Source organism: Peromyscus californicus, unplaced genomic scaffold (assembly GCF_007827085.1).
Source record: "Peromyscus californicus insignis strain IS unplaced genomic scaffold, ASM782708v3 Scaffold_13__1_contigs__length_99412109, whole genome shotgun sequence".
Taxonomy (NCBI): Eukaryota; Metazoa; Chordata; class Mammalia; order Rodentia; family Cricetidae; genus Peromyscus; species Peromyscus californicus.
Window position 1 is genome coordinate 9,075,770 of NW_026294424.1, and position 65,055 is coordinate 9,140,824.

At 51.6% G+C, this 65,055-nt stretch overlaps 2 protein-coding genes across 3 annotated transcripts; both read right to left on the minus strand.

Moving 5' to 3' along the window:
• Positions 1–17,052: 17,052 nt before the first annotated feature.
• Myl7 (myosin light chain 7) lies at positions 17,053–18,964 on the minus strand. The gene is made up of 6 exons (XM_052735872.1): positions 18,857–18,964; positions 18,602–18,677; positions 18,279–18,383; positions 17,750–17,828; positions 17,533–17,581; positions 17,053–17,154 (listed from the first exon to the last, which is right to left on the minus strand). The coding sequence occupies exons 1-6, from the start codon at positions 18,890–18,892 to the stop codon at positions 17,053–17,055; spliced, it is 447 nt and encodes a 148-aa protein (XP_052591832.1). The 5' UTR covers positions 18,893–18,964.
• Positions 18,965–20,682: 1,718 nt separating this feature from the next.
• Positions 20,683–60,278, minus strand: Gck (glucokinase). 2 transcript variants are annotated; one of them, XM_052734435.1, is made up of 10 exons: positions 59,548–60,278; positions 30,021–30,183; positions 29,435–29,589; positions 28,268–28,387; positions 26,431–26,526; positions 26,227–26,326; positions 23,768–23,951; positions 22,484–22,639; positions 21,974–22,207; positions 20,683–21,745 (listed from the first exon to the last, which is right to left on the minus strand). In XM_052734435.1, the coding sequence occupies exons 1-10, from the start codon at positions 59,590–59,592 to the stop codon at positions 21,601–21,603; spliced, it is 1,398 nt and encodes a 465-aa protein (XP_052590395.1). In that variant the 5' UTR covers positions 59,593–60,278; the 3' UTR covers positions 20,683–21,600. The 2 variants fall into 2 exon arrangements, with proteins under 2 accessions (XP_052590395.1, XP_052590397.1); XM_052734437.1 differs by having other exon boundaries at positions 30,046–30,183; positions 59,548–60,277.
• Between the last annotated feature and the right edge of the window lie 4,777 nt (positions 60,279–65,055).

Sequence of the window (65,055 nt, forward strand, 5' to 3'; positions counted from 1 at the left end):
AGTCATCTCCCCAGCCCTAAAATAATAGCTTTAACATCTGGCTTCTGGTCAGGCATATAACGAGTTGGGAAGTGACCACTCCAGCTACACAATAAAGAAAACTGCTGTGCAAACCCCAAATTACCGGCTTTTGTTAGAGCCATCAGAGGATTGCGGTCTTAGGGTGAACCACTATCCTGAATACCCGGGACAGACAGGCAAACAGAGAGAACCACAGCTTACCCACGGCTAGAACTGGACTCAGGCTGGAGAGCTTAAACTGTAATCAGGACATTGCTAGACTCAACATGGACCGTCTTTCAGGTCTTGCTTTAAGACAGGGTCTCACTGCCTTGGAACCCACGACCCTCCTGCCCTGCCCTCTTAAGTGCTGGCAGTACAGGCAGACACCACTACACCTGCCACTAATGAGAATATTGAGAAAACACACAGTCAGGGAGCCAGGTGTGGTTGTGAATGCCCATAATCCCAGCAGAAGGATCGTGAGTTCAAGGCCAGTCTGGACTTCACATGGTGCTGTCTTCACGAAGCCTCTAGGGAAGCTGTTTCTCTTTTCTCAGTTGTTCACAATTTACACGTATATAATGTATTTTGATAATATCCTCACTATCCTCACCTCTCACACTGAAGGCAGCCTGGTCTACATAGTGAGTTGTGAGTTCCAGGACAGCCAGGCCTATGTAGAAAGGCCCCGTTCAAGAAACCAAATAATAGGAATAGTAATAATAAACAATAATAGTAAAATAAATAAAAATGAAGAAGGAGAAGAAATGACTCCTCCCCAGCGACCGCTAACGGCTCTTGTCCCCTCAGGGAGGGGTGGCCTGTGAGTCCCTTCCCCATCCGTGATGGAGTGTTGATGGGCCCAGTCTTGTTCAGGCGGAAGCTTGGTCTTAAGAAGACCCTACACTGTGCATGAGTCTTACCTTCAGAAGCCCTGGTAAAGATGTTACAATCGTCTGGCTGAGATCCTTTACCTAAACAGAAATAGTGGGTGGGCAAGGGCAAGCTTTGCCAGCGATGGTGTCTGCCAGCTTTCTCTCCTTCAGTGAATGGCCGCAGTGAGAAGGTAGGCGCTCTAACAGCGGCGCCCTCTAGTGGAGAGCTTGTGCAGGCCTGGGTAGAGGGACATGGGCCTTTGTAAGCATTTGAAGCTTTTCTGTTATTGTAAGCATTGAAGCTTTTCTGTTATTATTTTATGTGTATGGGTGTTCTGCCTGAGTAGGTCTGCATCATATATATGCCTGTTGCCCTCAGAGGCCAGAAAGAGTTGGCTCCCCTGGAGCTGGAGTTACAGATGGCTGTCAGCTGTCACGTGGGGGCTGGAATCGGACCCCAGTCCTCCGGAAGAGCAGCCCGCGCTCTTAACTGTTGAGCCATCTCTCCAGCCCCACATTGTAGCTCTTGTGTGGGCCCAGGAAATTGGGCTTTCCTGGCTGTTGCATAGAATTCCTGAGTCATTCATGGCAGCAGTGTCCCAGCTCCCGGGCCTGGAGGGTCTGGGCTCCTTTGCCCTCAGGCTTGGCAGTTCTCCAGAACTCTGCCAGTGACCAGAATCTGCAGTTTCTCTCCTCTGGCTCCTGCCAGCCTTTTTTTTTTTTTTTTATCGAGAAAGGGTTTCTCTGTGTAGTTTTGGTGCCTGTCCTGGATCTCGCTCTCTAGACCAGGCTGGCCTACAGAGATCTCATAGAGATCCTCCTGCCTCTGCCTACTGAGTGCTGGGATTAAAGGCACGTACCACTGCCCCCCACCACCACCTCCTGCCAGTCTTTTATCTTTCTTCGGCCTCAGCTCTCTGCCATCTCACCTCCCACTGATCCCCTTGTTCCTGCCCTGGCCCATGTCCTTGGGCTCTTCAGTAGCTGCTAAAGAGCAAAAAGATGCTCCGCCCCCTTGTGCACCCGCTGACCACTCCACTGCAGCGGCCACTCTGCCGGCTCTGTTGTGTCTTTCTTCTTTTGAAAATTATTTTATTTTCAATTGTGTGTGTCTGTATGTGCATGATGAGTACAGGTGTCTGCAGGGGCCAGAGGCATCAGATCCCCCTGGAGCTGGAGTTACAAGAGGTTTTGAGCTGCCTGATGTGGGTGCTGGGAATCAAAGCCAGGTCCTGTGCAAAAATAGTACACCCTCTTAACGCCTGCGCCGTCACTCCAGCCCACCTACTACTGCCCCCCGACCCCATGTCATTTTTCTTGATCCCAGCTCAGCCTGTACTGCTAAGGGTAGGAAAGAAAAGACTGCTCAGAGGTCTTTTGTTGAGCCTGATGTTGCAAAGCTCATCAGGAGAGTGTCTCTAAGCCACCTCACTGAATCTAAGCAGCCTGTGAGTATAGTCAGAGAAGGGGGAGCTTGGACCAATCACAGCACCTGTCATGTGCATGGGTGTTCTGCCTGTGTATATGTCTGTACACAATATTCATGCAGTCTTCTCAGAGGCCAGAAGAGGGTGCTGGATTCCCTAAGGCCAGAGTTATAGCTTGTTGTGAGCCACATTTAGATGCTGGGAATTGAACCTGGGTCCTATGGAAGAGCAGCCAGTGCTCCTCCTACCTGCTGAGTCATCTCTCTAGTCCGACAGTCTTCTGCTCAAGGCAGCCAGGGGCAGCAACAGATTCCAAACTGCCAACTAAGGAGTCACATGTCTGCCCTCCCCCATCTTTGCTTATTTACAGGAACATAAACACCAAGAGAGTCTTCAATAATGGCATCATTAATACAACCACATAGTGGCTTTAACAGATTTAAGAGTGCTTTAACACCTGCCCAGAGTGCCAGGGAAAGGAAGGTCTCCTTCCTCTGTCTCTATGGTTGCTACAGGGAAGCAAAAACTGAGGGGGAAAAAGTCCCTGAGTGTCCTTCAACAAGGGAGCCCTTTCAAAATAGCAGTTTTAAAATAGGCAAGAACCTTCTGTTCTCATGTGACTTTCATAAGGGAAACCATTTTTACCAAGGAGGATATATCAGACTCAAGCCACCTTCCTATCTCACCTTAGGGGTAAGGAGTAAAAGAAAGAGCCCAAGAAGTACTGGGAAGGTCACAGCTCGGGCATACTAACACCGAATCACAAAGCTCAGCTATACCTGCGTCAGCAGTGGCCTGGGAACATTGGGTCGTGCTCAGTGATGACGTTTGTGCCTGTGCTTTTATGTGTGGCTGGTTTTCCAGTTTCTGATTCTGTCTCTTCAGCTTCTTCCTAGGTAGCTGCAGCGTATACTCAGTCAGAAGAATGTCAGTAGCAGCAGGCAGGAGCATGGCTGTTTCTAATCAAAGAGCCCATTGGACCGTCAGGGTATTTCTCCAGGCTGTCTGGAAGTCACTCTAGGTTCTCCAGAACCTGGGAGGGGTGAGGATGTAGAGGAGGTCAGAAGTTCAGGGGGTCCTGGGGAGATCGGTGGTGGAGGTGCTGCTGATGGTGAGTGGCCAAGAGGGAGATAAGGTTCTATTTTGGAGCTGTGGGGCTTTGCACATCAGCGCCACGTTCCGAGAGATGAGCTTCAGTCAGGGGAGGCAGGGCTAAGGTCAGGAGACGGAGGACAGAAGTTGCTTTGGACCCTAGGATTGCAGAGACAATGTCCTGGAGAAAAGGGGGCCATATATGCAAAGGGGTGTGGAAGAGAGACCAGCAAGAGGGATCTCCCTATTGCACACACACACACACACACACACACACACACACACGCACGCACGCACGCACGCACGCACGCACACACACGCACACACGCACACACGCAGTGTAGATGCAGGCAGCAGAGAGACGCCCTTGTGCGAAGCAAAGCCTCCCCTGTGCACCACCTCCGCTTGCAGGGACAGGCCCTGTACCAACAGCCTTTGAGGGGAGACACCCTTTGCTACCCAGAGAGCAAACTCTGGCCGTAAACTGCTCCCAGTGGCAAACTCAGTGGACGCAGTCTCCAAAGGCTCTTCAGCCTCTGTGTCTACGTGGAGCTTATTTTCTGTCTTCTCAACTAAGGTGTTTGCAGAGCCTGATCTGTGTCAGGGTGGAGGGCTACCCTCACGTTGCTCTCCCGAAGTCATGGTGACCTGTGTCAGGGCGGAGGGCTACCCTCACGTTGCTCTCCCGAAGTCATGGTGACCTGTGTCAGGGTGGAGGGCTACCCTCACGTTGCTCTCCCGAAGTCATGGTGAGCCAGGCGAGCCCTGGGAAGAACATTGTCCAGACCTGAGGCAAGATGTGGCCTTCTGGAAACGGTCAGTGCTGGGCAGTGTCCTGAAGCCTATGGACACAGGCAGAGCAGGGCTTCTCCTGACAGAGTCTCTGCTTTCAGGTCCCTGAGCCTTCTCGGCCCTGGTGGTCACTTCCATGTGTCCGGTTTTGGCAAAGAACCTGCTGAGTCAGTTGGTCACACCCTCCTCTCCTCACACCTGACCAGCTTCCTCCCCTCCCCCTCTCTCCCTCTACCATGTGATGTCTGGCCACTCCTGCTTGCCTTCAACAAAAACTCTGGACAGTTAATTTGGCCAGAATTCCCAACTCTGGTTATATTCCATCCACCGATGCTGCCTTTGGCTCCTTGACCACACTGTATCGGGGGTCAAGGGCCCATCTTTGTCCCCACTACAAAATCTGTTGTTATGGTTCCTACACCTACTATGATGGCCCAGAATAAAGTCTGTCTCCCTGTGCTTTAACAGTTTATCAATGAAGAAGGTTTGTTTGTTTGTTTTTGTTTGTTTGCTTGAGACAGGATTTTGCTCTATAGCCCAGGCTGTTCTCAAACTAGTGGCAATCCTCCTGCCTTAGCTTCCCTGCTCAGCTTGACTACATTTTTATTTAAGAGAAGGGGAACTGGGAGGAGAAGGTCTGGAAGGTGTCTCTTGTCACGTGGCCATGGCAGCAGACACAGGGATTCACTGTGGATCACGGAAGCTCTTCCTATCTAGGTGTCCTGGCCAGAGCTGCTCCATTGTCTCAGGCAGGGCCTGAGCTCTCTGATCTTGGTGTTCCATGCCTTCCATTCAGGGCTGGCATCAGGTGACTGTTCAGAGAGGCCTGGGTTCCTGTGGAGTTAGTGACCACCAGCAATGGGGATGGGAAAGACGGTGCCATTCTGTTTCTTACAGCATATGGTCAAAATGAAGTGAAGTCTCAAGTTTGTATTGATCTTTCTTTCTTTCTTTTTTTCTTTTCCCAGAGCTGAGGACCGAACCCAGGGGCCTTGTGCTTGCTAGGCAAGCACTCTACCACTGAGCTAAATCCCCAACCCCGTGTTGATTTTTCTTAAACGTTGGTTAGTGCTACTGTTGGTCTCCACTGGGGTGTTGGGTAAGCTGATGGACCACTTATCTGCAGGACAGGCCTGGCCAGATTTTATTGGCTCCAAACAAGATGCTAGCTGGGGCGGGGTGGTGGCACACGTCTGTAATCCCAGCACTCGGGAGGAAGAGTCAGGTGGATCTCTGTGAGTTTGAGGCCAGCCTGGTCTACAGAGCTAGTCCAGGACAGGCTCCAAAGCTACAGGGAAACCCTGTCTCGAAAAACCAAAAACCAAAACAAAACAAAAAAAACCAAGGTGCTGTAGGATGACCATGCAGCTCCTGGACTCTGACTTCCTGAGCTTGTCCATGGCCATTTGACTGGAGGTAGGGGTCCATGGGAATCCTCTTCCCACATATACAGCCCCAGATGAACGGCTAAGGGCCAGGGCCCTGTCTGTGTATAACCTCTTACTCTGTTTCGTTTGACAGGGTCTCACTAGGTAGCCTTAGCTGACATGGAACTTACACTGTAGACTAAATGCCTCACTCAGCCTCCGGAAGTGGGCTGGGATTAAAGGTGTGCACCCCGATGCCCAGCCCTATCTTTTTTTTTTCTTAGCATAGTGCTCTTTGGATTCCCAAACAACTGGGGGCAGAGCTTCTAGCTTGGGGTCAGCATGCCGCAGGCTGTCTTACCTTCCAGCTTCGGAGCAGCAGCTTTGGCTCTTGGTAGGAGCAGCTCTCCACTAAACGGTGTTGTGCCAGCATGCCTGGGTCGATGCTCGGACAGGGCTATGGCTTCTAGGACTCCGTTACCTGGAGAGGAGATGGGGGCACTCACTCAGGCCCATGTCATCTGCTTGTCTGATGACTGTTGCATGGCGTCAGATGGTGGATGTGTTAGTTATCACCACAGCCGCAGTGGCAGCAGCCTGCCTGCCTCGACCACCAAGGCAGGACGCCATCACCTGCCGCCAGGTGCCTTTCCAGTGTCAGCTGTGCCACACGCCACACCCTTTAAAAGTACCAGTCTGTCGCGGTTTTCTTCTCTAGTTCCTCTTGCTTTCCTGTCCGTCCGTCTGTCTGCCTGCCTGTCTGTCTACCTCTCTCATGTCCCCACTCTTAGATGGCCTTTTACTCTTTCACTCTCCCCCTCCTCCCTCCCCCAATAAAGCTCTTGCACTAACCGCTGTGCGTGGTGGTCACTTAGTGGTATACCTTGGCAGGGCCCACCGAAAGGTACCCACTTCACCTTTTTAAAAATCATTACAGGACGTGTCCAGAAGTTCTGAACCAGAATCAGATTACTCCAGACAGATCACAGAAGAGGAAGATGCAGGGGTTGGATGGGTGCTGTCAGCAGGCTGTGAAGTTCTGATGTCTTCATTTGTAGCCCCTGAATATGTGAGAGTCACAGAAATTTCCAAGTGCGGGGAGTGGCTTCACCGTGGGATCTGTTCTGCTGGTTTATTTCTCAGAGTTGTACCCCCAGACCTGGAAGCTCTCCTCTCTGCTCTGGGATCCCTCTGCACAAATGTCAGTGCAGTGTGAACTGACATTCCCAGGGGAAAAAAGCCATACCTGGGTTACAGAGCCTACGACCCGATGGACTGATTTGAACTGCGATTGTGGAGAGCTGGAGCCGAATTATCTCGGGCTCTCTTTAGGGACTCGACAGCCGTTTGCTGTGCATCTCTGTGTGTGACCTGACGTCCTTGTGACTATTTAGGTCGATCCTTTGGGAATGTGTTAACACCAGCTCCCACCAACCAAAGGCCAAGAAAGTTGTCAGATATCTGAGGTGACAGGAGGGTCCTTTGTCTGTCTGCTAGGCAGGAACTACTCTCTGGTTGTATCTGTGGGTAAAATTGCTGAAAGTGGAGTCTTTACTGTGCAGCCAGGAGTCCAGCCTGTCTTAGTCACTGTGGAAGAAGAGAGGGATGTAGGCCCTGAGGAGTATCTGTAGAGAAGAGAGCACCGTAGCTCGCCATTGGGAGGTATTAGAGTGTGGGCCATCTCCTTGACACGAGGAGACAAAACCTCAGAGAGGGTGAGGTCATACATGTACACAGTACAGCGAGGCTGTGCCTGCTCCTTCACCCTGGCTGCAACCCCCTCTATATTGCCACACCTTCAGCTATCAGTCTAGAAGATTCCAGAAGTTTCACTGCATATGATGGTCTACTTCGTCTGTCTGCACAGCATCCCCAGATCCTCTGATCTCCTGTTGTAGTGAAATCAGTACGAGTTAGTGCCAAGCAGTGCCCAGCCTGTGGAGGTTGGTCTGGATTAGAGGGTATGTGCATGGCCTATGGGACAGCAGGCATCCATCAGGCCTTGACAGTGTGAGGCTCTGAGCGGCCCCCGCCTGCTGGGGAAGCATGTGGGGTCACATATTTCTCATACCAGGGCAGGAGTCTAAGAGTCTGGCTTTCGCTGAGTCAATGGTGTTAAGTCAGCTAAAGAAAGAATGTGTGGAGAGAGACTGGACAGGAGCAAGGCAGGAGCTGAGATCCAAGAGCTCAGGGGGTCTCGGCATAAGATCAAAGGACACACAAACATCAGAGTCCCAGCCTCCACTGACTGGGCCTTTAGTGGGGAGCAGCTTGTGCTGTGCACTCCAGTCAGCACTGTCCCCAGAGAGTCCCTCTGCCACCATGCCTTTCCCTGGCTTGTGAAGGCCCTGGAAGGGTGGATCACTGGGCCGTGTTGATAACTTGAAACAAAATCCCCTGTCAATCCAGAAAACCTTTCCACAAGAGTAGATAGAACAGCCGGGCGGTGCTGGTGCACGCCTTTAATCCCAGCACTCAGGAGGCAGAGGCAGGTGGATCTCTGTGAGTTCGAGGCCAGCCTGGGCTACAGAGCGAGATCCAGGACAGGCACAAAGCTACATAGAGAAACCCTGTCATGAAAAACAAAATCCAAAACAAACAAACAAAAGACAGAAGAGTCATGAAACACTTGGTAATACTTCTGACAGCACAGAAGAGATCAAAGACAGGCATCTCACCCCTGTGTGCAGCCAGGGATAACCTAGTCCAGCCACTTCATGGAGAGATACGGAACCGTATGCCACACCCAGTGAATCCTGAGTACCCCGCAGGCTTGGGCCATCTGGGTTTGCTAATTGCCTTTATCCAAAGGAAAAAAATGAACTCCTATCTTACAAGCCCAGCCAGGCGCCTGCTGAAGTTAGGCCTCTGCCTTCTTGGGGAAGCTGGCGAGATAAGGGTGCCGTCTCCCACGTGCTGACATGTCAAGTGGGCTCCCAGGTCACTAGGGAACAGCCCTGGGCTGTAACTTGGGAAAGAGGCTTGCTTAACTTTCAGACAGATTCATATAACTAGAGGCCAAGAAAGATCCGGGAGCTACTAGACTTCTAAGCAAATGCTCCAGCAGAAGACACGGGGAACTCCTACCCCTCCTTTATGCCCTGGGGGATTAACTTGTTCTTATTTTGTTTATTTTAAAAACTTTAATATGGCCGGGCGGTGGTGGCGCACGCCTTTAATCCCAGCACTTGGGAGGCAGAGGCAGGCGGATCTTTGTGAGTTCAAGGCCAGCCTGGTCTAGATGAGCGAGATCCAGGAAAGGCGCAAAGCTGCACAGAGAAACCCTGTCTCGAAAAACCTAAAAAAAAAAAAAAACCTTTAATATGTATTAGGGTTTTACTTGAATGTATGTCTGTGCACCACATGTGTGACTGGTGTCTGCAGAGGCCAGAAGAGGGTGTCAGATCTCCTGGACTTACAGGCGGGTGTGAGTCACCATGTGGGTGCTGGGAACAAACTGGGGTTCTCTGCAAGAGCAGCCAGTGCTCTTCATCACTGAGCCGTCTCGGAAGCCTCTACTTGTTGTCTGTTTATTTCTTGATGAGTTCTTTGTTTTTCTTTTTCTTTTCCTTGAGACAGGGTCTCACCCTGTAGCCCTGGCTGGCCTGGAACTTGCTCTATAGACCAGGCTGGCCCTGAACTCAGAGAGATCCAGTGCTGTGATGAAAGGCATGCACCACCACACCCGGCTGTTCGTTTATTTGTTTTGTTTTGGTGTGGTTTTTGGTTTCTACACAGGGTTTCTCTGTGTAGTCCTGGCTGTCCAGAAACTCACTCTATAAACCAGCCTGGCCTCGAACTCAGAGATCCACCTGCCTCTGCCTCTCAGCGCTGGGATCAAAGGTGTGCGCCACCACTGCCCAGCCTGTTCGTTTATTTTTAGCTGACACACAATAGTTGTTTGCATGTTTGGAGTGCCTTGTTATGTTTCTTTCTAGCTGCATATATATCCTAAAACTGAGCAAATACATCTGCCTCCTCAAACTTCCATCTCTTTTCTTTTGTAAGGCATCCAATGTCCATCCTTCCAGAAGGTCCATTATTATTATCTGTAGCCACCTTGCCCGGGCCATGACACATTTCTCCTGCTAAGTGAACATAACAACTGTTCGTCCTTCTACCCTCTCTCCACTGCTGTTTCATGCTCAGCTTTCATGAGATCAACACTTGACTTTGTCTTATTTTTAACAAGAATCATCTTCTAGATGTCTCTGCTTCAACCTCTCAGAAATGATATTAGGGCACTGCTACACAGCTGGGCCCTGCCCTGACGGCCCAGATGAGACCAACACCTGCCCTTAGGGAACCACATTGTAGGGCAAAGAGGCTCCCACAGGCCTTTGCATCCAGCGTCTGCTGGGATGTTGGGCACGGGTGGGGGATGGGTGGGGTCCTCTAAAAGGAGGAGATGACTGGAGTCCCTCCGAGGAGATGGGAAAACTCTGATGCTGTTGTAGCAATAAGGGCAGGAATCTTGGGGTGTCCTATGTGGGGCTCTGGGGTAAGATGGGTTGGGAAGTTCCGGAGGACCCAGAGCTCTGGAGCATCTGGAATGTTCACCTTGAGTTAGAATATGGTGTCTTCAGATCGAGGAGGCGTCTGTGGCTTCTAGAAGGCAGCAGGATCAGAAGAGGTTTTGTTTGTAGCCTTCTGATAAGGTCCCCCAAGGGAGCCTCAGGAAAAACTGGGGTGCAGGGTCGTAGGTGGTGGGAGTATATAGAGCCTATTCTCAAGCCACAGAACTGGGGTGCAGAATGTGGACTTCGAGGCCCTGCTATACTGCTTGGGTCTGCTTTCCAGTAGAGGCTGCTCCCTGGCCATGGTAGGTGGGACCCGGGTGTGTGTGTGTGTGTAAAATCTTGGGTGCCATTCCTCAGGAATGTCCACCTTGTTTTGTTTTTATTTGTTTGTTTTTTGGTTTTTCGAGATGGGGCTTCACTGTGTAGCCCTGGCTGTCCTGGAACTCACTCTGTAGACCAGGCTGGCCTCGAACTCACAGAGATCCGACTGCCTCTGCCTCGAGAGTGCTGGGATTAAAGGCATGTGCCACCATGACGGACTTGTTTTTGTTTTTTTGAGACAGTCTTTCACTTGGCCGGTTACTCACTGATTAGTCTAGCTTGGCTGGCCGGTAAGCTTTGGGAATCCACCTGCTTCTGACTGGGGTACAAGTATTCACCAGCACATTCAGCTTTTCCACCTAGGTTCTGGGGATTCTAAGGGCCTCATGCTCACACAGCAGCTGAGCTCTCTTTAGCCCATTAAAAGACACCCTCCCCCCCACCAGGTGCAAAGCAGGACCTTGACTCAAATACAAAACAAAATGAACATCTGGCAAAGATTTATTCGCTCATTTACGAGGGAACTAAGGAGATGTTACAACTACTTTGAAGGCAAACTCAAGGAGCACCACATGTGTGGACAATCAGGAAAGCTGAGCTGAATCTGCTCAACAGATGAAAGGTTGGCTTCTCTCACAGAGCGGAAGGGGAAATCACCTGCACTTCCTCGACCTTCATTTTCATATCCGCAGATGAAAGCCGTGACCTGGCTGCTAGTTCCCGTAACCTATAGAGTGTGAAATCCTCAAAGACAAAGAAAAGGGCAAAGACCCCATCCAATCTCTGGATCCTTTTTCTGGAAGAGGGTTCTGCCATGCAGCCCAGGCTGGCATTGACTCATGATCCTCCTGCCTTCTGGATGCGGGGATAAACAGTCTCACCACTGGTCACACCTCCCTCTCTACCTCCCCCTCTCCCCCCCTCCCTCTCTGCCTCCCCCTCGCCTCCTCCTCTCTCTCCCCCTTCCTCTCTACCTCCCCCTCTCCTCCCTCCCTCTCTGCCTCCCCCTCTCCTCCTCTCTCTCCCCCTTCCTCTCTACCTCCCCCTCTCCTCCCTCCCTCTCTGCCTCCCCCTCTCCTCCCCTCTCTCCTCCCTCCCTCTCTACCTCCCCCTCTCCTCCCTCTCCCCCCTCTCTGCCTCCCCCTCTCTCCTCCCCTCTCTCCTCCCTCCCTCTCTACCTCCCCCTCTCCTCCCTCTCCCCCCTCTGCCTCCCCCTCTCCTCCCCTCTCTCTGCTGCCTCCCCCTCTCCTCCTCCCCTCTCTCCCCCTCCCTCTCTGCCTCCCCCTCTCCTCCCCTCTCTCCCCCTCCCTCTCTGCCTCCCCCTCTCCTCCTCTCTCTCCCCCTCCCTCTCTGCCTCCCCCTCTCTCCCCTCTCTCCCCCCTCCCTCTCTGCCTCCCCCTCTCCTCCCTCTCCCCCCCCCTCTCTGCCTCCCCCTCTCCTCTCTCTCCCCTCCCTCTCTGCCTCCCCTCTCTCCTCCTCTCTCCCCTCCCTCTCTGCCTCCCCCTCTCTCCCCTCTCCCTCCTCTCTGCCTCCCCCTCTCCTCCCTCTCTCCTCCCTCCCTCTCTACCTCCCCCCCTCTCCTCCCTCTCCCCCCTCTGCCTCCCCCTCTCCTCCCCTCTCTCCTCCCTCCCTCTCTGCCTCCCCCTCTCCTCCCCTCTCTCCCTCTCTCCCTCTCCTCCCCTCTCTCCCCCTCCCTCTCTGCCTCCCCCTCTCCTCCTCTCTACCTCCCCCCTCCTCCTCTCTCCCTCTCTGCCTCCCCCTCTCCTCCCCTCTCTCCCCCTCCCTCTCTGCCTCCCCCTCTCCTCCTCTCTACCTCCCCCCTCCTCCTCTCTCCCTCTCTGCCTCCCCCTCTCCTCCCCTCTCTCCCCCTCCCTCTCTGCCTCCCCCTCTCCTCCTCTCTCTCCCCCTCCCTCTCTGCCTCCCCCTCTCCTCCCCTCTCTCCCCCTCCCTCTCTGCCTCCCCCACTCCTCCCCTCTCTCCCCCTCCCTCTCTGCCTCCCCCACTCCTCCCCTCTCTCCCCCTCCCTCTCTGCCTCCCCCTCTCCTCCTCTCTCTCCCCCTCCCTCTCTGCCTCCCCCTCTCCTCCCCTCTCTCCCCCTCCCTCTCTGCCTCCCCCTCTCCTCCTCTCTCTCCCCCTCCCTCTCTGCCTCCCCCACTCCTCCCCTCTCTCCCCCTCCCTCTCTGCCTCCCCCTCTCCTCCTCTCTACCTCCCCCCTCCTCCTCTCTCCCTCTCTGCCTCCCCCTCTCCTCCCCTCTCTCCCCCTCCCTCTCTGCCTCCCCCTCTCCTCCTCTCTCTCCCCCTCCCTCTCTGCCTCCCCCTCTCCTCCCCTCTCTCCCCCTCCCTCTCTGCCTCCCCCACTCCTCCCCTCTCTCCCCCTCCCTCTCTGCCTCCCCCTCTCCTCCTCTCTCTCCCCCTCCCTCTCTGCCTCCCCCACTCCTCCCCTCTCTCCCCCCTCCCTCTCTGCCTCCCCCTCTCCTCCTCTCTACCTCCCCCCTCCTCCTCTCTCCCTCTCTGCCTCCCCCTCTCCTCCCCTCTCTCCCCCTCCCTCTCTGCCTCCCCCTCTCCTCCCCTCTCTCCCCCTCCCTCTCTGCTTCCCCCTCTCCTCCCCTCTCTCCCCCTCCCTCTCTGCCTCCCCCTCTCCTCCCCTCTCTCCCCCTCCCTCTCTGCTTCCCCCTCTCCTCCTCTCTACCTCCCCCCCTCCTCCTCTCTCCCTCTCTGCCTCCCCCCTCCTCCTCTCTCCCTCTCTGCCTCCCCCTCTCCTCCCCTCTCTCCCCCTCCCTCTCTGCCTCCCCCTCTCCTCCCCTCTACCTCCCCCCTCCTCCTCTCTCCCCTCTCTGCCTCCCCCTCTCCTCCCCTCTCTCCCCCTCCCTCTCTGCCTCCCCCTCTCCTCCCCTCTCTCCCCCTCCCTCTCTGCTTCCCCCTCTCCTCCCCTCTCTCCCCCTCCCTCTCTGCTTCCCCCTCTCCTCCTCTCTCTCCCCCTCCCTCTCTGCCTCCCCCACTCCTCCCCTCTCTCCCCCTCCCTCTCTGCCTCCCCCTCTCCTCCTCTCTCTCCCCCTCCCTCTCTGCCTCCCCCTCTCCTCCCCTCTCTCCCCCCTCCCTCTCTGCCTCCCCCTCTCCTCCCCTCTCTCCCCCCTCCCTCTCTGCCTCCCCCACTCCTCCCCTCTCTCCCCCTCCCTCTCTGCCTCCCCCTCTCCTCCTCTCTACCTCCCCCCTCCTCCTCTCTCCCCTCTCTGCCTCCCCCTCTCCTCCCCTCTCTCCCCCTCCCTCTCTGCCTCCCCCTCTCCTCCTCTCTCTCCCCCCTCCCTCTCTGCCTCCCCCTCTCCTCCCCTCTCTCCCCCTCCCTCTCTGCCTCCCCCACTCCTCCCCTCTCTCCCCCTCCCTCTCTGCCTCCCCCTCTCCTCCTCTCTCTCCCCCTCCCTCTCTGCCTCCCCCACTCCTCCCCTCTCTCCCCCTCCCTCTCTGCCTCCCCCTCTCCTCCTCTCTACCTCCCCCCTCCTCCTCTCTCCCTCTCTGCCTCCCCCTCTCCTCCCCTCTCTCCCCCTCCCTCTCTGCCTCCCCCTCTCCTCCCCTCTCTCCCCCTCCCTCTCTACCTCCCCCTCTCCTCCCCTCTCTCCCCCTCCCTCTCTGCTTCCCCCTCTCCTCCCCTCTCTCCCCCTCCCTCTCTGCCTCCCCCTCTCCTCCCCTCTCTCCCCCTCCCTCTCTGCCTCCCCCACTCCTCCCCTCTCTCCCCCTCCCTCTCTGCCTCCCCCTCTCCTCCCCTCTCTCCCCCCTCCCTCTCTGCCTCCCCCTCTCCTCCTCTCTCTCCCCTCCCTCTCTGCCTCCCCCTCTCCTCCCCTCTCTCCCCCTCCCTCTCTGCCTCCCCCCTCCTCCTCTCTCCCCCTCCCTCTCTGCCTCCCCTCTCCTCCTCTCTCTCCCCCTCCCTCTCTGCCTCCCCCTCTCCTCCCCTCTCTCCCCCTCCCTCTCTGCCTCCCCCACTCCTCCCCTCTCTCCCCCCTCCCTCTCTGCCTCCCCCTCTCCTCCCCTCTCTCCCCCTCCCTCTCTGCCTCCCCCTCTCCTCCCCTCTCTCCCCCTCCCTCTCTGCCTCCCCCTCTCCTCCCCTCTCTCCCCCCTCCCTCTCTGCCTCCCCCCTCTCCTCCCCTCTCTCCCCCTCCCTCTCTGCCTCCCCCTCTCCTCCTCTCTACCTCCCCCTCTCCTCCCCTCTCTCCCCCCTCCCTCTCTGCCTCCCCCCCCTCCTCCCCTCTCTCCCCCCTCCCTCTCTGCCTCCCCCCCTCCTCCCCTCTCTCCCCCCTCCCTCTCTACCTCCCCCCTCTCCTCCTCTCTCCCCCTCCCTCTCTGCCTCCCCCTCTCCTCCCCTCTCTCCCCCTCCCTCTCTGCCTCCCCCTCTCCTCCCCTCTCTCCCCCTCCCTCTCTGCCTCCCCCCCTCCTCCTCTCTCCCCCTCCCTCTCTGCCTCCCCCCTCCTCCTCTCTCCCCCTCCCTCTCTGCCTCCCCCTCTCCTCCTCTCTCCCCCTCTCCTCCCCTCTCTCCCCCCCCTCCTCCCCTCTCCTCCCCCCTCCTCCTCTCTCCCCCTCCCTCTCTGCCTCCCCCTCTCCTCCCCTCTCTCCCCCCCTCCTCCCCTCTCCTCCCCCCTCCTCCTCTCTCCCCCTCCCTCTCTGCCTCCCCCTCTCCTCCCCTCTCCCCCCCCCTCCTCCCCTCTCCTCCCCCCTCCTCCTCTCTCCCCCCTCCCTCTCTGCCTCCCCCTCTCCTCCCCTCTCTCCCCCTCCCCCCTCTCCTCCCCTCTCTCCCCCTCCCTCTCTCTCCCCCTCTCCTCTCTCTTTCTTCTGCTCTTTTGCATCTCCTCCCAGCTCCGAGCTGAGAGCCCCTGCAGCAGGCTTGGAGGGAGGGTAGCCGGGAGCTGCTGCTCCGTTCTGGTTTGGCTGAGTCAAGTCACTAGCTTTCTGTCTCTCCCTTAGGTACTTGGGGGCAGGGCGGGGGGGGGGGTAGGGCGGGGGGCGGGGATCACCTGCTTCTGCACCCTGTGATTCCGACAGAGAAGGGAGAGATGGGGAACACTAACAGTTCTGTAGGGGCAGTCCTCTCCCGGTGCTCCAGTTGTTTGACCCAGTGACAAAACCCTTGATATGAGGGCCTCATGAGGCAGGAGGCCAGTTTCTAGAATCTGCCTGTGATCTAGCTCTGCCTCCAGTGTCCATGTCACAGTCTTCCTGTACTTCAGTATGATTGTGACCCACCCTCCCCTCCAGTGTCCATGTCACAGTCTTCCTGTACTTCAGTATGATTGTGACCCACCCTCCCCTCCAGTGTCCATGTCACAGTCTTCCTGTACTTCAGTATGATTGTGACCCACCCTCCCCTCCAGTGTCCATGTCACAGTCTTCCTGTACTTCAGTATGATTGTGACCCACCCTCCCCTCCAGTGTCCATGTCACAGTCTTCCTGTACTTCAGTATGATTGTGACCCACCCTCCCCTCCAGTGTCCATGTCACAGTCTTCCTGTACTTCAGTATGATTGTGACCCACCCTCCCCTCCAGTGTCCATGTCACAGTCTTCCTGTACTTCAGTATGATTGTGACCCACCCTCCCCCTCCAGTGTCCATGTCACAGTCTTCCTGTACTTCAGTATGATTGTGATCCACCCTCCCCTCCAGTGTCCATGTCACAGTCTTCCTGTACTTCAGTATGATTGTGATCCACCCTCCCCTCCAGTGTCCATGTCACAGTCTTCCTGTACTTCAGTATGATTGTGATCCGCCCTCCCCTCCAGTGTCCATGTCCCATCATGTCCCTGTCTTCCTGTACTTCAGTATGATTGTGATCCGCCCTCCCCTCCAGTGTCCGTGTCCCATCATGTCCCTGTCTTCCTGTACTCCAGTATGATTGTGATACCCCTCCCCCTTCTCTCCCCCACTTTTCCCTCCCTCTCTCTTCCTAGGGGAGGGGTGCTTACTGGGAACGGAATATAGGGCATGCAACATGCTAGGCAAGGCATCCAGCACCGAGCCATCCCTCTGGTTCTGACTGTGTTTTTAAATAGGTTCCTCTGTGCTTTTCCCACAGGGCCCACATAGTCAGCAAGCATATCAAGAGAGAATGGGCAATGGGCCTGTGTGTAGAGCAGGGAGGCTATGTGATTGAAGGTAGGTCCCTGGGGCTGCACCCGTTAGCTGAGCTGTTGGGCAGAAAGTCTGCTGAGTGTCCAACAAGAGATTTCTTCTTGACCCAGACCTCAAGAGCTGGGCTGCCCACTTGTGGCTCATTCCTGGGCCTCATGGAGGTTGTATGCATCCCATTTCCTCTCTTGGAGTTCAGCAGTGGGCAAAGCAATGGTTCATATTTCACTTGGTAGTGTGAACAAAGGTAGGACCTCATGGGATCCCCTGTCCCCTGCCTGGTCCATCCCCATCCTGTACGTCATAGTCAAGCCAACGCCTCTGTTCTAGTTCAGCCACAGAATTTATTGAGGTGACTCCAGCTTGCCTCTATTCCTCTTTTTTTTTTTTTTTTTGGATTTTTCGAGACAGGGTTTCTCTGTGTAGCTTTGCGCCTTTTCCTGGAACTCACTCTGTAGACCAGGCTGGCCTCGAACTCACAGAGATCTGCCTGCCTCTGCCTCCCGAGTGCTGGGATTAAAGGCGTGCGCCACCACCGCCCGGCTCTACTCCTCTTTCTCATCGCCATGGGTGATGATGTAGCAGAGGGACTTGTAGTCGATGTTGCCTGCCAGGTCCATGGGTGTCAGGGCAAACAGCTGCTCCACCTGCAGGAGGCACCCCACAGAGTGTGGCCTGTGATGCCACCCCTGTCCCAAGAGCTGTGCAGGAGGACTCAGCCTTCCAACCCCAAGTGCAGTCGGATGGTTTTGTCTGTTGGTGGACAGACTAGGAAGTGGGCCCGAATGGGGGCGGGGCCAAAGGCTCACCTGACCACAAAGACAACCCCACCCTCTTCTGAGTCTGCCTTCTCCCCTCTGGGTCTTAATAGAAATGGGAGCTCTTCTGGGAAGATCCTGTTACCCTTTCAGCTTGCACCGCCTAGGATCTGGGTTCTGAGCCCTGCGGGCGGCGGATCATGAGGCCTTCCCAGGGCTAGAGTGGCAATGCCAGGGACAGGTGTTGACAGGGCCAGCCGGTCTCACCTCAGCAGGAGAGAACTTGTCTGCCTGGGTCAGGAGAAGCTGCTTGAACCTGAGGAGAGAGAAGGCTTGAGCTGAGAGAAAGAATGGCGGGGGCCCAGGGAAGGACTGGTCACCTGCCAGAGTATAGTGAAGGCCGGAGACACCTGGAGGACCCACCTCGCCACCCTCTTGGTTCCCCTGTGGTGCCTGCCCCAGGGGATGGAAGAACCTCACTCACTCGTCCTTGTTCACCACCCCCTGGCCGCTGGGGTCAAACATTCGGAAAGCGCTCAGGATGGCTTCCTCAGGGTCCGTCCCTGGGGGCGGAGGCAGCCAGGTGAACTGTCACATTCCCGGCCTCTAGGCCCCACCCAGGGAGAACTTACAGGGAGCTGGGATCTTTCCTGGAGGACGTTGATGGAGGGGACAGTGAGCATGTGGGGCTGAAGGGCTAAGGCTGCATCAAATGATTTAAGATAAGGTAGGGTAGATGAGGGGGTACGGGAGAGGTGGGGGGGGCGGGGGTTGACCCCACAGAATGTTTCTCGAGGAATCAAAAGGGTTGGCTGGCCTGGCTGGGAAATTAGAATTGGGATTTGGAAGTGGATGTTTTTCTGAGTCCAAGTCAGCCCAGGATGCTCCACATCCTCTGGGTCGACCATGGCCAGGCAGGGTCCACATCTCAGTGAGTTCAGGTGAACCTTACATGGGGCCCAGGGGGTCAGGTTTGCTTAATGGCTAAGGAGGCTGACAGGATACAGACTCACCATTGAGTTTCTCCCCAAAGAGTGTGAGGAAGACCGTGAAGTTGATGGGGCCCTTCCCTTCCTGCAGCATGGCGTCCAGTTCCTCCTCTGGGACGCTTACCCGCCCTAGGAGGGTAGGACATGAGGTGACCCAGGCTGCCCTGCCTGCTTTCCTGGGCAGCTCCAGCTGTGGGGCTGCTGGGGGATGGGGATGTGTGACTGGACTGAGGGACATGTAAAGAGGCGATGTATGAGATAAAAGGCAGGGCACGGTCCTCTCTCTGAGCAGGCTGCTGAGGAGAATGAGATCAGCCCCTGGGAGGTGGGCCCGTGGATCCACTCACCGAGCTGGGAATAGGTCTCCTTCAGGTCTGACTTGCAGATGATGCCATCTCGATTCTGGTCAATGCAGCTGAAGGCCTGTGAGGAGAGCCTTCAGGTGGGAGCTACTACCCCCTCTCTTCCAGGGGAGGCAGGAGGTGAGGGAGAAGATTGGAGGGAGGACCCCTAACCCCCCCACACCCCGAGAAGAGAGGTGTGGAAGGGGTGTGGAGTGGATGCCCCTGGGTGAGAGGCTGCTGGAGATACGTGGTACTCACTTCCTTGAATTCCTGAATCTGGGCTTGTTCGAACATTGAGAAGACGTTGGAAGAGCCACGTTGAGCCTGCTTGGTGGCTGCAGCCTTGCCCCGGGTCCCAGCCTTCCTGCTGGCCTGTAATACTGATGGTGAGAGGGGTCCCCTCTCCAGTTCTCCAAAGTCCCCCCTCCCCAACTACTCACAGCCTCAGGGCACAACCAGGAGCGCCAGGGTGAGGGACTTTTCTCCACCCCTAGAGATCACTTCCCTGAGCCCAGCATGGGCACAGAAGTCCTTGGCTCTGCCCTTCTGCAGAGCAGAGACTGGCACCTGGGTGTGACTCGTCTCCTGTCCCCTGCCCAGCACTCACCATGATCTGTAGTGGTCTGGCTGTGTGATCTTGTCACAGGCTCTTTATGTCTCAGCCTTATCACACCCAGAGGCCCAAATAAGGAGAGGAATGGATGACGGGGCTAAACTTGGAAGCCCCCACTGGGAGAGGAAGACAAGGCCCCCCGAGCAGATCCCGTTTACACTCCTGGTGACCTCAAGCTCCCAAGTGTAACATCCTAGGATCCATCAGCTCTTGTGGCCAGGTTCCATGCCTTTCCTGGGCAGAGAGGATCAAAACTTTTACCGTTCCTGATCATGTTGTAGGGTCCCTGTGACCCCTCGTCTACCATCCCTCCTGCAAGTCCAGGCTGGACCTTGGCTAACGCCATCATCCTTACTCTTTGGACCTAGGAAGCAGTGCATGTTTCCGAGGATGGTCTCTGGCCTGAATCCTCTGGGGTTGGATGAAAAGCCTGAGCTCTGGCCGCTGCCCCGCTGATAACAGACAGACAGACAGACAGACAGACAGCAGTTCTGAGCAGGCTGTGAGCCCCACAGAACCAGGTGCTTGGTTTGGGGTAACTCGGGAGTGAGGTGGCAGGTCCTCGGCTGCTCTCCTCACATTCAGACCTGTGCTGCCGCACCTGCTCTGCTGACACACTAGGACCCACCCTGTTGGGAGCCTTGCTGTTCATAAGCTCCATTTCAACTCCATGCTCTAACCCCTCAGAAAACTCTCTCTGACATTCCCAACGGAGAGCTGCAGCCTACTCCTGAACACACATCTGGAATCCACAGGACCTGGCACATGGCGGGCCTGTGTGATGCTGTCTTGCAGGAAAGTTTTGGAGCACAGTGCCTCCTGGGGTTCCCATGAAAAGTGGCTCACAGGTCCCATCTAGTGGTTCTAAATTTGTTTGTTTTCTGAATGAAACAGAGAACAGTTGCCTTTGACCTGCTGGGTAGTTCCATTGAGAAAGAAATAAATGTGCATTAAAATCGCGCAAGTCTGTGTTTGCCTGCAGGTGTGCTTATGCTGCACAGAAAAGGCACTAAGCCCTGCAGCGATGTCACCTACCAGAGTTCTCCTCTGGAGGGACCTTAGAAACTGTGTGACACCACACAGCCCTGGCTCTTACTCACTGTTGCTTCCTCCATGGTTCTGAGGAGACAGAAGGCCGCTGAGACAAACCTACAGCTGAATCAGCGCCCGCCCCGCCCCCCCAACCCCGACCAGAGCAGCATCAGGCCTGGCCTTCCTGCTCTCTGTCTTCCACATGTTGCAGGGGCAACCAGGGGTCCGGGCCCAGCAGAGGGCTATTCAGTGCCTGGAGTGTCCCCATGTCACCTCATTCCCATTCCTACAGCCTACCTCTCACACTCCCCTGGGCATAGTGTCTGGAAGGTACAGCACATTCCGAGACACAACCAAGTTTAGGGACTACCTGTGTATGTATACCAGTGACGTTTCTTTGTATGACCTTATGCACAGAGGTCAAAGAACAATGACAGGCCATGTTTAAGTATTTTAAAATATTTAATTAAAAACTCCCCCACAGTCCCAGGTTGGTATGGAGAGGGTGGCATGGTATTTGGGGAGGGTGAGGGGGAGAGGGGCCTGCCTGGGTGGTCTCTTGGAGGGATACTGAGGGTGGCTTGCTTTTCCTCCCGGGTCAGGGATTCGAGAGTTGAAGACGCCATCCTGCTCGAAGGAGGAGGATCCTGATAGTGCAGAGTGAGGCTTCCCCTTGCTGGTCCCCTTAGGACAGGAACTCCGGAGCTCTATCCTCTGGCATCTCCTGGGAGGGTTCATCCCAGAACCATAAGTCACTCAGGGGTAGAGGTATATGTAGGAAGCAGTCTCTTTGGGGTGTTTGTGGCCTGCAAAGTCCCCTCCATGCAGCTGGACAGTCAGTTTCCCATAGCTCCCCAGCCTCTTGGGTCACAGGCAAGAAAACAGCCAGGCTTGGGTGAGCAGCAGCCCTTGCTCTCCGGGGAGCCCAGGTCTGGTCTGACCAAGCTGCTGGAGCTACCTCCCCACGCAGGGTATGTTCTCAGGGAAGCCAGACCATTGCAAGGTCCACAGGCACTCCCCTTGGGAGATCAGGGAGGCCACGCCCACAGCTGTGAGAGGCAAGAAGTGTGAAAATGCAAGTCCTGAGTGTGCAACGCCTTTCTCTGTAGTTGATTGTAACAAGAAAGGCTTTGGTGCCTCTGATCCTCTTCCTCTTCCCAGCCCCCTGGCCCAGGTTGAGAGTCCTAGGGCTGTCCCACATGACTGACTCTGCAGAAAGGCCTGCTCGGCTTGCAGGGGCCTCTCCCCATTTTCCAGGGGTAGCAGCAGAATAGATCTCCTGCCCTGGTGGGCTGGGAGCATCTGTAGGGTGTAGAGTCCCCATGGAGCCCAGGTTCCTGTCCTTGTGGCCTGGATTTCACTGGCCCAGCATGCAGGCCTTCTTGCAGGCCACCGCAGAGACCAGCGCTGCTCCCCTGCCACTGCCCTCCTCCGATTCGATGAAGGTGATTTCGCAGTTGGGTGTCAGCCTGCGCACACTGGCGTGGAACCGCTCCTTGAAGCTGAGCAAGAGAAAAATAGGGCTGTCACTTCTCCTCCCACCCTTTAGACCACCTCACCCTTGCCACCCATCCGTTTACCGTAGGCTCCCCGACTGTAGCATCCTCGGCATCCAGGCCTAAGGGGGGCCTGGTGGGAAGGCTCACAAATGCCTGGACCTGAGAGCCGCGCCCTTTGGGCCTCCCTTTAGTAGGGAGAGACTGGACCCGGCAGCTAAGGTGGAAACTGACCTAGGGTGCAGCTTGTATACGGAGCCATCCACGCCCACCGTGATGCGCATCACGTCTTCACTACGGCTTTCGCGCATGCGATTTATGACCCCCGCGAGTCCGGCTGAGCACATGTGGGCGGCGCGCGTGGACACGCTCTCACAGGCACGGCGCACAATGTCGCAGTCGGTGACCGAGGGCCGAAGCCCCAGAGTGCTCAGGATGTTGTGGATCTGCTTGCGGTCGCCTGAGTCGCTGTGGGCAGGATGGGGGAGGGAAGTCACTGAAGGTCCCGGAGGAATGGTGATGACCAGCCGGACCCAGCAGCCCTGGATTCTCTCTATAGTGAGGGTGACCATGCCACAGTCTCCAGGCTGTGCCTGGCTCCAGTCTCCCTGTGCCCCTGACCTAATACTCTGCTGCCCCTAGAACCCTGGTCCATTTCTCTGTGTCCCTGAGGCCACCTCTGTCCCCACCCCATTCCTCCTCCTCCTCCCAGACCCCGCCCCTGGTCCTGCCCCCTCCAGGCACCTCTCCACCTGCGACACAAAACGGGTCTCGAAGGCGCCACGTGTGCGCAGCTGCTCCGAGGCTTCTCCGTGGAACAGAAGATTCTCATCCACCAGCTTGAGCAACACAAGTCGTACCAGCTCGCCCATGTACTTCCCACCAATGAGCTTTTCGTACCTAGGTACAGAACAGTCGGTTATGCCAGCTGGTCCTCGGGAAATCCCCACAGGTCCCATTCCGGTTAAGTGGTGACCACACGGGGCACTGTGATTCCTTTCTCATTCCCACACCCAAGCCATTATCCAAGGTCCTTGCCCTGTGCCCTGCCTCCCACATTTGTAAACAGAGGCTTCAGAGGTCCTAGGAACATGCACATTTTTAACCCTGCTGCTGGCCTGGCATGTGAGAGGGGCACAGAGTTGAGGAGCCTCTGTGGTCCTTTGAAATCTTACTGGTGGCAGGCCTTTCGTGAGCACACAGCCTGGGACCTTAGTCCTTCCACAGGATGTTATTCTCATTGGCTCACAGGATTGGTGCCAGGCAGGGCACATGGCAGCCTGGCATATTTTTGCCTAATCTGTGGGCCCTATTTCATCTTGAAATCCAACAGATATTAACGACCTAACAGAGGCCTGTGAAGGTCTGAGATGAAACTCATTAAGTAGTTAACGTGAGAATGGTACCATGCAGGTGGCTAGCCTGTAATAGGCACAACTCATCTTATTCATTCATTTATTTATTTATTTACTTTCTTTTGAGACTAGATCTCACTATGTAGCCATGGCTACCCTGGAACTTGCTATGTAGCCCAGGCTGGCCTGGAACACAAAGAGATCTGTCTGCCTCTGCCTCCCAAGTGCTGAGATCAAAGGAGTGCACCACATCACGAGGCAATAGACATGATTCAAGACAAGCTCTGTGCAGCTGGTTCCCAAGATGTGTTCTGCCAACGTACAACATCCCTCCAAATGCTAATGTTCATTTTGTGGGACTGGCATACGTATGTACTTCGGGGGGATCCTGGTTTAAACCAGATAAACCTCGCAGGTCTTTCAGAGCTGCCTCTGGTGGGAGGCTCCCTATCAGGGTAGAGAGGTGGGACTTCCTCTAAACCACCATGACACCTCCACACCTCACAGGAGCAGACTGTGACGGAGCTGAAGAAAAGAGCCAGCTCACAGAGGGACCGACCGTGTGCTTCTCCTCAGAGCTCTTATGAACCAGCTGTTATGCGCTGTGACCCAGCTGTGGTGTGCCAGGCAGGAGCAGCCCCAGGGGTGGACTAGGAGGGCAGGGCATCCTTACAGTTGCTGACCGGGGTTCGCTGAGCTTTCGTCCACCATTCGGTCGTACTCCAGCAGGAACTCATCCAGCTCGCCTGAGTCCCCGAAGGCGCCCCACTCCGTGTTGACACACATGCGTCCCTCATCTCCTTCTACCAGCTCCACATTCTGCATCTCCTCCATGTAGCAGGCGTTGCAGCCGGTGCCTGCAGGGATGGGGCACATAAGGCTATAAGAACGGGGGGGATGGAGGCTGGAAGGCTGGAGCGGCTGTGTAACGCAGGGTCGATGGGTCAGTCTGGGCACTGTCCTCTAACACGGGTGGCATCCCCACTCTTTCCCTGGGTAGTCAGGGGAATGGAGAAAAACAAGGTGTGCCAATGTGGTTTGACAACTGGAAATGGATTTGAGGTGTTGTTTTATTTTTACTTATTTATTTTAAAAACCTTTATGTATAGGAGTGTTTTGTCTACATGTATGTTTGTGCACCACAGACGTGCCTGCCTGGTGCCCATAGAAGCTAGAGGAGGGTATAGATCCCCTGGAACCAGAGTTTACAGACAGTTGTGAGCCATCCTGTGGGTACTGGGAATGGAATCCAGGACCTCTGGAAGAGCAGCCAGTGCTCTTAACTGCTCAGCCATCTCTCCAGCCCCTTGCTGTCTAGCACTTTGTAGGCACATCTTTAAGTCTCTCTCCTCAGCCCTTTTAGGGGACTCTCAATATAAGTAAGGCACTGTGTAGGCCCTTGGAGCAGTCCAGAGGCCACCGCGGCAGTCCAGAGGCCACTGCAGGTAGGACCTGCTGTACTTTGTCACGTGCCCTGCCTCGTGCAGAGTGAAAATGTGGAGTTCTTGAGGAGCATGACCATATGGACTGTCCACCTCTCAAGCTGGCAAGGACAGCGAAGCCATGCTATTCAGCAGTCCTCGCTAAAGGAGTCTGGGGCCAGTGACATTCTGACTTCTAGAAATCCAGATTTGGATGTGAATTCTCCCAATGTTTTCAATCTTGGTAATTATCGTGACTCTGATGTTGAATAATGAGCAGTCACCACGTCTGTTTGTGAGTAGATATGAGTGATGGGCCACCAGAAGGTACCCATCACTTTCGGATCACACCACAGGTGTGCCCCGGCAGAGTTGGTGCAGCTTGGCCTGGATTAAGTGAGGTATCTTGGGAGCCCCAGGAGGAATTATGGAGGGCACAGCTGGGATATATATATGGAGGCACAGCCAGACACATCTGGAGGGAGAACTTTTCACTAGAAAGGCAAGATAGAAAGTAAAAATAGTAAAGAGAAGGGAGATGCATTGGGGGCAGGCTAGAGCAGGGGTTCTCAACCCGTGGGTCCCAACAGGAGTCACCTAAGACCGTCGGAAATATCACACTGCCATCCACAACAGTAGCAAAACTACAGTTACAAAGTAGCAATGAAAATAATGTTATGGTTGGGGGTCACCACAACATGAACTATATTAAAGAGTCACAGCATTAGGAAGGTTGAGAACCACTGGGCTAGAGTGTAAAAATATACGCACACAGCTGGATATAGTGGTATACACCTTTAGTCCCAGCACTTGGGAGGCAGAGGCAGGAGGATCTCTGTGAGTTCAAGACCTTGGTACATAGTGAGTTCTAGGACAGCCAGAGCTACACAGTGAGACCCTGTCTCAAAGCAGCAATAAGTTATATATATATATGTGTGTGTGTATACACCTATAATGTTTTTAAAAATGCATGTTTATAGTATGAATATATTATTTAGCATGTATTACTTAGGGGACAAGTATAAGTGCAGATGAGGACCTATGAATACAAACACATGGCATTGGAGATCTGTCTCTGAAGGGCCCAGAACACAGGGCTTTCTGGGTAATCAGGGCCCAGAGAGTCCAAACAAACATCCCTACACCTGTGTGCCCAGCAGTTAACAGATTCGATTGACACACTCACTGCTTCGGAAGACCACAGGAACTTCTGAGACAATGTGGGGGAAGAGAACTGGTGTTGAGCTCCCACCCCTGGTTAGGAGGGGACAGCTGTGGCTTCCTTTTCTGGACTCGCCTTCCCTCCAGAGTGGGTTTAGGGCCTGGCAGTTCAGAGATTCAGTGCTGAATCTCTGTCGGGGGCAGGGCCAGGAAGGGGTAGGGCCGACTTGCAGCATGGATGACGCCACTTCTGCTGATTCTCTTCCACTTGGACAGATTTGTCCAGTGTGGTCAATTTGCTAGATAAAGTGGTTTAATTACATCCAGATAGGCAGGGCAGGTGTGCAGCTGGGAGGCCACCTGATGCCCCGCTGCTGCTGCTAACATTGAAGTGCTTCCCATCAACACACAGTTCCCGCACCACCACAGCCCCAAGGCTGCTTGGCTCAGGGGCCAGGCCCCCCTTGACTGGCACCGGTTGTTAATGCTCTGGCATTGACTGCTAAGCCTCAGTGCAGCCGGGAAGGGCAGCAGGGGAACAGGCCCTTACCCACAATCATGCCGACCTCGCACTGGCGGTCTTCATAGTAGCAAGAAATCATCGTGGCCACTGTGTCATTCACCATCGCCACCACATCCATCTCAAAGTCCTGCCAAGAGTACAGAGACGACGGAAATGGAGCTGAGGAGAGGGCCCTGTATGAAGGAGTAGGGGCCCGGGACAGCCCCTCAGGGCAGGCAAAGGTGTCCTCACCCCTCTCCTCTTGATAGCATCTCGGAGAAGTCCCACAATGTTGTTCCCTTCTGCTCCGGAGGCCTTGAAGCCCTTGGTCCAGTTGAGGAGGATGCCCTGTAGGGGTAGGAAGGCATTATGGCTGCTGTGGCAGGGATCTGCGGCCTTAAACCAACCAGGTCACAGGTCCATGGCACCCCCACCACCTACTTCCCATATGAGGAAGTAGACTCACACAGCTTTGAGAGGTACCGGGAACAATTTTCTACACACACACACACACACACACACACACACACACACACACACACACACACTCAGAGAAGCCCAGGACCTTGAGAATGCTCTATCTCTAAGTTGTACCCTCTAGCATAAGAGTGTTGAGCAGCAAAGCTTAGAGATATCATTCCCTAGTAGAGGTAGGACAGTCAGGTCCCTGGGAGGACAGTGCTGAATAACATGGGGTGCTGTGAAATAATCCTTCTGTACATTGTGAATATGTATTACTGTCATTGATTAATAAAAAGCTGACAGGCTGGTAGCCAGGCAGGGAGCATAGATGGGACAGCCAGACACAGAGGACTCTGGGAAGAAGAAGGGCAGAGTCAGAGGAGATGCCAGGCAGCCGATGAGGAACCAGGATGTGTAGAAAATGAGGTGACAAGCCATGAGCCACATGGCAAAGCATAGGTAAGAAATATGGGTTAATTTAAATGTAAGAGGTAGGTAGTAACAGGCCTGAGCTATCGGCCAAGCATTTATAATTTCTATTGAGTCTCTGAGTCAGTTATTTGGGAAGCGGCTGCCAGTTATTTGGGAGCAGGCGGTAGGGACAGGAAAATCCCACCTACAGTTGGGGTTCCTCTCTTACAGTGAATCCTGCTGCACATGAAGATATCACATGTGGCTTTCTCTGTAGAGCTTGGGGCTTAGAAAACTACTGGAGATGTGGGTTTGGCTGATGCTTTTGCCCCTTGGGACATGACCTGGTTTTATCTCTGACACAGAGGTTGTATTGATTTATTTTGATTTTCAACTTGACTTAATGTAGAGTCACCTGGGAAAGGAGTCTCAGTAAGGGATTGTTTAGATTAAGTTGGCCAATGGACAGTTAGTTATCTTGATCACATTAATTGAGATGGGAAGGCTTGCCCCTAGTTGGGGGCACCATTCCCTAGGCAGAGGCATGGCAAAAGTGAGCTGAACACAAGCGAGCAAGAATTCTTTGCTCTGTATTTGTGATTGTGGATGAAACTCCTACCTCTGTGACTCCCCGGTATGATACACTATAACCTGGAACTGTGGGCTAAATTAAGCCCTTTCTCCCCAAAGTTGCTTTTGTCAGAGTACTTTATCACAGGACCTATAAAGGAAACTAAAGAAGAGACCTTATGGTGTGTGTGTGTGTGTGTGTGTGTGTGTGTGTGTGTGTGTGTGTGTGTGTGTGTGTGTATGTATGTCTGATGTAACTTGTGACCTTGCCAGTGGAGTAGATTCTCAGATCCTTCCAACTTGTGACTCAGCCAGAAGCAGGGAGGTGTCTTTGCACTCTGTGGTCAGCTGGGGCCCCAGGCCAGCTGCCACCTCCCACTGCGAGCAACTTGCTTAACCTGTTTCTTTATCTGTAGTGGGGTGACCATAGCATGTCTCCTGAGAGGCTTTTCCACAGAGTAAGAATCAGCTGATGTTATGTCTGTTTGCCAAAGCTTTTCAGATAGGAAGTGACAGGGGCCACAGCTGAAGTCTCCTCTAAGCTTGGGGGCTCTTTTACAGCTTGGGTTGGGGAGCCTCACCTGAAGGCAGTGGGAGCAGTGTCTCCTTCCATTCATCCCCCTCCCGTCTCCTCCGCCTGGCTCACCTTGTCTATGTCTTCGTGCCTTACAGGGAAGGAGAAGGTGAAGCCCAGGGGTAGTTTCTTGTGCTTCATCTGATGCTTGTCCAGGAAGTCAGAGATGCACTCAGAGATGTAGTCAAAGAGCTAGGCGTTGCACCAGAGTGGCATTGGGTCAGGGCTGGGACAGTAGCAGCTCTCTCCCCAGGGTCCCTTGGAGGTGTTAAGACGTTTGACCCCAGAGGCTGCAACTGTCTGCTGGACCCGTCTGCTGTTTGCTTCTCATTAGGATTCAGGCCGTGCACCTCCCCAGATGGAGAACCCTGCAGACTGCGGTCCCCAGAGCAATGTGGCACAAGACAGGCTGATCCTCTAAGCCCCCTCCCTCACTTGCCCAGTGAGGACTGACTAGCATCAAGCCTGGATGGCTGTCCTGTAAAGCTCTGGGTGGAAACACATTCTTGGCCATGACTATGATTTCCGTCTCTTGTGCTGTTTCCTAGGTATCCTGGCCACCTGACCCCTGCTGAAGGCTGGTCCCAATCCCTTCCAGTGGAATGGTTCACATGGCTATGTACTGCTGAGCGCTTTGCAGATGGATGAGGGAGCTGCCTCGTAACATGCCCAGTCCCAGGCTGAGATGTGCTGAGGGAAGGCTGAGTGACTTCGGGTAACTCTGGTGATGGGTTCTGCCTTGTCCCTGGGCATGGCTGGGGGTTCTGGCTTAGTCCATGGCTCCTTCTATTTCTAGGTCCCCAGTCTGAGTCTCCCTCATGCTTAGGGGACCCTGCTGCTCGGGCAGACAGTGTGGTTCTTGCCACGCCACTTGGCATATACCTGTTGGCGGGTTAGTGGTGGCCTGTGAGCAAGGTTGGGCTGTGTGAACTGACGGCTGGGCAAGCATGGCTTCTGGCTGGCTGTTCACTCCTAAGCTTTGCTTTCCCCTCTAGGAAACTGGACAGAAGCTGGGTTCTCCTCTGCTGACCTCTCTTCAGCCCCTTCCTGTTCTGAGACGACTGGAACCGCGACTTGGGACACTTTAAGCCTCTGAGTCACCTTCTTGGGTCTCCCGCTGATGCTGAGCGGCCCACCATCACTTCTGTTCTCAGAACCCTCCCATCAGGACCAGTTCTCCTGAGGTCCTGGGCGACCTCGACCCCTAGCCCTCCTTTTCCAGCCCCTCAAGCTGCTCACCATCTCTGCCGTGCCCGTCATGGCGTCCTCGGGGATGGAGTACATCTGGTGTTTGGTCTTCACGCTCCACTGCCCCGCCTCCCCCTCTCCCACCTTCACCAGCATCACCCGGAAGTTGGTTCCTCCCAGGTCTAAGGAGAGAAAGTCTCCAACTTCTGCAGGCAGAGGGAGATATGTTCAGCCTCATTGCCTATCTGACAGGTGGAATAGGTATGGGGACCCCAGACATTGTGGATGAGGAGAAGCTAGCCTAGACGCTGGGGGTGGGGCAATGCTAGAACTGTGGAAGGGTCAAAGGTGAACTAGGGAACATCAGCGGGAAACCCCTGCCTTAGGTAGAGACAGTCAGAACCCAGATAGCTACATAGAGACCTAGAGTAACGGACTACACTCTGGATAAGGAGGAGGTTCCCCAAGCGACCTTAGAGACAAAAAAAGAAGCCAGTTCTCCTGAGGCTTGATAGCTCCAGGCTGGGCCTGAGCACCCCAGGGCTTCAGGCAACTGGACAAAGACCTATCAAGTGACTTGGGGATGCCGTCATTTGCCTAGGGAGTCCTGTCTAGGGACAGATGATCCCTGCGGTACCTGAGCCTTCTGGGGTGGAACGCACGTAGGTGGGCAACATCTTTACACTGGCCTCCTCGTGGGTCTCCAGCCTCAGGCCACGGTCCATCTCCTTCTGCATCCGCCTCATCACCTTCTTCAGGTCTTCCTCCCGCAGCTGGAACTCTGCCAGGATCTGCTCTACCTGTACAGGGAGGGCATGGGAGCGCCTGTGGCTGCCACCAGGAACCTCCACACACCAAGGGTCTCCTTTTTGTCTTCTGACCCCAGGTGCAGGATGGTCCACACGTCAGACTATTTACCATAGTTTATTTCAGATATTCCAGGCCCAGCCCCTCAGCAATTAGCCTGGGTGCTCTGGGGGGAGTGAACAGCAGGGAGCTGGGTAGCCTTTGCTCTTAGCAGGTCTTTGAAGCACAATGCCTTGAAGTGCCTCCCATTGCCCCTAAGATTCTGGATGATGTGGTGATATATTGTGCACCCTAATAAATTTGCCTAAAGATCAGAACAGAACAAGTCACTAGATTAAACATAGAGGCCAGGCAGTGGTGGCACACACCTTTAATCCTAGCATTCGGGAGGCAGAGATCAGTCTGGATCTCTGTGAGTTCAAAACCACCCTGGACTACATGAGATTGACTCAATCTAGGAGAGAAACAGAGCCAGGTAGTGGTGGCACACACCTTTAATCACAGTACTTGGGAGTCACAAGCCTTTAATCCCAGCACTAGGAAAGTTGAGACAGGAAATGATATGGGTGGGCGGAGAAAGGTATCTAAGGTGTGAGGAGACAGGAACTAAAGTCTTTCTGCTGAAGAAGGCTTTTCAAGCTGAGGAATCTGAGAGGTAAGAGGTGGCTTGTTCCTTTGTCTCTCTGATCTTCAGGCAAATTTATTAGGGTATGCAATATATCACCACAGGATGAGGGGAGGAAAATGTTCTAAACGGGACTTTGGTGAGGTGGGACTGGAGCGGGCATTACTGTGTAAAGAGCCAGGTTTTTTTTCCTACTGTAGGACTTTATGGAATGAATGGGCCAGTATGCATAGAGTAGCCAAGACTAGAGTAGCTGGAGTGACCCCTAGTACCAAACAGGGGTCTGGCTAGCAAAGCATGGCCGTCCACAGTGTGCCAGCTTTAAGCCCAGAGGGAGGACACTCTCAGTATCGACACAGGAGACCTGTGCATGAGAAGCTCAGAACCAACACTGCCATTCCTGCAAGTGGATGGCCAAGGTAGGGGATTCACCCTCCACATGATGGCGTAGGGTAGCTGGACCCTGCAGGGTGGGCAGCTATGTGGCTGTTCACTTTGTAGAGCAGTGTGTGTTCATGCATATGTTAGTACACAGGGTAGTGAGAAGTCATTGCAAAGATACTTGTACTTTGAACCAAAAAGAAAAATGAGGGATCTTCTGATAACAGTTACAGATCCATTTTTTAAAATGAGAATCTGCTCTCTTTGTGTTTTGCACATAAGCTCAGTGCGCTGGAGGAATTTGGACTACAGCAGGGGCATCATCTTCTATTACCCAGATTTGCTCAGGGGGGCTGGGAGGAACAGTAAACCCTGATAGACTAAGCCAGGCACAGTGGTTCTATCTCCTTTGCTTGGAGCTTGGGCATATGACTGAATTCACCAATGGCAGGTGAAGGGAAGCCTGAATTTAGCGGGAGAGGGGAATTCAGTGCCTCTTCGTTTGTGAACACAGCTGTGTAAGGATGTGATGGTTGGCATTGCCGCAGCCATCTTGTAGCCATGCAGAGACAAGAGGGAAAAGACTGTTAGCCTATTGCACACGGCAGAGAAGAGAGGGTGACGCCAGACCTAGCCAACTCTACATGCAGGTTATGGAGCAGTCACTTAAGCCATGGGGACTCTTTTTTTTTTTTTTTTTTTGGTTTTTCGAGACAGGGTTTCTCTGTGTAGCTTTGCGCCTTTCCTGGAACTCGCTTTGGAGACCAGGCTGGCCTCGAACTCACAGAGATCCGCCTGGCTCTGCCTCCCGAGTGCTGGGATTAAAGGCGTGCGCCACCACCGCCCGGCTGCCATGGGGACTCTTGGTTCCCTTCAACCAAAAGCATTCCTAAGAGATACAGAGCATTGGTTAATGACCACTTAAGGAAAAATAAAAGCCCCCACATAGAGTTTAAACCCGGGGAAGTTTAAAGGAATGGGTTCGAAAGGCAAGGGTTTGAACAAAGGCACTGAGCAGACACCAGCATCAGCTGAGAATGAGGGGAGCATGTAGCCAGCCACTTCTGCCCCCAGCCCCGTAGAGCAGGCCTCTAGAGACATACTCAGCACCCTCTGGAACAATCCATGTTGTATCCAGCAACCCAGGATGTTCCCCAAAGCAACACCCTTGGCTTCCTTTGTCTCTTTCCTAGTCTTGTAGAATTTACTGAGAATGAGCAGCTGTAAGATGTTTGTTTCTCCCTTGAGGTACAGCTATTCAAAGGGACCCAGTGACAGGTTGGGTGTGGTGGCACATGCCTCTAATCCCAGTACTCAGGAGACAGAGTCAGGAAAGCCTGTCACAAAACCAAACCAAACCAAATAAAAAACAATCAAAGGGACCCAATTATAGATACCCATGGTTTTATATCAGAGACAAGTAGGGATGATCTTAACAAAAGTTCATCCTCAGGCCCTGTTGGGCCCCATCCCTGCCTCTCTGTTCAAGTAGCTCCTCTTGGTGACTAGAGGCTGGATTCCGAGTTTAGTTAGAGCTAGGGTTGGTTAGGGTTAAGGTTAGGGTTGGTTAGGGTTAGGATTAGCGTTCGGGTTAGGGTTAGGATTATCGTTAGGGTTAGGGTTAAGGTTAGGGTTGCCTTCAGTTCTAGACCTTTCACCAAATGAGCTAATATTTCAGGCTTGGGTCTCTGAAGAGGCTGAGAGTTAAAGACTCGGCCCAAGGTGACTGGTTAGTGTCTGGCTGGACTATCTCGTTGAGTTGGGCCCTAAGTGACTCATCCTGTATGGAGTTAAGAAGATTTTCTCCAGATTTTAGAGGGTTCCTGTGATAATGTGATATAAAGTAACTGTTGTTTCCTTCTCTCAGAAGTGGCGGATTTGCGGGTCAATCTCTCTGTCTCGCCACCTTCCTGTAAACGTTGGAAAACCAAGCGTACTGGATGCTACCCAGGCTCTGTAGTTCCTAAGCCAGAGTGTGTGTCCCGAGGACCTGACACCCATGAAACCAAACTGATGCCATTTGTCAAGAGGACCGATACTGTCTCTATCAAAACTTAATTTTGATTTGCAGCTTCAGGACACAGAGTATGTAAACACTTCACAAGAACTACACCAGAACCTCTTCTCTGAAAGAAGACCTCCCCCCAAACACACCCTAATACTCCATATTCACCAGCAAGGCCATGATCAATAACCCAAGATACCTACCTACCCCTACCACGACACTTTCTGCATCTTTCTGGAGAAGGAGGTAGAGCTTTCTGGCACTGAGGCAGTGAGATGGGACCTTCTGCAAAGCCCAGTCCCATTCTCATAAACAGAATTGCATCTGGCCTGTGGATCTGCCAACATTTAAAAATCTATTTAAAATCGAGATCCTTTTTTACAGGAAGTTGAGACTGCCAACAAACTGGGTCTGCATTCTCACTGAGGCTATAGGGAAGTGGGGAGCCTGCCCCCCAGTGGTAGAAGTGGTTTAAGTTCCCTGACCACAGAGCCCTCAGTCTGAGCTTTGGTCAAATCCGGCACACTGCAGTACTTCTCATACTCATCCAGACCCCTGGGGCTAGAAGAACACCCTCACATACCCCTATATCTCTTCCCCAAGCCTAGTGATGCAGGTTGGAGGGGGGTTGCTGGACGGTGCTTAAGCTGAAGCTGCTAAGGGGTTCTGCTTTTGCTGTGGAGAGTGTCTTCCAAAGGTGAGTCCCGTCCGTCCCTGGAAACAGAAGCCCCTTCCTCAGATGGATGCCCATACTTCCAGCACCAGGTCAGTGTACAACCCAGGGGGAGTCTGACCAGGAGTGACTTCACAATTCTTTAGGCTGTGGGTATAGGAGGGGGACAATGGGCATCATGTCTTGATGAAGTCTACCTAGCAGTCCCCATAGATTGTACACAGGAGCAAGAGCTATAGGCCAGGCCCACCCTGGCCATCCCTGGGTCTCCCCCACATTCCTGAATCATTCCAAGACACTCCAGGACACTGAATACACACTGTCCAAACCCTCCCCACAAGCCCATAGACCTATGAGTGAAGAGGTGGGTGGTAAGCAGATGCTCGGGCTCGGAGCCTACACCTACCCATTGGGCTGCTTCCTACATGATTTGGGGACCTGGTTTTGGCTGGTGTCCAGTGAGACAGTCTAGGGTGTATGTCTCTAGAAGGGTCTCATGTTGCAGGGAGACTCTGTTAGCTCGCTAGCTTCTCTTGTGGACCTTGTCTGAGAAGTCACAGGACACATAACCAAGGTTCAAGGTCACAAGCGAACATAGGGCTTTTCCTGTGGGAGGATTCCCCTCCTCCTAATTCCCTAGGGAGCATTGGGAGGCCTCCTTAGCAGATGCCAGTTGTGGGCAGTGTGCTGTGTGGTGGGTGGGATATTAGAGAGGAGCTGAGAGCATGTTTGCCATCTGTGTGTTCAGGAACATCTGTCCCAAGTACAGCAGCCATGTGAGGCCAGTGCTCATAGAGAGCCGTGGGAAAGAATTACATGGCGCTGGAGCGGTGAGAGGAGGCAGGTATCAGGGTGGGCGGAGAGAGTGCTGCTGATAGTCCCTAGAAAGTGGGGAGGTTGCATAGAGGGGAGAAGGGAGTGACCCCAACGACTGTGAGAAGCCTAGAGACTCCTGGCTGCAGAGTCGGGGCTTTGGGGGACAGGGTGGGAATGGGGGCATTAGGCTGTCTCCACACTCAGGGTACAGTGACGGTAAGCACAGGACGGAGAGGTGGCAAGGTCTAGAGAACATACACATCTGCTGACAGCTTGAGGGTTTTAGGTAGAGACACATCAGGAGGATCACATGGGCTAGCCTGAGCCTCTGGAGCAGGGCTCCGTTGGGATTGAGCACTCTGGGAAGCTGAGCCAAGCACGCCACCCATCTGCCTGCACACATTTGTCTCAAGTGTTTATGGCTGGCTGTGTGAGGACAGAGTTCAGGGAAACAGTGGAGATACACACTTGAAAGCCCTCAGCGTGGGGATTTCTTAAGGCTACAAGTCTGGATGAGGTCACAGGTCAGAAAATGGGAGGAATGGAGCTGGCAGGGCCAGATGCCCTGAGCAGGCTTGGAGATCCTACCTTAGAGTGCAGTAAAAAATAAGACACCATCGCTGGGCAGCGGTGGCACATGCCTTTAATCCCAGCACTTGGGAGGCAGTGGCAGGCAGATCTCTGTGAGTTCAAGGCCAGCCTCGTCTACAGAGCTAATTCCAAGAAACCCTGTCTCAAAAACCATTAATGATAATGCACCATCAAGTGTTGTGATTACCAGATGAAGAGGTCTCCTTCTTAGCACTGGGAGAGGGGGCCCCAAGGAGCTGTGGACCTCAGAGAATCTGGACAAGGGCTAGAAAAGCCTGTGAATAAAAGCTACAGCACCCAAGGTCCAGAGATAGTCTCAGTGCCCCCATGTCCAGCCTCAGCCTGGCCTCTCTTTCCCCAGGCCCTCTGGTGGCTATACACACAGGAATGAATGACCTAGGTCAGCCGTCCACATACTCCAGAGGAAGAGAACCCCACAGTCTTCCAAGTACAGCCATGAGGTATCCCTGCGAGATAAGTAGCACTAGGAAAAACCCCAGTCTAGGCACAATTGTCCCAGGAGCAAGCCCCTGTGAACTCCTCAAGAGATGGACAATAGTGGCGTCAGTGAGGAGGGTATGGAGGGAAGAAGGGCCACATCCAGGACTCTTACAGGACTGCATCTGCCCTTCCAATGGCCCATCAACCCCCCTCCCCAACCTGAGGGTGCTGGCCTCAGAGTTCCCCTTCTGATTCCAGGCCTCTGGCCTGTGAGTGGCCCTTACCAGAGTCAACTGGGCTCCACTCCTGGCGGTATCCATAGCCATCTCTCGGAGAGGACAAGCAGGAGGTAGTTGGGGAAGTGGAGATGTTCCTGCCTCCTGAGGCCACCTGCTGCAGGTGAGGGCTGTCTGGCTGAGTGTTGCAAGAGACAGGCAGCCAAGGGCTTCTGCACTAATGGGCCGGATGAGCGGCTGCTGAAATACTCTGCCTACTTCCACAAGGTCAGGGCCAGGCCAGGTCAAAGGACCACGTGGGGTCGGGTTTGACAAAGGCCACAAGGATGGGGCTATGAGGCAGGCTGCTCTGCTCTTTGAACGCTGCTTGGTATGGCTGTTGAGAGGCTGACGAGGTGGCTGGAGCCAGCCTATCCACACCCCACCTCTCAGACTTGTTAAGGAAGACGGTAATGGTAATGGGTGCCTGAAGGGAAGGGCTGAAGGGAAGCAGGTATGTGTATGATGGGGAACTGTGTGTGCCAGTGAAGCTTCCAACTTGCTCTAGGAGCAGTGGGGATCCCCATGGGTTTTCATCTGCGGAGGGTTGGCTATGCATGTCACACAGTCTGGGACTCCATCATGGAACTTGGGTGGGAAGGGGAAGCTGGGAAAAGGAAGGAAGCCAAGTTTCTGTGAAAAGTATAGAGCTTGGCCATGGGGTCTGGAATGGGGATGAGGATGGGAGGGGAGGGGAGGGAAGAGGAGGGGTACCTGTGCAACACAAGCAGGAGTAGGTTCAGGTCCTTGGGGATGCCCTGACATGTCCCCCAAGTAAAACAATACGTGTTTCACTCAGAATTTTTTACTGGCGTGGACCCTCCTTAAACTGCCTTCAACCCAAACAGCAAGAAATAGAACGGAAGAGGCCATTGGGTTTGTGACAGCAATGCTCAGGACACAGGCTCGCTTCGAGTTTCTCCATAAGGCTCAGACATCCCCTGGTCCTTCTCTTGGGCTTGGCCTGGAGTGACCCCAACATACTCTGCACTTGCTGGCATCTCCAAGCCCTGCTAAAATTAGCCACCATTGGCAAGTAGGTCAGGGTACAGAGGGTGCCCTGTCAGAATGCCAGGTTCTCCCACGATTGGCCAGGATGGTCACCCCTTGACACGATTGATCCCTTTCCCAAAATAGAGCAAAGCTGGCCTCACCAGACCTCTTGTGACAAGTCACTGACCCCCCAACCCCTGGCTCTGAGCCCCTTTTGCTGTGGGGAGAGAATACTCAGGCCTGAATTTGGGGTGCCAGGCCAAGGAGCAGCTGCCTGGGGGTCTTGCTTCCATCTCCTGGGGCAAGCCACAGAACAGATGAGGCGGAGGCAAATCCTCAAGCTCTGGCCTCTGGGAAGTGGGAGGCGGGGTGTGGACCAAGGCAAAGCCAGAGACAAACCAACCCACTTTCAGTCTTGGCTAGACTGCTTGTACAGGAGCAACAAGCATCCTCCCAGAACCCGTTCCAAGGGATGATCTCTTTCCATTCACTTGTACCTTTAAAAGGAGAATGGGACCTAGCTGACTAAGCACAGAGCGCCAGGTTCTAGCAACTCACACTCACCCTCCTGTGAATCCATCTTGTCCCTGAGAACCGTGCCGAAGCAAGGGCAGTGTAACACAATGCACTTCCTACATTCAAGAGCTGTGACTGGATGGCGTGTCCAGAGACGAGGGATCCAGACAGAAGGGACAAGATCTCATGATCGATGCACAGGACATAAGAAGCTGCACAAACCCCATGTCTGCTTAGGATTTGGAGAAAACAATAGAGCTTTGCAACCATGACTTAGGACGTCTCTCTAGCTCCATCTTCTTCTGATAGAAGAGAGCAGACCGAATGGGTCATTTTCTATGGCTTAGTTGGTAATATGCATCCTTCTTTTTTCTCTTGTGTGTGTGTGTGTGTGTGTGTGTGTGTGTGTGTGTGTGTGTGTGTGTGTGTTTGTATGGTGTTTGTGTGCATGCACCTATACACTGCCGTGCAGAAGAGACCAGAGGAGGGCATTGGGTGTCTTTTTCTAATACTTACCATCTTATTTTTTTGAGACAGGGTCTCACACTGAACAGGAGGCTCATGTTTTCGGCTAAGCTGGCTGGCTAGTGAGCTCCTGGAATCTGCCTGGCTCTGCCCTCCAAATGCTGGTGTTTCAGTAACATACACTCACACTTGGCTTTTATGTGGATACTGAGGATTCAAACTGAGGTTCTCTTACTTGTACAGCAAGTGATCCTACCCATGGAGCCAACCCCTTCCCCACCCCTGTGCCTTCTTGTTTAAGAAGCCAGTTCATAGGCATGACTGGATTTTCTTTTTCAGTTACCTCAAGGTGATGGCATGACAAGTGTAGTATCTGATATTCAAATTTATTCATTCTAATATCAAGAAATGGGCCACAACATTGTTCAGTACTTACACGCAGTCATAACAGGTCATGCTGAAAGCTGATGAGATAGTCAGTGGGTGCCATGGAAACCTGATGGCATGAGTTTGGTTTCTGGAACCCACCTAAAGATGAAGGAGTGGGGGCTGGGGAGATGGCTTAGCAGTTAAGAGTACTGGATACTCTTCCAAAAGATCCAGGTTAATTCCTAGTATCCATGTGGTAACTCACAACCTCTGTTACTCTAGTTCCCTCTTCTGGCCTCTCTGGGCAACCAGGCACATACATGGTGCATAGACATACATGCAAGCAAATCATCCATAAATATAAAATAATTAAAGAAAAAAAGATGGAGAGAACCAACTCCACGGAGCTATTGTCTGACCTCCCCAAGTGTGCCAAGGCATGTGTGGCTCCCCCCCCACACATATACAATAGTAAGTTAAAATGTTTAAAATAAAAATATTTTTGAAAGAAGTAAGATTGATCTATTATTATTTTTCAAAATTAATGTATATGGGTGTTTTGCCTGCATCCATATTGGTGTGCTGTGTGTGTACAGTGCTAGAGGGGACCAGAAGAAGTCATTGGATCCCCTGAGATTGGAGTTACGATGGTTGTGAGCCACTGTGTGAGTATTGGGAATGGAACCTAGAACAGCCAGTGAGTGCTCCTAACTGCCGAGCCGATTCTCCAGCTCTCCAGCTCTCAGGTTGATCCTTCACTCTTGGCATATGTAGAGATCTGCCTGCCTCTGCCTCCTGAGGCCTGAGAATAAAGGAGTGCAGCACCACTGTCCAGCTCTGAAGCTGCTTTTTAGGGGGTATTGTCACAGCAAAAAGTGACAGTACAGCATGCAAAGACATCAGTGACATTCTGTTGAAAGGGATTGGCAGCCACCCTCCTCTAGTTCTCTATTGGATACTGCCTCTGCTCTACAGTTTAGGTACATCCCCTGTGCTGTATTTAGGTCTAGCCTGGGTAATTGATAGGGTCTTGCAGAAATGACAGCGGCTAGGCCATAAGATACTGTGACTCCTGTCTTCTTCTCTCTCAATCTGCTCCCTCTGAGGAAGGCCAAGCGCCTTCGGTGGGAGCATGGTGTGGGAAGCTGAGTGTCCCCATGACATTGGGAAAAGTATGTGAAGAAACTGCTAATCTGCCATATTGGAAGCAGATCTACCAGCCACAGTCAAGCTTCCTGACGCTGCTGCCCAGACACTCCTTGACTAAAACCCCAAGAGAGAACAGAAAGCAGATCGCCTGCTGGACCCACAGAGACTCAACTTGTCTTGAAAGTGGTTTTTAAATACAGCACACATTTCTTTCTTTCTCTCTTTCTTTCTCTCTCTCTTTCTTCCTCTCTCTCTCTCTCTCTCTCTCTCTCTCTCTCTCTCTCTCTCTCTCTCTTTCTTTTTCGAGACAGGGTTTCTCTGTGTAGTTTTGGAGCCTGTCCTGGATCTCACTCTGTAGACCAGGCTGGCCTCGAACTCACAGAGATCCACCTGGCTCTGCCTCCTGAGTGCTGGGATTAAAGGTGTGTGCCATCACCGCCGGCCAGCACATTTCTAATATGGGACAAATGGTTGTTTCTTTTTGATATTGTTTGTTAATGACATGTTTTCCCCATGTATTGATATGAGTGGATGATGTTGATGATATTCACATGGGAGGAAATACAACAAATGGGCCACCATAACAGTATAAATATAAATAGTTTTATTTTTATTTCATTTTGCCTGCATGTGTGTCTGTGTGAGGGTGTTGGACCCTCTGAAATTGGAGTTACAGACAGTCATAAGCTGCTATGTGGGTGCCGGGGATTGAACCTGGGTCCTCTGGAAGAGCAACCAGTGCTCTTAACCACTGAGCCATCTCTCCAGCCTGAGTAGTTTTATATTTATGTATCTGTACTTTCTACATTTTCTGTGATGAATGTTTATACATGGAATATTATTTTTACTTTTAAAAAGATTTATTTATTCTTATTTTATGTATATGGAAGTTCTGCGTACATGTATGTCTGTGCACTACATACATGCTCATTGCCCACAGAGGCCAGAAGAAGGTATCTTATCCCCTTGGAACTAGAGTTATTAATGGTTATGAGCCATCATTGGAATCAAATTTGGGTCTTTACAAATACCCTTAACTGATAGTCATCTATTATTATAATTATATTTTGAGACAGGGTCTCACTATGTAGCCCTGGCTGGCCTGCAACTTGCTATATAGACCAGGCTGGCCTCAAACTCACAGAAATCCACCTGCCTCTGCCTCCCAAGTGCCAGGATTAAAGGCAGGAGCCACCACATGTGGCTGGCATATTGTTATTATTATTATCATTATTTTGATTTTATGAGACAGGGTTTCTCTGTATTACAGTCCTAGCTTTCCTGAAACTTGCTTTGTAGACCAGGCTGGCCTCAAACTCACAGAGATCCACCTGCCTCTGCCTCCCGAGTGCTGGGATTAAAGGCGTGCGCCACCACTGCCTGGCGGCTGGCATACTGTTTCTAAATTAGGTGTAAAAGTAGAACAGAATGGAAGGACCACACTTAACTATTTTTTTTTTTTTTGTACAAAGGCTCCAAATTTCTAGGCCCCTTAGCCAGAGGGGAAAAAGTGAATGCCAGGGAGCCCACAACGCCAGCCCATCCCCCAGCTGACCTGTTCTCTGGCTGCTCTCAGTACCAGCCAGGCTCCAGGTACAGGCCGACTGATGCAATGGGGTATGGAGGCTAGGGAATGTCGCAAGTGTTTGCTTACTGCAGAGTGAACTAGACATTGGCTGGGCCTTTGTGTAAATGGGCAGGCCACGAGCCTGGTGAGTGGGAGGTGTCCGGCAGTGGGGAGTGGTCTGTGATTAGGATGCTGGGATGGAGAACAAGAGGCAGGTAGACCAAGAGCCAGCAGAGCACACCCTGACAAACGCCACAGCTGATCTGGGACCAGTGACTACATCTTGTAGGATGCTGTGGCAGAGTTTTGACACAAGTTACAGCTTGTGTGCTTTGTGGAGACTGAGGCCCGTGAGAGAGAAGGAATTTACAAGGATGCCTCAGCTAGAAAACACTCAGTGCGAGTCATACCCCGGCCATTCTGATTCCAAGACTGTTCAGATTGAGCCTCTTTCTCCTCTTGCTCCTCTTCCTCCTTTGAGACAGGGTCTTGCTGTATACCCATGATGTCCTCAAACTCATGATCCTCCTGCCTCCACTTCCCAGGTGCTGGGATGACAGTTGTTCAAGACATCATTCTTCCTGACTAGATGTGGAGGGAGCATTCTAGGACCAAGCACACATGGCCCGGAAACAACCTCAGAGCTGCTTCCATGGGAAACAGAGCCTTCAGCTTTAGCTGGCAGATGAGGGAATGTGGTGGCCAGTGTGCTTGTCTCTGACCGCAGGAGGGGCTGGAGGGCTGGGGAGGCTGTCAAGAGCAACATTTAGAAGCCAGCACCACAGGACCTGTGGTGGGGTCAGGGCAGAGTGCGGGGCATGGGGTGGAGACCGGGCAGAGTGCGGGGCACGGGGTGGAGACCGGGCAGAGTGCGGGGCATGGGGTGGGGACAGGACAGAGTGCGGGGCATGGGCTGGGGACAGGACAGAGTGCAGGGCATGGGGTGGAGACAGGACAGAGTGCGGGGCATGGGGTGGGGACAAGACAGAGTGCGGGGCATAGGGTGGAGACTGGGCAGAGTGCGGGGCATGGGGTGGAGACTGGGCAGAGTGCGGGGCATGGGGTGGAGACTGGGCAGAGTGCGGGGCACGGGGTGGGGACAGGACAGACAAGGCAGAGTGCGGGGCGTGGGGTGGAGACGGGGCAGAGTGCAGGGCATGGGGTGGAGACCGGGCAGAGTGCGGGGCACGGGGTGGAGACCGGGCAGAGTGCGGGGCACGGGGTGGGGACAGGACAGACAAGGCTGAGTGCGGGGCATGGGGTGGAGACCGCGCAGAGTGTGGGGCATGGGGTGGAGACTGGGCAGAGTGTGGGGCATGGGGTGGAGACCGGGCAGAGTGTGGGGCATGGGGTGGAGACTGGGCAGAGTGCGGGGCATGGGGTGGAGACAGGACAGAGTGTGGGGCATGGGGTGGGGACAGGACAGACAAGGCTGAGTGCGGGGCATGGGGTGGAGACCGGGCAGAGTATGGGGCATGGGGTGGAGACAGGGCAGAGTGCGGGGCATGGGGTGGAGACTGGGCAGAGTGCGGGGCATGGGGTGGAGACTGGGCAGAGTGCGGGGCATAGGGTGGAGACTGGGCAGAGTGCGGGGCATGGGGTGGAGACCGGGCAGAGTGCGGGGCATGGGGTGGAGACAGGACAGAGTGCGGGGCATGGGGTGGAGATAGGGTAGAGTGTGTGTGGGGGGGGCACTCGGCAGAGTGCGGGTGAGGAACGGATTAGTTTCTGGATGCCAAGCTCATGTACTCTGCTGCTGTTCACTGCTGCTGTCTTCCAGGCTTCAGACTGTAGACGGAGGCTCTCCAGGAGTCATCCTTGCCTTCAGCGACAGTCCAGGACGTCTGAGGCATCTAGACTCATGACTTGTAGTGACCAGATTTTCACCCTCTCCAGTATGACCGTGGCCATTGTGGGACTACCCAGACCATATTGTGTAAGCCACTCTAATAAATCCCCTTTTAATACATATTAATTCTATTAGTTATGGGCCCTGAGAGAACTCAAACTAATATGGTATGTGAGGAAATAGAAATCATAGTGAAAAAAAATAATTCAAAAGAAACTATTAGACAGGGAGCTCAGACACGGGACAGTCAGCTGTCTTAGACATGCTTAGTGGATGGAGAATTAGGGGAGATCAGGAGAGACATATATGAACAGATACAGATGATAATAAAAGCACTGAAGTTATTAAAAAAGAACCCAATAGAAATTTTGGAGCTTAAAAGTATAATAACTAGGCCAGGCGTCGGTGGCTCACGCCTTTAATCCAAGCACTCAGGAGGCAGAGCCAGGCAGATCTCTGTGAGTTCGAGGCCAGCCTGTTCTACAGAGCAAGATCCAGGCCAGGCACCAAAAGTATATGGAGAAACCTTGTCTCAAAACAAAACAAAGCAAAGGTGTAGGACTGATGTGGAAACATCACTGAAAGGGCTCAATGGCAGATTTTTAAAGTTATTTATTTTTATTTTATGTATAGAGGTGTTTTAATAGCATGGATGCCTGTGCATCACGTGTGTGCCTGGTGCCCTTATAGATCAGAAAGAGGGTGCTGGCTCTCCTGGGACTGGATTTACAGACAACCTTGATAGCCACCATGTGGGTGCTGGAACTTGGGTCCTCTAGAAGAACAGTCAGTCCTCTTAACCACTGGGCCATCTCTCCAGACCTCAATCAAAGATTTTAATGGTAATAAGATAGAATCAGTGAAGTTGAAAATAAGGCAATTGGAAGTATTCGGTCTGCAGACCAGAAAAAGAGAAGAGAGAGGGGATGAACAAAGCCCGAGGACCAAGGAGACCTATCAAACACGTCATCATAAAGACAATGGCTTACGGAAGAAGAGGGGTGACGGGGCAGGGGAAGAGTTGAAGAAATGATGGCAAAACTGTTTTCCAAGTCTGATGAGAAATACAAATAAGCATACAAACAGAAGCGACCCCAAGTGATCCAGGTCAAGACAGATTATAGTCAGTGTCAAAAGACAAAGAGACTCTTGAAACCCACAAGAAAAAAGCAAGACATGGCACACCAGGGACCAGCAGGGAGACTGAAAAGCTGCCTCTCTTTAGAAGCCGTGCAGGCGGGACGACAGCCTCGGCACCCTTAAAACCCAGGAAGAAAAAGCTGTCACCAAGAGCTCTGTGACCTTCAAAACTGGTCTCCCACACACAGGAGGTACTAAGACGTTTCTGATGAACAAAACAGACGGAACTCACCCCCAGTAAGCCTGCACCACAAGAAATGGTCCAGAGAGGTATTCTAGGGAGAGAGTTTGGAAACTGCCTGTGGTTGAGAGGGGACCCAGGGTGGGATAGGACAGTGTAAGAGGATACAGTTGTGGTTCCTATAATCGTCCCAATCCAGGGATCTGGGAATGTGTCCCTTTATATGACACAGATGAGAACACATACTTGACATTACACTCAGTGGTGAAAGACTTAACTTTTTTCTCCACCGAGTCAGGAACATGGCAGGGAATCCCACTTTTGTCCCTTCTGTTCATCACAGTGCTGAAATGTCCAGCCAGAATGACTGGGGAAGGGAAAACAGAAGATACCCAAACTGCAAAGGGCTACAGTGTGGACGTGTTTACTCTCAGAGCCCGGATGTAAAACCCTAATTACCAGTCAGACAATCTTAGGATGAGGCCTCTAGAGATAACTAGGTCACACGGACAGAGGCATCAGGACTGTGATTAATACCTTGATGTAATAGGTCCCAGAGAGCTTCTTGGCCCTTCCACCATGGGATGGTATTGAAAATGAGACATGAGACTGGGCCCTGACCACAGGACAACTTCACCTGGGACTCCTAGACTCCAGAACTGTGAAAAAAATTCTGCTTTTTACAAGTGGCTTCATTTATAAAATTTTCTTTAGCAGGCAATCGAACTGCAAACCATCTCCACTTCAGATGACGTCATCGTATCTGTAGAAGGTCACAGATAATCCATAAACATGTTTGGGTCAATGCACCCATTCACACAAAAGTTATACACCAACAAGTAATTAAAAAAAAAAAGTGTGAAAGGGACTCCACCTACAATAGTACCAAGGAATAAAGTCCTTGGGAATAAAGTCAAGGGGTGAAGGACTCATGGACGGCTGCAAAGCGTTACTGAAAGAAGCAGGAGAGCACCTCACCAGATGGAGGCAGTGCTCATGCGTGGGAGGACAGTGGTGCTGGGAAACCCCCCTCCCCCAAGTGAGCTACAGATCCTCGGCAGTCCCTACCAATATCCAAACAATGCTTCTTGCAGAAGTGAAAAGCCTCTTTTAAAATCAATATAGCATCTCAAAGAACCCAGAGTATTCAAATCAATCTTGAAAAAAAAAAAAACAATTAGAGGATCTGTTTCAAAGTTACTACAAAGTGGCATAGTAACCAAAAGAGTATTGTGATCGATGCTGGTTTAATGGCGGACATGTAACCCAGTGAGACAGACAGAATATCGTGTCCGGAAACATGGCCTCCCTTGCACGGTCACTTGATCTTTGACAAAGGTGCCAAGACAATTCAATGTAAGAAAAACGATCCCTTCAGCAAATGATGGGTAAATTTGGTATCCATGTACATGAGAATGAAGTTGAACTCTTTGCCAATACCATAACAAAAATGAGCTTGAAGCGGATCAAAGGGTGAGCGGAACTGGGTAGTAATGTTTGATAAGTGCTAGGATATCATGATGAAACCCATTACTTCATATGCCAATCAAAAATTAATTAAAAAGAAATATATTGAAATGGTGAAATCAGAACACTCTTAGAAGATATGGGATACATCTCTGCATATTTAACCATGGCCTCTTTTGAACTTTTTTGTAGTGTTTGAGGATCAAGTCTAGGTCTTCATACCAAGGAGTACTCTGCCACTGGGCTACACACCCAGCCCTGGAATAACTTCTCAGATGTGGCACCGAGGACACTGGCACCAAGAGGTCACAGATAATGAGACTCCATCAGCATTTAAGAGTCACGTATGGTGGCCTGTTCAGTAGCTCTGGAGCCTCAGGAGGCTGAGGCAGGAAGGTCATTGGCACCTCGGAGTTCAAGGCTAATCTGGACAGCATAGCAGGAGCCCCATCCCAGATAACAACAACGACAAGCTTAGTGGGCAGAAGGTCAGTATCAAGGGAGCACTGAATGAAAGAAAATATTTGCAAATCCTGCATCTAGTAAGGGGAGGCTGAATTCATGTATACCAATAAGGAAAATCCTTACAATTCAACAACAACAACAAAAAAAGCAAATAACCCCATATATTGGGCAAAGGTTTAGAACAGACTTTTTTTCTCAAAAAGATTTAAGAGTGAACAAAGAGCATGTGAACAGATGTTAGTCACTGGAGGGATGCTAACCATAACTCTGAGACAGCCCCCGCTGAGACAGCTAAATTAAAAAGGGCTGGGGAGAGGGCCAGAAAATAGCAACTGTTCCTGGCCAGGGTGAAGTATTGGCAGAGGAGCGAGTTTGGGTCCCTCACGCATTGCTGGTAGGGATGCAAATAATTCAGTTGCTGTGCAAAACAGCTAGTTGGTTCATTGTAAAGTTAAACAGGAATGCCATGCGACCCAGCAATCGTACCCCTGAGTACATTCTCTTAAAGGAACTGAAACAGGGACTGAAACACATTCTCGTATGCAAATGGTCGGTCATAGGAGTGCTATTCACAACAGCCGAAGGGTCGACACACGGCAACTACCTATCAACTGATGAATGAATATGTTCAATGAATATGAATGAATGAATGAATGAATGAATGGATTGGTGAATGAAGGAAAAGACACGTGTGCAAACCAGGAAGTGCTATTCAGCCATGAAAAAGGATGAAGTTTTGATACACATTACAGTATAGAGCAACCTCAACAACATTATGCTAAGTAAAATAAGCCTTATAAAAAGGGATATATTATAATTCCACCTTTGTAAATATAAAGAGGTAAATTCATTGAAGCAAAAAGAACAGTGCCTGTTAGGGATATGGGAGAATAGGAAATTAGTGAGTTTCTGAATGGAAGGATAAAAATAGTTTTGGAAAGAGTGGGGAGCTATACAATATCGTGGGTACTTAATGCCACCAAATCGTATTTTTAAAAATGGTTAAAATGGAGAGATAGCTCAGTGGTTAAGACTGCTTTCTGCTCTTCCAGAGACCTGAATTTCATTCTCAGTACTTACACCAGCTCACAGTGACCTGTAACTCCAGCCCCAAGGGTTCTGATGCCCTCTTCTAGCCTCTGCAGGGCCCTGAACACACACACACACACACACACACACACACACACACACACACACACACACACACACACACAACTTTAAAATCTTTAAAATGGTTGCAATGACAAACTTTATGATTGATATATATATATATATATATATATTTCATCACAATAAAAAGGGAGGAATGACTGATAACATTCCATTTTCCCAGTAAAAGCAGGTGTTTTACTTCCTCAGTCACAATCCCACTTATTCTCTCATTCAACAACTTTTACTGGCAGGTGCTTTGCATAGTTATTGATACTACACAGGTACTACGTGGCACCTATATGGGGCCAGAGCACTTAATAAGTACTTCTTGACTGGTCCAGAACGGGAGCTAAACCTGAGGACGCCTTGGCAAAGGCCAGTTTGAGTATCTCAGTTAAACGAAGGGACTCACACTGGATGGAGATTAATTTGATGGAACTTCTCACCCCAGTGTGCTGTTCCAGATGCCTCAAAGTCCCGTGGATAGGAGAAGGTAAGAAGCTGTAAAAGCCAGGGTAGGAGGAGCCATGGCAGTTCCACACAAGAAAGAAATGAGGTATCTATGAGGCTTTTGAGGGGGAAACCCTATCAGCTTGGCTGGAAACCAAAAGATAATTCTTGGGACCAATTTATTCTCAGCAGGGAGTGGGCTGTGGGATGATAGTGCACACTCAGAGTGCCCACAAATCTTCCAAAGGTAGGGCTGAGGCTGGGGAGGGTGTGAACTCCCCACAGAAGAGGACCAAGTGCTCTCAAGGAATACACTCACCGGCAAGGCTGTCCACCCAGGTCCCGCACGGTGACACATCCTCATTGCTATGGATTTTTGTTTCTTATTCTTTCTCTTTCTGAATGGGAGCTGCCACTTAAGTTTGGTTCTTAAATGTCCTCCCCAGGTTCAACAGGGATAGAGAACCCTTTAGGTCACGGGGGCAGGGTGCCCCATGAGGACATAGTGTGAGTTCAGCCCTTCCTCTTCTTTCTTTCACTTTCTAGCCACAAGGGAGTGGTTTTACTCCATTACAACTTCATTTCAGAATTGTGTCATGAGTCCCAAGCAGCAGGACTAACCAGTCAAGGAAAGAGACAATTTAAAAACTGTGAGCCAAAGTAAACCTTTTCTTTTGTAAGTTGACTATGTCACGTATTTATTGCAGTGGTGGAAACCTAACAAAGATCTTAACCTAACCCTATCCATGCTCCGTATTCCATGGTGGGATTGTTAATTTGGTTTTCATTTATGATGGCTACCAATAAGCGGCGTTCTCTGCACTGGTGGAGAGTCTTGTCTCCTGCCTCTGAGATCCTGTACTTTGCCTCAGATGCAGGAACTGCATGGATTGATGCATTTCCCATGAGTGAGAAGACAGTGTGTGTGGGTATGTGAACTGGGGCACACAGAGGAGTGGACTATGGAAGAGGTCATTACCTGTGGGCCCAAATGCATGACCTCTTTGTCCACGATGATGATGATGATGATGATGATGAAGGAGATGATGATGAAGGAGATGATGATGATGATGATGATGAAGAAGAAGAAGAAGAAGAAAGAAGAAGAAGAAGAAGAAGAAGAAGAAGAAGAAGAAGAACTGCTGGCTGCTATGTCTTTCTCAGCCTCCCTTGCAGTGGCTGTACAGTGAATTTGAGTGACTGTACAATTTCCAGGTCCACATGATTACACAGAGACTATCTTTGCCTGTCGTTCCCAAGCTAGACCTAGACAACGGTTCGGTTTCAGGGAATAGGCACAGTTATGGACTTGAAGAAGCCTGGATTCCCGACTAGGTGGAGAATACCCCAGCTGTCATACCTCCCATACTGAATGATATGATGAGAAATACAGTCATATGTAGGACCGGTTACAGCAATGAAACGCGTCCTGATTGACACCTGGATGCTAAGATTGGTGAACAGCAAGAGATTTGAACAGGATATGAGGTCACTCATTCCTTCACTACTGCTGAGTATCAAGTTTGTGCTCAATCTGAGGCTATACAAGTGACTTTTATCTATCTGTCTGTATGTATGTCTGTCTACTACCTACCTACCTATCTATATTTATTGCAGTACTCAGGACAACTGTATTTAGGAAATATGAAACACTTCATGACTTTGCACAACACTCTTTGCACAATCATGCTAACCTGCCCTATCTTGTTCCAGCTTTAGTTACATGTGCTGTGTAAGCAAGAACTTCTAGAAACTGGGGTTTAACTTCCAGGGAGCTTAGTGTCTAGTAAAAGAGAGAAAAGGTTTAGTAGCTTTTCAAACTGGTAGCTTTTCCTTCCACTCTTTGGCTACTTGAGGATTGCCACCCTCATGAATGACTCAACAGCTGTCTAGCCCAGGAAGTTCATCACTGCCAAGGAATTAAATGGTCACGGATGTCCTTCACCCTGGAAGGCCACAGTACCAAACACAGGTGCTCCGCTAAAGCTAGCCCAAATGGGCAGACTCACACCAGCTGCCATCTTTGTATTTGGATTCAGAACCCAGTTTGGTGGAGTCAAGGCAACCGGCTTCGTGATTGTGCGTGAGCCTAGCACAGCTGTGTGAGACTCAGCCTGCATGAGAAGGAAAAGACCTTGAGAAAACAGGAAGGAATGCAGACCAAAATGAAAAGGGGCCAGGGGAGGGGCGGACTGCAAAAGCCAACGGTGGTGTTGGCAGGAAGTGAGCTGGAGACTGGATAACAGCAAAACAGGTAGCTGTTCTGCAGTGACCTCATCCCCTGTGATGACACCAGTTTCTGGCCTATGCTGCAGTGAACAGTAAGAGAGATCTTGCCTCCAACACGGTGGCAGCCAAGGCTGTCTTGACCTCCACATGTGTATGGTGTCGTGCGTTCCTCTGTTCTCTCTCTCTCTCTCTCTCTCTCTCTCTCTCTCTCTCTCTCTCTCTCTCTCTCTCTCACACACACACACACACACACACACACACACACACACACCCCACGGGCATACACAAAAGATAATATACAGAGACTGCCATTGCATACTATGATCAAAGACAACAGAAGAGACACAAACAACTCAAGAAAGGGCTTCAGTTACAGATGCAGGGAGCTTGGAAGGCTCAGGAGAGTTATACGGGACTTACATGAATGCATTTCCAAAACAAGAAGAGAGGGAAGATTTTCAAATAATGTAAATTATTTAAAATTTCACTCAGGAAGACAAGAAGAGAGGTGTCAGTAGTTGAAATGGGGAGCGATGGATGTGGAAACCTTCCCTTATACAAATGCCAAGCTCAGAGGCTAAAAACAAACAAGAACAAACTACGCTTTGGGGCTAGGGATGTAACTCGGTGGCAGAGTGCTTGCTTAGCTACACAAGGCCCTGGGGTTTGATCCCCAGAAAAATGACAAAACAATCTGCTTATGAAAGTCTTGCCAGTGACTTGGGACCAATATGACTTATTGAATGAGTGATGAGAGTCAAGAGGTTTTGGTGGTCAGGGGACATGTGTGAGGGTGTAGAGGTGGGACGCCTCATGTCTTAGTGTGACAGTGTGGTGGGTGGAGCTTGGAGAACAATTATGCTCTAACTCTGCTCTTCTGTCTCCCCGACCTACTCAGCATCAAAGATCTATCTGTCTCCAAGGTCTGGAAGGAGGGTCAATAAGCTGGGGCATCATATAGCAGGCATCAGGGTGATGGTGAGAGATGCTGGGGTGTATATAGGCCGTGGGAGCAAAGGCTGTGGACACAGCGCATGGAAACAATGTGGACTTTTGCCCTCAGGATCTATGCAGACCCACGCACCTCACCAAGCACACACCTGGTAAAATGACCAGGACTAGAACATATAAAGAGCCTTGCCAACTCAATAAGGTGACAACACCCCTATTTTAAAAGAAAACATCTCCCAAGCTTGTCCAATATAGATACAAAAACACATGCAGCATCATTAGTCCGAAAGCTAAAATGGAAGCTAAAATCACACGGACATGCTACTGCATAGCCCAGAATGGCTCTGATTTAAAACACGGACACACGCAGGAACTGGGGATGATGTGCAGCAGCTGGGGCCCTCTGACCCTGTGCTGGGAAAGGCAAGCACTACCTCCAGTGTGGAAAACAGTTTGGCAGTTTCTTCCGAGGTTAAATGCCTTCTTCCACAATGTCATCCCACACTTCTCTCACTGCTCGACAAAATGAACACCCATGTTCACTCAAAGACTTGTACTAGAACGTTCACGGAAGCTTTCCACATGACAGCTTGGGCTGGGGACAACCCAGATGCTGACGCTGCTGAGCAGTGGGAAGGGGGCAAAGAGCAGCATGCTGCTGACACAGCAAAGCTCATTGCCAAGGAACAGGCCAGCTACAGCAGACCGGACGCAAGGCTTCTACTTACAGATGTTCTGGGAGAGGCAAAGAAGGGAAGCACAGAACACAGATCCCCAAGGGCTGGAGCGGGAGACTGACCGCAAGGAGACAGGACCGAGGGGCCTCTTGGAATGATGCAAGGACCTTTTTGTTGTTGTTTTGTTTTTTTTGAGACAGAGTTTCTCTGTGTAGCCCTGGCTGTCCTGGAACTCACTCTGTAGACTGGCCTCGAACTCAGAGATCTGCTTGCCTCTGCTTCCCGAGTGCTAGGATTAAAGGCGTGCACCACCACTGCCCAGCTCTATAGAAGCAGTCTTGTTGGTGGTGGTGGTTACATTGGACCAAATTCATCAAACCGCACCTGAGAAGATGGGTTTTATGCTTTGGTCTTGAGTTTTTGAGTTACAGTCTCACTGTGGAACTGAGGCTGGCCTTGAACTCCTGAGCCTCTGGTCTCTACTTCCTGAGTGTTAGGATTACAAGTGAGTGTCACCACACCAGACTTAAAGAGGTGGATTCCATTGTAGTAATACTACACATTCAGAAAGGAGAGCAGAGGGTGATGCTTGAGACCGATACAGCAGTCTCCTGGAAAACTCTGGGCATCTAGGACCACGGAGGCCGTTGTTCCAGCTCTGATGGTGGGATGTGGGGCAAGGGATGGGGGTCTCTGAGCTGATATGGGGACTTTCTCTAACTTCCTTCCATGAGTAATTCATACCTCCAAAACTGCTGTTTCAGTCCTTATCAAATAGGGATCTGATACTAAACCATTCGACAGAACTGGGTAGCGATTAGAAGATAAATCTTGCCATTCACACGAGGTTTTCTGGGGCCAAAGTGATATGAACCCTAAAAGGCCTCTGGTCAAGAAAGCCAGAGCTTCCTGGAACTCAGGCTGCCTCTACTGAGTGGGAGAGTGAATTCCCTGAAAACAGGGCCTCTGGCAGCAGCTCCTCTCCTTCATTTTAGGTCTTAGCCCAACGACCATTTGGTGACTGTCACTATTATAGTCTTTGCATTCTGTGTGGCAGAGCCAGGGGCAGGAGACATGCCCCCTGCAGGTCCAGAGCCCCCGGCCTGCCCACCATGCTCAGCAATGGCTCTGCAGCCTGCAGGTGCTGCCTGCTCTCTGGTCTCATTTGTCTCGTGTCCTGTGACTTTGAACTACTGTGGCCCCTGGGCTAGCTTCTTGGCTGTGCTGCTTCCAAGGGCGGAGCAGACAATTTTTTGTTCCTTAAAGAGCTTGTGTCCCTTCCTGCCTGCCCATAGGGCCTTCATTCTGCTCAGGGTCAGGTGGTAATATGGCCAGCATTGGGCACAGACCTGTCCGGCTTGTCCTCGCTGTCATCATCTGCTGGATTGCTTTCTAGACGTGGAGATATCTGGGAGATGTGATGGCAGAAGCCCCTCCCAGTGTGGATGTGTGTCGTGGACATGGCACAGCCATGTCAAGGACCCCAGTGCCTCGGCCCTACTGAAGTCTTCCTCTGGTCTGCGTGTGGATAGTGATAGTTTGTGCAGAAAACATCCATTGTAGCTTTCCCATGGGTATTTATGATCTGAAGACTGCTCCCCCATAGAGACTGCTCCTACCAGGTTAGCTAAACCCTTGTTCATCCATCAATAACCCCACTTCCCTGCTTAACTCTATATAATAAACACACTGAGATCCTGGAGTGCCGAGGCGTTTCCATCCAAGAGCCCAGTTCACCCAACCCCAGCCTTTCTGTAGCTCCATGTGCTCGTCTCCTCTTCAGTCTCTCGACACTCTAGTCAGATCAGTTTCTGGAGCCACGAAAGGATGAGGCACCTCACAGTTTTACTTCTGGAAGATGGCTTGGTCTGTTTGTGCCTGAGGCGCTTGCGGCGCATCTGGCAGCCGTCAGAAACGCTAACCTGAGCCTTTCTGAGACCGAGAACCACCGGCTTCTAGGCTGTTGCCCAGGTAACGTTTATCCTGTTACCTTCAGATGTGCTCACTTTAATCCGGTATCTGGAATAGCCCGACATCCCTAATGGACAGGGTGCTATTAACAAGTCATCCGTAGGCATCAGGGACAGGAAGTCTAAAGAAACGGAAACAGGGTGAAGGGGGCATAAAAAGCGACCCTGGATGGATCAGGAGGGAGGAGGTCAGGAATTCAATGAGTCAGCAAAGGCAAGTTCCCTGCAAGGTGACGGACCCCCAGTTTCATGCTGGAAGAGGGCTAACAGCTAGCTTTCCAGGGGAAGGCCTACGTGGTGGCTTTTGCTGCGTTCTCCAGTGTAAACACTTCAACCTGACAGCAGGCGAGGGAGCGGAGCAGACAGCACTGGCTCTAAGTTCCTTTTCTGCTGCTGAGGTAGAATCTCCCAACCACAGCAGCTTAATGGAGAAAGGGCTTATTTTGGCTTGCAGTTCCAGGAGTACACAGTCCTTCAAGGAGAAGACATGGCGGCCGCAGGCATGGATAGCATGGAGGCAGAAGCAGGGGACTGGATGGCCACATTGTAGCCACACTCAGGAACCAGAGAGTAAACAAGAAACAGGACAAAGCTATACACCCTCAAAGCCCACGCCCAGTGACCCACTTCCTCCACGGAGGCTCCACCTCCTAAACCTTCCCCAACCTTCCCAAACAGCGCCACTAACTGGGGGCCAAGTGTTCAAACACAGAGGACATTTCACATTAAACTACAACAAGCTCCGCCTGAACCCCAAGACCTGCTCATAGAACCCCTTCTCCTAAACTAAGGCTTGCTTTCCCTACCAAGTTGCCTCCGAGCCAAGAATTTCCCTAGACATCTGATCTTCCAAACCCACGGAAGAAGCCACTTGGCCCACTTCCAAGAGGCTGAAGTTCTCCGGGATGGCTTATTGGAGTGGACTGGGCCGTGCCTGAATGAGTTGAGGAAGCTATCCGCTCTACCTGCTGACTTTCTCCGGATAATCACAGCCAAGGTGCCCCTCTTAAACTTCCTGGGCGAGTGAACTGCTCAGGAGCTCTGCAGTTTTACATGGTGTGTGTGTGTGTGTGTGTGTGTGTGTGTGTGTGTGTGTGTGTGTGTGTGTGCGTGTGTGTGTGATGTCATTCCTGAGGAGGTCAGAGAACAACAACTTTCAGGAGTCAGGTCTCTCCTTCCATCATGTGGGTCCTGGGGATGAAGCTTAGCTCAGCGGGCTTGTCACAGGGACCTTTCTCTACTGAGCATCTCACTGGCCTTGCCACCTTCTTTGAGACAAGGTTTCTCACTGAATCTAGAGCTTGCTACTTTGGTTAAACTAGCTGGTCAGTAAGCCCCAGGTATCTCCTGTCTCCAATTCCCCAGCTCTGGGATTTCAGTCATGTGACTCCATGCTCCACTTTTATTGGCTTTGTGGGGGATGCAGACTTGGGTCCCCATGTTTTCTCGGCAAGAACTTTACTAACTGAGACGTCTCTCTAGCCCCCTTTGCAGCCAGTTTGAAAATGCATTGCAGAGCTAATTTACTGATGGCAGGATTACTCCGCAGGAGCCCAGTACTTCAGGGTTAAAAGTGAGAAAAGGTATGATACCCACCCAGGAACTATCACTAAAATGCTCTTCAGGTAAAGCAGGCCTCTAAATATTTACTCATGACATAAAGCGATTTCAAAATCACCTACCCAGTTACTCAACACTTGATAAGCTCTATCATAGGCATGTTTGTGTATATGAATAATCATCTCGTTCATTGCAAATATTTCCGTGGGTATTTTGGTACCTGGTGGGCCATGGTCCCTCCCTAAGGCTCAGAGATGGCTGCTAATGGCTCACAACCAGACTCACTCTGAGTCTTGCTCTCCAGATGGAATCAGCTCCCCCAGAAAGACCAGAGGAGTTACTCTTTCCTTAAATTTGGCAAAGAAAATACAGTACCCATGGGCGATTTGGGACACGTAATGAAACATTGGTTGTTTATCTGAAATTCAAACCTAATTGTGTATCCTAATTTTTTACTCACCAAATCTGGATGCCCTAGCCTCTTCCCAGGGGCCCCCAGGAACTAATGACTACAAGAGTGCAAGGACTGGGCCTGCCTCAGAGGGACTCACAAGCACAGAGCCCTCACCTCAGGCTCTGCTTTTATGTCCCAAGAAGTCAGTAGCAGAGCAGGTCCACAGTCATCTGTGAGGACCTCTTTTCCTTCAGCAGGAGGCCCTCTCACTGGCAATGGGAGGAGCACTGGGAGTCCTTGGCACACAGAAGCAGTCAAATATCAAGAGTGTGTATGGGGGGCAGGACAGGTGGTAGAGAACTGACTCCTGTCTCCATGGGTTCTGCATCAGTGGTCTCTCTCCTACATGGGAAGACTCCCATATACCCTGAAGGTATTTCCTACTTCAGAATCCTCCTGGGACAAACGGCCAAGGGACCGACAGTATTCCCTCCATGCAGGCTGCTCAGAAAGGTGACACTGGACAGGAAGGCTGAGGATGTGTGTGCCATTCACAGCACACTGGAGATCTGTCCATGCCGGGAGCTCCCTCCTCTCACCCACCTGCTCCATGGCTCACTGGGCCATGCAGGAGCCTTTAGCATGAAATGCAGAGGCTGTGACCTTGGAAAAATCTGAGCACAATCCACCCCACTCCTTTATCCTCCTCAATGCTACCCAGAAAGGCAAAGGTTCCATGCGGTTGTTTTATATTTAAATGTAAGAATTTAATTAAAACGCTGTGTGTAAAATAAGCTTTTCTTATCCTTGGTGGGGGGGTGCATTCCAAGACCTCAGTGGACACTTGAAGACCTAGGAGACAAACAGCCCTATATATACAGCAGTTCTCCTATGTATTCATACCCATGATATAGTTTAATTTATAGATTTGGCATGGTAAGTAAGAGGTTAGCAGCAACAACTAATAATAAAACAGATTAATTATAACAATATTCCGTGATAAATGTTCTTTCAAAATATACTGCTCTGCTGTGTTCTCCCTTCCGTGAGGGGAGGTGATGTATACCTGTACAATGAGACGGGATGAGGGAATGGCGCTAGGTATCATGAAGCAGTCAGACTGCCACAGAAATGTTACTTGAATGCAAGTTTGAGATATTGTCAATCTGATAACAGAGACAACTTCTAAATGAATTGGGCAGGTAGCAAATGTAGCCTATGCTATATATTGCTATACAGTGAATAGTGGACACACTTTGACCAAGGTATGATTTACAGAGATGGATGTGAGATGTTCCATCATACTATGCAGAACAATATACAATTTTAAACTTATGTTGGGGGGCTAGAGAGATGGCTCAGCACTTAAGAGTACATGCTGCTCTTGCAAAGGAACAGAGTTCAGTTTCCAGCACCCATGTTGGATGGCTCACAACCACCTGTTACTCCAGCTCCAGGGGATCCGACACCCTGTTCTAGACTCTGAGGGCAGTTGGACCCACATGTGCACATTCCCAGACATAGACATGTTTATGCACATAATGAAAAGTAAAAAGGAAGTCTTTAAAACTTCTTGTTGGCTTATTTTTGGAATTTTCTGCATAATATTTTTGGATAGCTGTAGGCCACAGGTGCATGAAATTATAAAGTGAAACTACTGATGGGGGTGTGGCCTGGACTTGGCCACATCTGCTGCTGACGAGAGAATGTTCCCAAACCCAGTGAGCTAATAATGGATATGGCCATGGGACTTCAGGGAGAGTCAAGGAAGAGCTCCTGCTTGGGGGGGGGGGGGGGTAATGTGGGAGACAGATGGTAGAAGAGGCAGAGTCATAGTTCCTACAGATATCCCAACCCTTGGGACCTGTCACTACGTGGTAAGGGGGACTTGGTAGATGTGAGTTAGTGAGTGACTGAGATGGTCCTGGATTATCTGGGCCGGTGTTATCACAGGGGCGGGGAGGCGGCGACTCCTGATGCTGGAAGGTGAGAGAGATGCAGCTGTCCACCCTTGAACACAGAATGGATCGTGAGCCCAGGAATTTGGCCGGCCTGTAGAAACATGAAGGGGAAGGCAATGGGTTCCCCGACAGTGCCCTGAAGGAGCCAGTTCTGTAAACACCTTTATTTTAACCCCTGGAGATCCACTTTAGACTCCAGAGCTTCAACATAATAACAAGTGTGTGCTGTTTTCGGTTCTTAGGCTTGGTGGTGCCAGGAGACGCCCATTGCACAGGGCAGGACCTGTAGGGCTGTTTAGCTCAGTGCTCACATTTCTAGTGTGTCTACCCCATCTCCTTAGTGGGGCTATCTTATGCCCTGCAGCTGACCATCCTGACAGGCAGTTCTCCTTCCTCTTAGCAGCTGGTGGAGACAAACATCATTGTTCTAATTAATTAGCAATCAGTCATAGGCCTGAAGAGGCCAAGTGGCAGCCTCCAGAGTCAGCCTGACCTGTCTGTCCACCGAGGTTCGGACATCACCTCCCTCAGGGACAGACTCATACTGGGAAGTAAGAGAGAAGCACAGATCTGGCCTCGGGCTGCAGAAGATTCCATCTGGCAGGACCCAGATGTAACAACTCAGTAGCAGAGACTAGAAAGAACTAGAGATTGGGATACACACAGCCTGTGGAGATAAGCACAGGAATGACGAGTCTCGGGGAAACGGGGTAGTTCATCTAACGCCTTCTGAATCCAGTCCTGCCAGCAGCTTCTTGCTGCATTAGCTGAGAGTCTTCACCTGTGCCTCATTGACCAAGTCAGGGACCCTTACACACACACTAGACATAGATAAGCATACCCATGTGTGTGCTTTAAAGACTCTTGGGGGCGTCCAAAGGACCCCTGGGAAGCCAGGGCATAGACAGCAGCTTACAAGGAGAGCTGACCCTGCAGTTCTCTGAAGAGGGGAGGTAGAAATGAAAACAGAGAAGCATCAAGACACACATATATGTATATATCCCATCTCCCTGCTAGCGGACGAGGTCCAGACCTCAAAGGAGCGAGTGTCAGGCCTTGCTGTGATTCACTGCCTACCTAAAGCAGGCAAACACATAGGGAGACGCTGCATAGTTTCTTTCCCAGTATGGAGAAATAGCCAGATCTCCAGCCACCCTGTGCTAAAGACACCAGCTTCCTTCTGCCCAAGTGTTGGGAAGTGGTCCTCTTGTTTGGCACTTCTTAACTAAACCAGAGCACCAGTGGCAGGCACATGTGGGACTCTGTTGGCATCCTGGTCTGTCGCCCCCTGCACCGTGCGGGTCCTTTCACTCAGGCTGGCTGGATGGTTGTTTTCCTTCTAACATCATCGGCTCTGCCAGAAGCAGGCTAAGGGGTGTTTGTGCTGACCTTGCCATTTCACACAAAGAGGAGAGAAGCCAGGGGAAACCATGCCCCAAACGACCGAATCCTGCTCACTTCAGAATGGGAATCCTGTCATCTTCCGAATGGGAGAAATGAGTGTGTTCTCCATTCATGTTTCATAGCCAACATGTCCGGTCCTCATCTCTCTCCTTGCTCACTGCTCAGCCCAGGGCCAGCACTGACATCTGGAACTCTCTGTTGTTGGAGAAAGGGATTATCCTATGCTCCTCAACATGGAGCAGCCGCCCTCAGGCCCCTGGTGAATTGCTTCCAGCAAGGAGAAGGAGAAAGAGGGGGAGGGGGAGGCCTTTGACTTTTGGTGACTGTTCAGTACCACCTCAAAATTAGGCAGTAGGTTCATCTCACCCAAACACCCAAACACCCCATAGGCTCTGATTCCCCTCCCACCACCTCAGAGTCTCAGCAGACTGCTTCCCAGATCTCTGTGCAGCTCCACTCCTGGGTCACAACGCCAGTCTAGGAAGCAGAGATCTTTCTGCCCCACAAATGCCCCCAGCCACATCTTTCTTAAAGATCCTGCACACAAAAACCAATTCTGAGGTGCAGACCCTCAGAGGTGGCAGTCAAACCTCTGAGCTTTGGCGACATGCAAACGGACGCTTCTAAAATGAGGTAGATACCTTTTCCTTCTTGGGGGCCTCCATCCTGATTCTGTCATCCAGCATCTGAGCAGCTGCCAGCCCGGGGGAGCCGGGACCCCTCAGTGTTCCCCACCAGATCTCCACAGCAGAACTAGCCCAGGATTCTCCCACACAGTCACAGCCAGCACTAGGCCTCAGAGAGTGCAGTCCACCTCAGCTGGTTGAAGTCACAGTTTCCTCCTTTTCATGTTCCCTTCTGGACCCCTCCCCACCGAGGCCACCTCAGGCCCGGTGATCTCCAGGAGGAGCCATGTGGTTCCAGGGAAATGTCCTCAGTGTTGATGGGCTTTATTCCAGTGGTGCTGAGCTGTGAGGGCTCAGCGGCCTCCAGACAGACTCAGCAGAAAACGTCTCTCTCTCCAATGGCTTGGGGATGGCTTTTGAGTAACGAGTAACGAGGTGACAGGTAACTGTGTCCCTCACGCCCCGGCTTTCTTCTCTGGGCTCAGTCACAGTCAGTGCTTCTGCTCCTACCAGGTGTGGAGTAGATTTCTCCTGCCAGGGCCTCTGTGCTCTTGAGAGGGCCTGTGGTTTCTATGGTGACCATTCTGTCATTAGAGCTACCATGCAGAAAACTGGGACTGATGGCCGAAGGCTTCTACTCCCGTCACCATGGTGACCACTCTGTGGCTCTGTCACCACAGTGACTGCCGGCCTGGTAGACATTACCACCTGCTTAGTTCCCAGGTCAGTGCCTGTCATGTCACACTTACTAAGGAGCAGAGGCCTCTGTGTCCGAGAACCAGACAGAGGAGAAGGCTCGGCTTTTCCCAGCTGCCAGCCTGGCCGTGTGTACTGGGGACTGCTAGGAGTTTCCTGCTGCTTTCCTTTCCTCTTCTAAAACCTGAACTGGATGGCGGGCCTGAGCCACACAAGCCCAGCTGGGTCTACACTGCTAAAACAGAGGCCCATGCGACTGTGTGGGTTTGTAGCCCAGGAAGCCCCAACCTAGGGTATAACTGCACCACAAATGTTCACCACACAGCCCAAATGTTCCTAGTGAAGCTGGCCTCTGCAGTGGGAAGACCTAGGCAATGGAACTGGAAGCCAGGGTGCAGGCTGAGAATTCAATCTGTGCCAGTGGTCTGGAGCAAAAGGTCTTGTGTGCATTTCACACTTACAGCCCTTCTCAATCAGGCCTGGCCTTTTTCAAACCGTCAGTGTGGCTAGTGACCATTTTATTAAATGAGGTGGCTCCCAACCCCTGACCTGAGCCACTACTGTTCTGAAACTCAATGGTCGGGGGGAGTGAGCTGGAATGGTAGGTAGAACTTTCTAGATACTGTATTTTGAAATCAACTTCCACTGACAGTTTTAGTTTTTCAGTTTCTGGGAAGGCTGGAATAGAAATCTTGGCATTTTGCCTGAGTAAATATGTAGGAGTGTTTGTCATTGATGATTTGTAGAAGCAAACCTCTGGTTCGAAGGATGTATGCATCTTACATTTTTGGCAGCTAGGACCACATGACCTTTTCAAGCGGATTGAGCCATCTATTAACACTGCTGCCAACAGTAGGAGTCTCACTACATTGTCAGCAATCATCGAGAAGATAAATCTCTGTGGTTTTCTGTCTTCTCATTGCTGTTTGAACCGTGAAGTGACGGCTCTCTTCTTATGTGTCTATTGATTCTTGTGTTTCTTCTTTTTCATTGTGTGTGTGTCACTGTGTGAGTGTGTGCAGTGGGTACAGGTGCCTATGAAGGCCAGTGGTACCAGATCCCCTAGAGCTGGAGTTTCTGGCAGTTGTGAGATGTCTGATGTGGGTGCTGGGAATTGAACTCAGGGCCCATGGAAGAGCAGTGTGTGCTCTTAACCACTGAGCTGTCTCTCTCAAGCCCTAGTGTTTCTTCCTTTGAAAGTATTTATTAGCATATGTATTACGTGTACAAAATGAGGGCATGTTCATTCAAGTGCATCTTTTTTCACACACATAAAACCATCTTCTCCTCCTCCAACTTGCTAGGCCTCTTGATTTTTTCTTTTAAGGATTACTTGTTCAATTAACTATGTTGTTATTGACCTGTTTTCTACCTATTAGCTGTGGGAACAATTCTTATATTCCATCTAAAATTCACAGTTTGCTATTAAATTTACAACTTGACTAATGGTATCTTGCATCATACAGAAGTATCCACTTTCATGAATTCCAGCCTCTTCTTTTTTTTTTTTTTTGGTTTTTCGAGACAGGGTTTCTCTGTGTAGCTTTGCGCCTCTCCTGGAACTCACTTGGTAGCCCAGGCTGGCCTTGAACTCACAGAGATCCGCCTGGCTCTGCCTCCCGAGTGCTGGGATTAAAGGCGTGCGCCACCACCGCCCGACTCCAGCCTCTTCTTATCTGAAGGATTTATGTTTGTTAAAGAAAGCCATTTTCCATTCCCAAGCTGTAAAACTAAAATTGATCTTCCACCTTCCATTCTAATATTTTATTTTATTTTTGATTTTTTGAAATTAAAGGATAATTGCACAATTTCCCCCTTCTCTCCCCTCTCTCCAACCCCTTTCATGCCCCTATCCCTACCTTTCTTCCTCTCTAATACATGACCTTTCTTCTTTGTTATTGTTATATATATGCATAAATATATAACTACAACCTGTTCGGTCTGGTTAATGTTACTTTGTGTACATGATTTCAGGGCTGACCGCTTGGAATTGGATAACCCATTAGGGGTTCATAAAAGGGAATCCTGTTTCCCCTGCTCTCAGCATTCCTGAGCTGCTTGTAGCTCTTTGTTTGTGGGTGGGCCCTAGGAGACACCCCTTCCATGACACCATGTGCCTCGGCTTCTCCTCCACGCAGGAGCTGCCAAATCCTGCAGCTGACACTGTTCTTCTGGTAGATTTCCTGGCTTTTCCATGACCTTGGCTGAGCAAACAGGCTGTAGATTTGACCTGGAAAACCCTTCTTGTGTGTTTTGAGCTTCACAAGCCACCGCTAGTGTGTCTTCCTCACTTGGGTCACCCAGGATGATGTCCATCCTGGACTCCCTGTGCCAGAGACCATGATGGTCAGGTGATGAGGCTGGAGATTGTATATATATGTGTGTGTGTGTGTGTGTGTGTGTGTGTGTGTGTGTGTGTGTGTGTGTGTGTATGGGTATATGTGTGTGTGTGTCTGTGTGTGTGTGCGCTAGGGATAGAACCCAGGACCTCATTCATGCTAAGCAAGTCTTCTCCCTCTGTGCACAGATTTGATAACCAACAGCCAAGGAAGACACAGCCAGGTGAACCATGTAGGAGCTTTCTGAGGTAGTGAGTCGGGGATTTACAGACTGCCTTCCCTGCAGGGGCTTTCCCAAAGCTCTGTTTGTCCTAGAGACTGCCTTCCCTGGCTGAGGACTAAATGTACTGGACAAATGCCAGACATTTGAAATGGGAATACACGGCCACATGTGGAAGTATAGTCTTGCCCAAGTACTGTCTTATCCCTGCCCTTCCTTTGTCCTGACACAGCCAGGGGCAGAAATAAAAATATGTGGCAGATCACGTCTATCTTCTCTGCTGCCTAGAGAACCCAGTGGAAACTGGGACGGTCCAGGGACGGGTTAGGGGAGTAATGTACCCAGGGTCAGGGTCTGCTGAGGATTTGTGTTGGTTATCAAATCTGTGCACAGCAACCCCAGCCCCAAACTTTTCAAACTGTCTATTTAACAATTGGTCATTCTGTGACTGTGTTAGGAGTATCCAGCCTTCTGGTGGCGTTCCTCTTGTTCTGGCTTCCTACTACTCTCACAAATCCCAGGGCAGCTTTTTGTGCTCAGTGTGAGGCGGCTTGCTTCTCCTATCCGTGATGCTTGATGGCTGTGGTCAGCACTACACAGGAAGTGGAAGGCAAGCTTCAGAGAAACGGAGGAGCAGGCAGGGGAGCCTTCAGGAGTTACTCCTGCTTCAGAGCCTGCACAGATCTCCCTCAGCCTCGGTGGGTGGGTGTGGGTCCCACCTGAGAACAGTAGTATACAGAGGAAAGGCAAGACAAAGAGGTGTGCCCTCGGAGGTAGGCACACCAACCCCACCCTGGCAGCACCCATAGCAACAGTCACAAAGGAAGAGTCCCTACAAGGAAACTGTACCCTGGGCTATGGGTGCCACTGACCTTCATGGCCTGGACGGTCCAATCCTGAGCTAATCAAGAGCATCTACTCCTGCACCAGACCAGACCTCACCACACCGACACTAGCCGTCCAGAGGGCTCCTGCCTCACACTGTGAGGGGTGGGGTTGCTGTGAGACTGTGTCTCTTAGAAATGACAAGGAAGCTTTGCCAATGATACCTACCTAAACAATATGGCTGCCTAAACAAGACCTGAGCAAGTATAGCATCAATAGACACGCTTACATGGAAGGGGTATCTCATAGGATCTGAGCCGGGTGGTGGTGGCACACACCTTTAATCCTAGCACTCGGGAGGCAGAGGCAGGCAGATCTCTGTGAGTTCGAGGCCAGCCTGGTCTACAGAGTGAGATCCAGGACAGGCACCAAAAGTACACAGAGAAACCCTGTCTAGAAAAAAACCAAAAAAAATAAAATAAAATTAGGATCTGGAGAGACGGCTCGGTGCTTAAGAGCACTGGCTGCTCTTGCAGAGGACCTGGGTTTGGTTCATAGCCACATGGTAGCCAATAAACACCTGTAATTCTAATTCCAGGGAATCGAACAATGGGATGCCTTCTTCTGGCCTCCATGGGCACCATGCATACACGTGGCACATGCACATATATGCAAGAATAACATGCCAGGCGGTGGTGGTGCAGCCGGATGGTGGTGCGTGCCTTTAATCCCAGCACTTGGGAGGCAGAGGCAGGTGGACCTCTGTGAGGTCGAGGCCAGTCTGGTCTACAAAGCAAGTTCCAGGACAGCCAGGGCTATTCCACAGAGAAACCCTATCTCGAAAAACAAAATAATAAAAAAAAAAGAATTAGAATAACACTCATACACATTAAAAAATCTTAAAATTTTCATTATAAATTGTAGTGGGTAGCCATTCCAGCTTTGATCTGGAAGTTCCAACTCCCATTGAGGCTTCGGTAACTGTCATGCCTACAAGGCGGGGCCAAGAGAGGACCCTGAAGACCCAAGATCCGGATGCACCACCTCTCTTGGTTCCTGGACCCTGGACGCTGGAGGTAGACCAAGCAGAGTTTTCCAGAGAACACCGCCGGACTGCGCTGTGTCTTTCCCAGACCCTGCAACCTACCTATCCCTTCACTTGTAAGTTACACCACTAAATAAACCTCCCTTTTAACTACGTGGAGTGGCCTTAAACATTTCACCAATAATAAATGTTATTTTCTATAATAATATTATCATATGTGTTAGTGTGCATGCATACATGTTGAGTATGCAGGGGATTGGCATGTATGTTACTGTGTGCATGCGAAAGTGAGAAGGCAACTTGTGGGACTTGGCTCTCTCCTTCCCGTGTGGGTGCTGAGGAGCAAGCTCGGGTCGGCAGGCTTGCAGCAGCTGCCTTTATCCACTGAGCTATCTCTC

Coding starts and splice junctions, on each gene's coding strand:
- Gck (XM_052734435.1), bottom strand. CDS start 59,592: ATGCTGGATGACAGAATCAGGATGGAGGCCCCCAAGAAGGAAAAG. Junction 26,527..28,267: donor GGCACGAAGACATAGACAAG/GTGAGCCAGGCG, acceptor CTACCCCTACAG/GGCATCCTCCTCAACTGGAC. Junction 22,640..23,767: donor GCGAACCCCGGTCAGCAACT/GTAAGGATGCCC, acceptor TTCTGTACCTAG/GTACGAAAAGCTCATTGGTG.
- Myl7 (XM_052735872.1), bottom strand. CDS start 18,892: ATGTTCGAACAAGCCCAGATTCAGGAATTCAAGGAA. Junction 17,829..18,278: donor CTTTGGGGAGAAACTCAATG/GTGAGTCTGTAT, acceptor CTCCGCCCCCAG/GGACGGACCCTGAGGAAGCC. Junction 17,155..17,532: donor ACAAGTTCTCTCCTGCTGAG/GTGAGACCGGCT, acceptor TGCCTCCTGCAG/GTGGAGCAGCTGTTTGCCCT.